The sequence below is a fragment of the Mauremys mutica genome, chromosome 2 (genome assembly GCF_020497125.1).
Source record: "Mauremys mutica isolate MM-2020 ecotype Southern chromosome 2, ASM2049712v1, whole genome shotgun sequence".
NCBI classification, from domain to species: domain Eukaryota; kingdom Metazoa; phylum Chordata; order Testudines; family Geoemydidae; genus Mauremys; species Mauremys mutica.
In genome coordinates this window covers 215,350,724-215,422,812 of record NC_059073.1, presented here as the reverse complement: position 1 = coordinate 215,422,812, position 72,089 = coordinate 215,350,724, and the positions used below count along the sequence as shown (strand labels likewise).

Below are 72,089 nucleotides of genomic sequence, written 5' to 3'. Positions count from 1 at the left end.
CACAGAGTGGGAAGCAGTCTGTACCAGGTACAGGGCTGAAGCAGATTATTTCCCCTATAGAGAAAGAAGAGATGCAAGGGACAGATTGTGACTACAAGTTGCTCTAGGGGCAGGGCAACAATTCGGGCTTTGGGGCAAAGCCACCCTTAAGCCTTTTAAAGGGTTTATCAGAACAGGTCAGAATTTTCTTAACGAAAAGTTGTGGGGCGGAGGGGTGCTCCCAACAAATTGCTTTTTTAAAAAAATCAAATTATTTACAAAAAATTATGAGGTTTTTTTTTTAGTTTTGTAAAAAGTTTCACTCTTTATTGGAATTTTTTTATAACATTTCAACAATGTTTATGAAAATGGTTATCATGATGTTTTGTTTATTGAAAATCAGGTATTTTGGTGAACACAAATGGCCAATAACAATCCTTATAATATTTTTAATGATATTTTTCAATAAAATAAGTTGAGAAAATATTTTTAAATCTTGAAAAAAAATGAAAAAAAAGGCTCCATTTGTACACTTCAAAATGAAAAAAAATGTTTGAAAATTGTCACCAAGCTACTTCTGGATTTTTGAACCAAGTCTTGTATCTATATAAGAAGATTCCAGGAACATCACTCTGAGTGTCACTCTGAAGCCTATAATGTCTGTAGAGTCAGTGTGAAAAGATGGAACAAAGCATGGTTAAGGTTCTTTTTGTTCAGAATATTACCCAGTTGAATCATCACCGGGTTCTGTGGTCTTTTATCATTCAGTTTTTTAGTTCAGCCATTTTTATTTTACAAAATACATCTGTCCTCTGTACATATAAGAAGATACGTATCGATGGCATGCCAAGAGTCCTAGACCATTGTAATATCAGAGGTAACTCAACCAATCATGATGCTTACTGTACATCTAATTTGCATACAACAATTTCATTAGTTGTTTGAGGGAGACTTTACATGTGGTGGATAACTTGGTCCAGTTGCTACATCTATGTGTCCAACTGCCACCCACACAAATCAACATATCTCCCAGCTCAATCCCCTCTACACACAATTCAACACAACTACTATTATCAACAGCAATTGGTAGTCACACCCTACACACCATTGTAATAATCTTTGTAGAAAATATGCCTTGTGAGGTATCATTTGAAAACTAATAACTCACTGGTCAATAATACGATGGTGAAATGTATGTCGCAACATTATATGTAAAGTTATGAAATTCCCCTATATGATGTTCTTAGCACATGTTCAAAGCCACAGAGCTCTGCCTTGGCAGAAGTATCCTGAATGAAGAAATGTGTGTTAATCTCAATTTACATACACCTCTACCTAGATATAATGCTGTCCTCAGGAGCCAAAAAATCTTACCGCGTTATAGGTGAAACTGTGTTATATTGAACTTGCTTTGATCCACCGGAGTGCGCAGCCTCCCCCCCCCCCCAAAGCACTGCTTTACCGCGTTATATCTGAATTTGTGTTATATTGGGTCAAGACAGCAGGCAGAGGAGATGGCAGGAGACAGCAAATTTGCATTTCAGCAAACACAGATGAGAAGAACGAACATGTTGCAGATTCCATGTTACCATCTTTACTGTTTGAATAAACTGCTTTGAGGGGTAAACCTTAGAAGAATCCACTTCAAAGGTTAACTGGACTAGAAAAGAAAGATGACAAAGGAACCAACCCTTTCATTTTGGTGGGAGATCCTGACCTGAGAATTTGGTCATCCCTCTGATGGGAACACGTGGAAAGGATTTTAGCTTGTTAAGTTTTAGCTACTAGTAAGTGCTATAACTTTATTTGTATTGACAGGTTTCAGAGTAGCAGCCGTGTTAGTCTGTATCCGCAAAAAAAACAGGAGTACTTGTGGCACCTTAAAGACTAACAAATTTATTTTAGCATGAGCTTTCGTGAGCTAAAGCTCACTTTTTCGGATGCATAGAATGGAACACACAGACAGGAGATATTTATACATACAGAGAACATGAAAAGGTGGAAGTATGCATACCAACAGGCAGAGTCTAATCAATTGAGATGAGCTATCGTTAGCAGGAGGAAAAAAAACTTTTTGAAGTGATAATTAAGATGGCCCATAGAAGGTGTGAGGAGAACTTAACATAGGGAAATAGATTCAATTGGTGTAATGACCCAACCATTCCCAGTCTTTGTTTAAACCACAGTTAATTGTATCTAGTTTGCATATTAATTCAAGTTCAGCAGTCTCTCTTTGGAGTCTGTTTTTGAAGTTTTTTTGTTGCAAAATTGCCACCTTCAAGTCTGTCACTGAGTGGTTAGAAAGGTTGAAGTGTTCTCCCACTGGTTTTTGAATGTTATGATTCCTGATGTCAGATTTGTGTCCATTTATTCTTTTGCGTAGAGACTGTCCGGTTTGGCCAATGTACATGGCAGAGGGGCATTGCTGGCACATGATGGCATATATCACGTTGGTAGATGTGCAGGTGTACGAGCCCCTGATGGTGTGTCTGATGTGATTAGGTCCTGTGATGGTGTCACTTGAATGGATATGTGGACAGAGCTGGCATCGGGCTTTATTGCAAGGATAGGTTCCTGGGTTAGTGTTTATGTTGTATGGTGTGCGGTTGCTGGTGAGTATTTGCTTCAGGTTGGGAGGCTGTCTATAAGCGAGGACTGGCCTGTCTCCCAAGATCTGTGAGAGTGAGGGATCATCTTTAAGGATAGGTTGTAAATCTTTGATGATGCGCTGGAGAGGTTTTAGTTGGGGGCTGTAGGTGATGGCTAGTGGTGTTCTGTTGTTTTCTTTTTTAGGCCTGTCCTGTAGTAGGTGGCTTCTGGGTACTCTTCTGGCTCTGTCAATCTGTTTTTTCACTTCAGCAGGTGGGTATTGTAGGTTTAAGAATGCTTGATAGAGATCTTGTAGGTGTTTATCTCTGTCCGAGGGATTGGAGCAAATACGGTTGTATCTTAGAGCTTGGCTGTAGACAATGGATCGTGTGGTGTGTCCGGGATGGAAGCTGGAGGCATGTAAGTAAATATAGCGGTCAGTGGGTTTCCGGTATAGGGTGGTATTTATGTGACCATCGTTTATTAGCACAGTAGTGTCTAGGAAATGGACCGCTTGTGTGGATTGGTCTAGGCTGAGGTTGATGGTGGGATGGAAATTGTTAAAATCTCGGTGGAATTCCTCGAGGGCTTCTTTTCCATGAGTCCAGATGATGAAGATGTCATCAATGTAGCGCAAGTAGAGTAGGGGTGTTAGGGAACGAGAGTTAAGGAAGCGTTGTTCTAAGTCAGCCATAAAGATGTTGGCATACTGAGGGGCCATGCGGGTACCCATAGCAGTGCCACTGACTTGAAGATATATATTGTCCCCAAATGTGAAATAGTTGTGGGTGAGGACAAAGTCACAAAGTTCAGCCACCAGGTTAGCCGTGATATTATCGGGGATACTGTTCCTGATGGCTTGTAGTCCATCTTCGTGTGGAATGTTAGTGTAGAGGGCTTCCACATCCATAGTGCTCACCAGCACCGCACACCATACAACATAAACACTAACCCAGGAACCTATCCTTGCAATAAAGCCCGATGCCAGCTCTGTCCACATATCCATTCAAGTGACACCATCACAGGACCTAATCACATCAGACACACCATCAGGGGCTCGTACACCTGCACATCTACCAATGTGATATATGCCATCATGTGCCAGCAATGCCCCTCTGCCATGTACATTGGCCAAACCGGACAGTCTCTACGCAAAAGAATAAATGGACACAAATCTGACATCAGGAATCATAACATTCAAAAACCAGTGGGAGAACACTTCAACCTCTCTAACCACTCAGTGACAGACTTGAAGGTGGCAATTTTGCAACAAAAAAACTTTAAAAACAGACTCCAAAGAGAGACTGCTGAACTTGAATTAATATGCAAACTAGATACTATTAACTGTGGCCTAAACAAAGACCGGGAATGGTTGGGTCATTACACCAATTGAATCTATTTCCCTATTTTAAGTTCTCCTCACACCTTCTATGGGCCATCTTAATTATCACTTCAAAAAGTTTTTTTCCTCCTGCTAATGATAGCTCATCTCAATTGATTAGACTCTGCCTGTTGGTATGCATACTTCCACCTTTTCATGTTCTCTGTATGTATAAATATCTCCTGTCTGTGTGTTCCATTCTATACATCTGAAGAAGTGAGCTTTAGCTCACGAAAGCTCATGCTAAAATAAATTTGTTAGTCTTTAAGGTGCCACAAGTACTCCTGTTTTTTTTGCGGATACAGACTAACACGGCTGCTACTCTGAAACCTGTTGAATATAGACCCTTTGCAGGGGCAACAGACCTTTAGCCCTCTCCTGGGCAGTTGAGCTATTAGACAGTGCAGAACACACATTATGGGGAAAATTCGCATCTGGAAGTGTGTTGGGGTCACCCTGCATGTGTTAACCAAGGCTGCTGGAAGCCAGAGCGTGGCTTGTGTGTTGCTGGCAGGCTGCTGGGGTCAGAGCTGCTGGACCAGGACTGCAGCTACACACAGACGCTCGGGATGTGACCTGCATGCTGGTAGGCTGTTTGTGAGTGGCCCAGCTTGGGAGATACAACAGGAAAGCATTGTGAGATACCCAGTGTTACAGAGCAGGTGGTGAGATAGCCCCTCACTGGTCTGGAGTGCACCCCGGAATGTGACAACCACCCACACTACAACACTGTCAGCACACACAATAATCCTAACCATGACTCTGAAACTTAGAATGTGTGTTGAGTCAGTGTGAAATTATAGAAACAGCTAGAAACATGGCTGAGTGCTCTTTTTGTTGAGAATATCACCAGAGTCACTCATAGCTAGGATTTGCTGTCTGTTACTGTCCAAAAGTTCTCTGACATTTCCAGGTTTTTTAAAACCATAAACATACAACTTTATGAATCACAGGCTTTCAGCTGCTAGTTTACTGATAACATTGTAAGTCACTTCAGCATGCAGGCAGTCCCTCTGCTCCAACCTCACCTGCTTCCTGGGTATCTCATCTCCCCAGAGCTATAGTTACATGGACAATTAAAAATGAACTTTAGTACTAAGATAAAAGTTTAGAGCTGCATTCCACTTAAAATCAAATTTAAAAACCCAGCTACACAGGGCCAGGTGAATCATCTAGCCAGGTCTTGGTACTACAAGCAAAGCCAAGGATTGCATATCAATATTGAACGCACAAGTGTAGTGATTATTAGCCACCAGCACTGCACTGAACAATGTGTTCCACACATTAGGATAACTACTAGCTATTGCTTTGTGTTCCTGAAATGAGAGACCCCACACAACATTAATGGGGCAGATAATGGCAGTCAACCAAATGGCTTGGACATCAGTCACCTCATGCCTTGTCTCCCCATAGACACAGCAGGGATTTGAAGGGTCCACATACAAATACATAAGTCATGAAATCATTGCATGTCATTGTTATTCACAACATTGAACATATACGGCTATTGAAAAGCTGCTGGGGGCAGAAGTAATGACCCACCACATGAAAGACTGAATCATAGGTATTTCATATTTGTTAAATCTAATGTTCAGTTCATAAGAAAAGCTAGATGTGCATGCGTGCACACACACACACAAAATCTAACCTCCAATCATTTCCAAAATGATAGCTTTGTCTTCAGTGCTCAGATAATGTTATTAACACACTGCCACCTACTGGCATTGTGGAAATTTTAATCCTGTACTTTTTGTTCATGATATATACATTTGTTTAGATGGAATTTCACTCAAAACAGATGCTGTAAAATATCACTGCACAGCTGATGTTTGTCCATGGATAGATTTTACTAAAAAACTTTGGAGTTCTCAAAATTGGGAAAATGTCCCTGGCCAGGGCCGTCTCCAGCTTTTTTTGCCGCCCCAAGCGGCAAAGCGGGGGAAAAAAATCAATCAATAAATAAAAGATAAAGCCGATCGGCGGCACTTTAGTGACAGCTCAATCGCGCCATTTCATTCTTCGGCAGAAATGCGGCGGTGGGTCCTTCGCTCCCTCTCTTTGGTGGTACTTCAGCGGCAGCTCAAAGAGGAAGAGAGGGACTGAGGGACCCACCACTGAATTGCCGCCGAAGACCTGGACGTTCCGCCCCTTTCCATTAGCCGCCCCAAGCACCTGATTGCTTTGCTGGTGCCTGGAGCCAGCCTGTCCCTGGCCTTCCACATGCTGGAAAGCCACAAATCCTGGATTAATAGCTCAGTCAGAAAGGAACTAGAACTGCAAAAACTCTGTGTGCCACGTGGTCCCGAATGAATAATCAGTATAAAATTATAAGCTGATTTTCAGAAATGCTGAGCATCCTCAACTCCAGTCAAATTCAGTGGAAACAACTAGCATCCAGCCCCTTAAAATCTGACTTTAGTATCTACATTCTGATCCACCCCATAGTGATGAAAAATTGTCTCCCTCCAGTTTTGTTTGTTGTTCTTCAAAATCCTAAGCTAATCAAGTGGTTGGCAGAATTTACTGCAGCTAATGCCTCAATCAGCAGGCTGCAGGTGTTACGCTGATAAAATATGTCAGTGAAAATAATCCTTTGGTATCATATCATAGCATGTAATCCATAATGTGGTTATTGTTTGAGGTATTTGTGATCTTATTCATTTGTTTTCTGTGAATATACGTGTAAGTGATTTGCTGTGTATAAGAATGTTCATAGAAATAGAATCTCAGGAATAGTTATGTGTCTGAGTTTGGGTTAAAGTTGAACCCAGAAGTGTTCTCACTGAGGGGCTGAGATCTGACTTTGCTCTTCATATTCATAACCCTTGCAGCCCTCTAATCAGGGAGCAAAAGTGAAGCAGCATAATTTTGGTGACCACGCAAATGCCACCAATTGCAAGGAGTAGAAGATAGTGTAAGAGAATACTTCACAGATAATCCTGAAATGAAATATATTCACATACTGTACTCACCAAATGACTGTTAACAAATACATTCAGAAAAATCAAATTCTGTTCACAGATAATTCCTGTTCAGAAACAAAGGGGCTAAAGTTGGTAAATAAATTATTCACTACAGTCAGTCCAGCTCTGATTAAGATATGAACCTTTACAGTGGTCTGTGTCTCTTAGAACTTCTATGTTTGATTTTTATATGGTTCCCCATCACCATAGTGCCTCACAATCTTAACATAGTTACCCTCACAACACCCCTGCAAGGTAGGGAATTACTGTTATACCAGTTTTATAGGTGGGGAACTGAGACAGTGAGGAACTAAGTGAATTTCCTAAACTTATATAAGAAGCCTGTGATAGAACAAAGACTCAGATCCAGGTCTCCCAAGTGCTAGAATAGATCCCTAACAACTGGACCATCCTTCCTCTCACTCAATAACTTCCTCCTTGCCCCACTGTACCAGTTGCTGAGTCTTCCAGCATCACAGCACTTGACCTGCATCTTATTTTTCTATCTAAAATAATATCTTAAGCACTTATCACCATAGCAACTAGCTGCATATTTCGCACTACATATACGTTAAATCTGGGGGATAAGATTCTGATCCCACTGGAGTCAACAGGGGTTTTGCCATTCACTTCATTGGGGTCAGGAGTCCATCTAGGGCACGGGTTCTCAATCTTTTTCTTTTTGAGAGCCCCCCTCCTGTTCCCACCCTCCCCAGCATGCTATAAAAATTCCATGGCCAACCTGTGCCACAATAATTGTTTTTCTGCATATAAAAGCCAGGGCCTGTGGCCCCATGCCACAGGGGGGCCTGTGAAGCTAAGTTTCTCAAGCTTTGGCTTCAGCTCCAGGTGGCGGAGCTTGGAGCTCTGGGCTTCAGCCCCATGCGGTGGGGCTTCAGCTTTCTGCCCTGGACCCCAGCGAGTCCAATGCCAGCCTTACTTGGCAGACCCCCTGAAACCTGCTCACGACCCCTCAGTGGGCCCCGGGCCCCTGGTTGAGAACCACTGATCTAGGGTATACTCACCTCAATACTAGGAGACATGAATCATGGCACAGCTCTATGAGTGAGGCCCTGCTGAGCCAGACACTTGTGATTTGCAGAGCTGTCTGCAAGTTAAAACTGTCAATTCTACTTGAAATTAAGTTTATGATTAAAAGTGGCATTTGTGAGCCATCATCAGTGCAGGCTTCTGGGTTAAACTGTAATCTTTTGCATTAGACATATAACAGTGGAGCTCTTTCTATTATAAAAAATAGTTTGTTAAACAATTTCCATTATGCTTCAAAACTCTGCCACTGGAATCCAAAATTTCCAATTCAGGTAGCTATTGCCCATCTCAATTTTCACAGGACAAGTCTGGTTTTCACAGGGCAGTCAGACATCCATCAAGGTAGACTTGCAAAAACATTACATGCATCCCACAATATCTTCAAGGCCAGTGCAAAGACAAGAAGCAAACATGACAATATAACCCAATGAGTTTGTCCCAGAGGGCAAATTTTTAAAGGTGGCTCCATTGTTGCTAATGACAACCCTCTTCAGCAATATAGTGTCTGCCAGCAGATGGCCAGGAAATGCCAAATTGGATGTGCAAAATATTTGCTTCAAGTACTGTACATTTAATGATTTGTACCTGGTGGAAAACATTTATTGCCCTTATAATCTTTAGAAATGATGCACTGAATAAAAATATGTGCAGACATTTTACTAAGGTTCTTGTGCAAACTGTATTTGACCACATTTTGTACAACAAAAATGAAAGCTATTCCTTCCCTCATATTTCATTTGCATGTAACCATTCAGGAGTTGAAGGGCAATAAAGATAATAAAGGTGTTGCTAAGTTAAACTGGAGTTGAAATGTGGATGTTTGACCTTCTAGAATTTAAATTAATTCTGAAGGACACCTTTAATGGAAAACCTCCTATAGGAAAAGCTAGGCACAATGCACTGCTCACACAATCCTGAACTACCCCAGAATCTTTTCATGGTTATTTCTTTTATCTTGCACTGAATTTCTGAGACCTATAACATTTTTCCTTTCCTTTTGTTTTTCATGGGCTTTTTTTTTTTCCTGTTGAATGCCATTTGATCTTTGCAGCCCCATGGTAGACTAAACTGTCCTTGATCTGGTTAACCCTTAAATTGTTACTCTCCTACTAAGGCCAATTTTGTGAAATGCAAGTGCCCAATCCTGTTCCAGTTGAAATCAACAGCAGAACTCCTGTTGCCTTCTGTAGCCCTAATTTAAAACCCATTGACTTTTAACAAGTCAGGATTGTGCCTAATACTGCAGCCCACACGGATTGGTAATAGCAGATGGATTCTTTCTCCTTTTGGCTGGTAGGTTTTTTTGCTGACCTAAGTGAAATGAGGTTGTGGTCTCTGTTTGCTTCCCAATAGACATGTGCCCAAAGCACAAGATAGACATTAATGGACTCCCTTGTTGATAAAATCAGAAAGAAGTCAAAGATGGAATGAGCAGGAGAATGAAGGAGCATCTGAGAACTTGACTTAATCCTTCATATCAGCATTCTGGTAAATTGGCAGGGTGACTTAGGGAAAGTTCTACTTCTACTGTACCAACTCAGTCAACAGAGCAAAGGGAGTTCAATATTTGGGCACATCAACCTAGTGCCTTTCACCCTTTACATTCACTTACATTTTAAAAAGGAAAATATATTATTGTTAGTGACTACAGTTTGTTCTGATTTCACAGCCAGGTATGGTCAAGGACATATGCCAGCATGAAAAAGTGCCAAAGTTGAAAGCAGGAGGAGATAAATGGAGCACTAAAGATACAGAATTGAGCGGAGTATAACACACGAGGAGCAGTGGTTATACTAGGAGAAGAGAAGTAGGCAGAGGCCCTGTTTAATGCCCCTGTCTGTTCTGGTCAGCAGAGAACAAGAGTCTGTTACAGCTATAGGGTTTAGTCCTTCAGCTCGAGCTGGAAACGCTCATGCTTTTCCCCCACTCAAGACCAGCGTGGTGACATTACATTAGCTCTGGAGATTCTGTATTTTCATTCATTGTTTTAGAAAACTGAACAGAGATCTGTGCCCCAGGGGCCATGCCTGAAGTCCCTACTCCATACTCAGTACAACTGCCATTTACCTCCAAGACGGTGTGCCCGAGTGAGGACTGACTATGTGCCTGGCCCTTCCATAGGTCTCCGCTGTGCAGGGAGGGCACAAGGAGCCTTCGTTCTTGCGTAGCCTACATAAGGGCCAGGCTGAACTGTAATCCCTGTGCTCAGGAAATGGCAGGGCACACAGTTCCCTGAAGTCGTGGGGGTGTTGGAGCCATGGCCCAGCCCCCATTCCCCTGGCTCCCAAAGTGAGATTAGTGTACCACAGGGAGCACAGTGTGCATCATGCCAGGGTGGTGAGAGAGGCGTTCTCTCTCTTTGTGTGCGCCCCTGAAGTGAGCTGGTTCTGCATAATACCACGTACTGGGCTGTGCCTTAATGAGTCAGGAACTCATGATCTGACCCTAGATAAATAGGAGTACTATACCTTTTACTCCAGCATATGGTAATTATGGGATAGACAGTTCAAACAGAAGATGAAATTGTCTTCGTAGATGGGGTTTTAAACAAACTATGGTCCCAATTAAGCAAAGCACTTGCTTCACTTTAAGCATGTAAGTAGTCCTGCTGGGTTAAAGTGAAGCAGGTGCTTTAGTGCTTTGCTGAATTGAGTCCAATATTGGGCTACATTGCATCCTTTCCCTGCATCAGCACTGGGAAGAACAAGAACTACTCCTTCCTAGCATCTCCCTGGCACACTCCACCCTAAACAGGATGGGGAGGAGGCAGGGGCATGGCTCCATCCCTAATTCTGTACCAGCCAGTGGAGTCTTAATGTACAAACCATCCCAGGACTCCCTCTGGGGTGGAATCTGTATGCCCATCTCCCCTCCCCCCCCCCAGTGAGGACCAGTTTGCTAATCACACAATCTGGCTCATTACATTTACTGCTCAGCAGTACAGAGAGCTAATGCTCCATAATGCCAACCTAACACAATGGCTCTTAATCTTATATGTGCCACAACCACTTTCACACACAGTCAATTGTACCTATAATTAATTTACACAAATTGAACCCTCAGCCGCCGTCTCATACAGCCTGCAAACGCACATGCTGCAGAAAATTGTACTGGTAATTAATTTGTCAAGCAAATGCTAGGGAAGAACAACACTGGTAATTTATACCATAGATATTCAAATTAAACATCTTGCCTTAGTGTTTTAGTGTCAAAAAGGAGAACAGTTGCAGAAGAACAAAGAAACAGAGTCTTCCTCCTGCTACTTCTTGAGGAGAGGCAACTGCAACACACAATGGGCCACATTCAGACCTGGTGTAAGTGAGTGAAACACTACTGAAGACAGGTCAGAATTTGGCCCAACCAATGGATGTTAGGACACACACACTCCACCTGTGCACCAAGCATCAGGGAAGGGATTGTGCTGGCTGACCCCCAACCCTGCATGGGCCTATCTTGAAAACCCACCCTCTAAACCTGTGGGAAGATACACACTGATGATGGCAAACATTTGTTGCAGTCTAGCTCTTTACAAAATGGCCAGGTTGGGTATTTTGCACTCTTTTTCCATTCCATAAGCCCTTCTAGTAAAGGGCAAAAAACCAAAAAGACAGTTGGTTCCTGACACCACCGGTTTACTGGTGACAATTAAAAAAAATACACAGAGGGGAAAAAACTAAAGCCAAAAACGCCAGAAGAAAAAGACAGCTATTAATGACAAAAAACTAGAGGGGGTGGGGGGAAAAGGAGCTACACACAAGTTACGCTTTAGTCAGACAAGTTACTGGGCTCAACACAAGGGAAACCGGGTGCAAATTAATGTCCTGTGATGTACAGGTGGTCAGACTAGATGATCTAAAGGCCTTCTGGCCTTAAACTCTATGAATCTATATTAAAGCGGTGAAAATTGTGTTGAAATTCCTCTCATCCCCTCCTCAAAATTTCAACATGTGAAAATGTCAGATCAGCTCTATGGTTTACAGAGACCTGCCCTGCTCCAGACAGATCTTATCAGGATACTGCAGAAGGGCCCAACTCGGATTCAGCAACACTCTCATTGGCAGCAGCACCGTCCTATACAAATCAATCCTTAGACATGGCCAGGGCGGAGAATCTGTACTGATGTAATACCCAATTAAATTGGGTGGGGCAGAGGAAACGTTTACATATCTAGTGCAATTCTCTGCATTTCCTAAGATTAAGACATTTAAAAAAATTTAATGCCAAAACTAGTGTGATATTTACGGCTTCCCCACCGCTCCCCAAGAGGGGAGACGTAGCTGGTGGTGGGAGGGGGCCTCCTCCTTCTTTGCCACTGCAGTGGAGAAGTCAGCACTGGGGGTTCTCCCTCCTCCTCTCTCTCCTGGGAGTGGGATAGGAGCTGTCAAGAAAGAAGATGCCCAAACTAAGACCCTTCTCCTTCTGTCAGGTGCTGTTGCTTTACCTACTATCAGAACTATTGGTAGCCTCATGATTCCTCAGCTAGGCACCAGCTGCTCCACTCTCAGATTTCTCTACTAGGTGAGTCCTCACCATAGCAGTCAAGGAGGAGCAGAAGATTTGAGGGAAAAAATGAATTCCTCCAAATCAGGGAGAAGAGGAGGTAGAAGAGGGGGAGTTCTCCACATTTAACAGAAAAGGTGTAGCTGTGTTACCCCATACATCCCTGTATTTAAATCCTTGCTGGCAATATAAGAACACTGGAATTATCTGTTCAAATACAAGCTTCTTGAGAGACCACATCAATATATCACCATCGATGGACTTCCAGTGAAAGGATGGACTAATTGCACACCAGGCTGTAAAGGCGGGTAAAAAGGCAGACTTAATTGACAGCATCCACACTTATTACTGAGGTGAGGGACAGAACTGTGCCGAGCTTGGTTAGTGTTTTCCATAGCAGCGCTCAGGAGATCAGTGACAAAGGAAGCAGCTCCAGCCAGTGTCCAGATGATCAGCTTGGACTGTCTCGTCTGTCCTGAGATGATCCAGTCTGATGAAGCACAGTGTATTTCTGAATGAGCGCTGATAAAGGCAAGCAAAGCTCTCCCTTAATTAAGGGAGCACAAAATGTCATCCATAAATACTTAATACCACCTCAGCCCTTAATAACACTAATCCTTTTATTTTTTTCCTCCTCCTTCAGGCATCCTCTTCTTGATGTTTTCATAAAACTGGTGAGCAGCACTTGCCACTGCTGAATGTTATTGAAGCTAAGCAGGCAACCGACCTCTGTGGCTCTTGCTATCACTGACTGGTATTAGAGTAGAGACAGCAAAAGCCAAAGCTGTAAGAAGAGAGAAGCTTTGAAACCCTAAATATAAAGTTGCTTCAGAGATTAAATGGCTGGTTTGAACTATAAAGATTGCAATATACATACCTCAATATACCCCACCTTTCTATTAGAAAGAGAGGGACTGCCACAGCAGAGCAGACTAGTGGACCATATAGTTCCATATCCTGTTTCCAACAATGGCAGGAAAGAAGTGCAAGAAACCAGTGGATAGTTATGGAGCAAGCAGCCTGCCCCCAGAGAAAGCCTCTTCCTAACCCCTGTCAGTTAGAGGTTAGTTTATGATTCCCAGGGATTTTTAATCACTTATGTTTATTGTATTTCCTGTAACTGGGGATGTTCTAATAGTCACTATTAATGTGTAGTCCTTTTTGTACCATGGCCACTGACTGCCTCCCAAGCATCGCCTTGTGCCCAAGTTTGTATCTGTGGCCATCTTACCTCTATTTCCATTTCATTCAGGCCCCCTTTAAGAACTCACTCAAGTCTCCACTGACCTTCTAAGCTGAATCCTTTCATTCGCTCTTCACCAGTTCTTCTCAGGCTGGCAACAGAGTGAATTCAAAAGTCCAAAACAAAGTTTTTCAGCTCATCTTCCCTTTCTAACTCCCACTCACAGGCTTTGTTTTATCTGACGAGGGTTCTGCAAGAGCCATACTTGGTCCTTATGGCTTCTCCTTCCACCAGCCCAAGCTCTACACAATGTCCTGTTTCCTGAGCTTCCCATACATGGCAGATGGTGTTAGAGTGCATCTGTCTAGATACTTATATAGCTCTAGCACCCATAGTAACAGAGTGCCTCAAACAAATAAGAGGGAAGTATCAAATATAGGTACCACTTCTGCTGTACAGGGCTATAAAACCCACCAAGAGTATGTTAAACAGAAACACCATTCTGCCTCTTCATAGGCAACCAATGTAAAAAGTACAGGATGGTTAAATTCACATAAATTGCCAGCTGGGGTAACTTCAAAAGGAAAAAAAATGTGTAGGTTTATGTTTTCATGGGATAAAGATGGACCTTGTGGTTATGGTACAGAGCTAGGAATCAACAGACCTAGTTATATTCCCCACTCTTCCACTGACGGCCTGCTATCTTGGGGCAAGTCATTTATCTTCTCTCTGTCTTTGATTCCCCATCATTAATTCGGGGCTAATGCCTGCATGGTAGTGCTGCTGTGAGGCTAAATTAATTATGGTTTGGAGAGCTATTGAAATTATCAGGTTAGAGTGTTATGGAAGTGCAAATTATTTTTTGTTATAACCTATTCCTGGATTTTCATTCATGTATTTGTGGAGAGAGGAAAGGTCTTCTATAACTGACTATTACTTTATGTTTCCAGAGTTGTTGTAGCTGTGTTGGTCCCAGGATATTAGAGAGACAAGGCAAACTAAGCAATATCTTTTATTGGACCAACTTCTATTGGCGAAAGAGGACCTGAAGAAAAAGAGGACGACCTCTAGGTAAGCTCAACACACATTGGTCTAATAAAAGATGTTATCTCACCCACCTTCTCTCTCCATTACTTTAATGGAAATAACACTGATGTTTACTGGGGACCTGGTTTAGTATTCTCTGTTTTCAAATCACTCCCTTAACTGCATAAGACAGTATGGTTTTAATGGTAGTTGAGAAACCTGAAGCACCATATTACTGGAGCACAAAAACTGTGTACTGTACTCATTAGACTATCAGGATCAGAAGCACAGCACAAACTACAAATTGGCTAATGTTTCAAAACCCAGGATGAAAAAGTTATTGAAATTCTCTAAGTAAGGAATTTCTAAAGCATGGTAATTACACCCTGTACTACACAAAGTAATTGTTTGATGATTTTCAGCTGTAAAAATATGCTAATAGGAGCAGTAAACCAAGAGAAAAAGACTTTGAAACAATGATGAATACAGATAAAATAGACCAGTGAAGCAAAGAAATGTCCAAGTACCAAAGAAATCAGAGTTAATAAATATTGCAATCATTTCGCTGAATACTCAAAAATGCCCCAAAGGTACAATTTAAAGCTGTACACAGGGATAAAAGTTCAAATCTAGTTAAAGAATGTGAGGCAAATTCTGCTCTCATCCCGCTCAGATTTTTTTAAAACAATGAGTATTTTTCACTAAAACAAGATCAGATTGTCAATCAGTATTAGGTTTCTAAATAGCTAGCCATTTTGCCATCTTCTAAACAGCTCAGGATGCTCTCCCTTCAGCAGACAAAAACCAGGGGTCCATTTCACGTGGTCCTTATCTAATTGCATATTTACATGTGAGATAATTAGCCTTCTACTTAGCGGAGCAAAAAAACATAGAACATGAGGGTAGGGAAGGAGCACAGAATATCTTAGATATGTTCTATGTTTTTTGCTCCTTTACAAAGGCAAGAAATATCATTTTACAGATGGGGAAACTGAGGCACAGAGCAACAATTAAGTGCTAGAGATGTTAGCTTCACTCTCCCTTTCATAAATGAGGGATACCTCCTCTATATTCATTCTCTCTCATACCTATCCATCAAAATGGCTAGTAGGAAAAAGTATCCCTGTGTATATCCTTCCTTCAGTCCTTACCTTACCCATATTCCCTACTTATAAATAATTGTATCACCATCTTTTCTTTTTCTTCAAGTTTCCGTGAAAGGCGGTACTACTCGTACACTCTTGTTTAGTTTACAATTACTGACTGTTTAACGTTTTGACACTTCAAACAGAAGATATGTTGGCTGCCCTGCTCTGCCTTTTGACCAGATTATGCATAGTGGTATGGCCCTGTCTTTTGGCTCAGATTGTTCATTACTTGCCTGGATACCTTCATGATCCTTTTGCTAGGAGTCTGAAGAAAAACAGTGTCCACTATTTTGTCCATGATTTCCTGAGCATTTCTTCACCTACTCAGTGACTAGCAATAAAACAATTTCTTCAACTTCCTCATGTTCCAACAAATGTTCATTTAAAATGGCACAACATTCAGCTCCCTTTTGATTCCCAAAGGGCTGGCCAGTTTATGGAGAGCATATTGCTGACGAACTATAAATGGGTTACCATGATACCATGCCTTTTACTCTCAAACAGAATGAGGCTGAAGAAACAGAGCTTGATCTCTAGTTTCCTTGCAAGAAATTCCATTGCAATGTTTTATATTGGTCAGTGTCAGCTCATTATAAAGGTTGGCTCAAAACCTGGAGAAACCTGCTGAGAGCATCAGCTGTGATGCTCAAGCCAAGAATCAGAATTGCCAGTGCAGCAAGTTTTCTACTGCAGAGCATGCCAGGAGTGGGGGAAGGCCTGTTCTTGTAACATATTCTCTACCAACAAATCTGTGACCTACTTTCCCTCCCCAAAGAGTTATACAAAACTTCCTGATCCTCACCTGCTCCTAGGGTTGATTTGGCTCTATGGAGTATTCTGAGGGGCAGCTGGGAATGTCAGGGCTTGTTATGAGGATCTGGAGGCTTAATAGGTGGGAAGTGAGCAGGGGGTTGTCATAGGGTGTTTGGTAGATTTGGAAAGTTGAGAGGTACAGGAACAAAGAATATCTTAGATGTGTGATTTGCATAGTGTTATATTAGTTTAGTAACTAAAAAGTTAATTACCTCAAATTATATATCATGGATCCAAATGGCATCCACTTGAAATTTATATACAATTTTGTCTGCACAAGAGGAAGCATTTTCAGAGATATCTAGAATATAGTAACATAGCTTAGAAAAGACAAGGGGGTTGAACTAGTATGTTTAATTGCCCCTATTTAACAGAAGATGGTTACAAAAACCAAAATGAAACATGCTTTCTAGAATTTCTAAAATTTAACATATGTATGCAGGGGAATGGTCCCGCTATTGTGGGGAACTTTCCTGGCTTCTGCACTACCCCAGTGAAGTGGGCTAGTGGAAGGATCTGAGTCCTCACTCCCACTTCCTTTACCCAGAGGCCTCCCTTCCCTCAAGGACTCCCCTTGCACTCTCCTGTCTGGCAGAGTCCTTGTAACCCCAACAAGGCTGGGCCCAGGATTCCTGGAGGGCTCGACCTGCAACCTGCTGTGGTCACCTCGGTCAGGGGCTAGGGTGTCCCCACTCCGGGGTACTCTCTCTGCACTGGATGCTTTCCTGACCCACTGAGCATTACATACGATTTAAAGCAATACAGTTTATTTAATTAACAATTAGTTTAATAAGGAAAAATGGGAAAGGTTGAAGGAAACACATCACCCCACTCTGTGCCAGGGAACATCACAAACAATGTCTCTGGAATGTCCAGGCAGTTCACAGTCTGTTCCTTTTAGGTCCAAGGCCTCCTTCTCAGGCCCTGGCTGTGCTGCAGGGATGCTGTGGGTTGGACACTTGCTCTGGCGGTGGCCACACGCTCTCAGGCTCTAGGTGGCAGGACCCTTCTTCCCAGCATCACCCCCGCCCTATCAGGGTTATGATCCCCCTCCAAGTCTGGCCTGCAGAGCTTCTTGGCTGAGGTAAGTGCTGGACCCACTGCCCAGAGTCCCCTTCGCTCTCTCCAGCTGCTCCCCGTACCCGGCTTGGGACTGCTCCACTCTGCCTCAGCGCTGCTGCTGCTGCTGCTCTGCTTCCAGCTCCCCAGGCTGCTTCTCTGGACCCTCTGGCTCTGGTTGCTACAGCTCTGCTCCCAGGACAGGTCAGCTCTGCAGGCTGCTTCTGTGACTCAGCTCCCAGAATCTGACCTGCTTCCTGGGCTGCTTTTCTGGCCCCTCTGGCTCTGGTTGCTGCAGCTCTGCTCCCAGGGCAGGTCTGCTCTCTCTGGGCTGTGCTCTGGCTTTGGGGCTGCAGCTCTCCTCCCAGCAGCTTAGCTTGGGCCCCCGCTCTCTCCTTAACTCAGCCCCACTCTGTCTGACCCAGGCAATTTCAGCTCATACGGAGGATGGGACCTCCCCCCCATGGCCTCCTGACTCCTTGATTAGCCTGCCCACCCTGTCAATCAGGCTGACCTGGAGCATTGGCCTCTCCCCATTGCCCCTGGGCACTGTCAGTCTCAGGGTCCTGATTTCCCATCAACCCTTCCCCTTTTGGTACTGGGAGCTAGCCAACCAAAACACCCCCACTGAATGTTAGTAGGGGCATAACAGTCCCCTTACACATATTACAATCCTGGTCTGAGGCAACTTCTCACCTACAGTGAGTTTTCAGAGTACACAACCCACAAGGTTGTGGGGATCCACCTTTCATATATTTCAAAAGCGCTGGCCTCTTTTGTTCCCTAAGAGATGGATAACAAAGGAGTCCCCTTTCTTCCCTTTTATATCCAGAAAACCTTTGAAATGTATTCTTTGAAAAGTAACCCCAAACAAAGGTTTTCTCCCCAGCTATTTGTTCTTTGGGGTGCAGGCACCAATCACCATCTTCATCCTCCGCTCAATTTGCTTTTTCAATATGCTTGATCATGTTGTTTACCTTAGATGCAAATATAATTTAATTGTCCTTTGTCTATAATCAAGCCATGCCGTTTTTCATCTGCCTATTAGCCTGGTCTATGCAGACAGATAAATCCACATTCCTTTGTCTAGGACCAGTTAATTTCTCAGTTGTCTCCAAAACCTTTTCAGAACACATTTCCAGCACACCTACATAACTCTGTATACACAACCTGTACATATATTATGCAATGATATTAATGACCAGCACACCACTAGTTTTCATATGATATCCAAACAGTGTCTTGTAAGGTAAGTATTCTGGCTACCGTAGGTTGAGTGTAGTGAATTTGTCAGTCCTGCTGGGATTTATTGTGACATAACAGTATGCCCTTTGCCATCTGGCGTAAAGAGGATCTTAGGTCACGCCCACCCTCTCCACTTTTTCTCACGAGCTTGCAACTCTCAGGGGAAGAAATAATGTGTAGAGTCAACATGACTGCAGTCTTTCCAGCCACAGTAACAGTGATACCCTGTACACATAGAATACCCGTATCTTTCAGCCAGCAGTACTTACTCAAGGTATTGATGGGGGCTTGCCCATGAGTGGCGGGGTGCCACCATTTTGGTGAGCTCACCCAAGAAGTGCTACAGTGATGGCCATGTGTAGGGCTGTTGTCACTGTAAGGAGTCTACCCTAGCAAATTCTGCAATGAGAAGGCCCTCTCACTGGAGGGCCGCTATCATTACATAGTGACAATAGACATTTCCCTTTGAAAAAAATGAAACAAACCAACATGGAAGCACTTGTTTAGGGTTTTTTTTTAAAAACAAAGGCTGTAGATGTAAAGGAACATCAGTGCATGGCCTTTGAAATCAGACACACAGTAAGAACAACAAAATAGGCCATCTTAATAATACCCTGTAATCTAATGGCTAGAACACCAGAATGGGTCTCAGGAGAGCTACAGCTACTGGCCTGCCAGGTGACCTGGGGCAAGTCAAGGCCCTGCTCTTTGCCTCAGTTTCCCCACCTGTAAAATGATATTTCTTTCCTTTGTAAAGCATGTTGAAACATAGAACATAAGAATGGCCCTACTGGGTCAGACCAAGGGTCCATCTAGCCCAGTATCCTGCCTTCTGACAGTGGCCAGTGCCAGGTGCCCCAGAGGGAATGAACAGAACAGGTAATCATCAAGTGATCCATCCCGTCGCTCATTCCCAGCTTCTGGCAAACGGAGGGACACCTACTGATGAAAAGTGCTATACAAGAGCTAGGTCTTATTATTTTAAATGAATACTGCATTCTACATTGGGAACTGTGTTTCTTCTCTATCTCCTCTCACCCTCCTTTCTTTGTCTCACTTGGTATTTAGGTATGTAGTATATAAATCTATCTCATTTCTGTTTCCTTCTTCTTCAGTCACAATCACAGAGTCTTCAACCTTCCACAACTCCAGTCAAGAAATGAAGCTGTAAAATCAGGTCATTGCAGTTTCACAATACAAAATACTGCAAGAATTTGTGGTATCTTGTACATGCTTATGCTGGAAATACTACTGGTTTGTGCTGGAAAGCCCATAGGAAGAATGGTATTTATGGCATATCTTGCCATTTGTATTCAGCACAAATCTTTGGAACAAATAGGAATCAGGCCTAATATACATCTCCTTAAATATTCATTAAAAGACTTTTCCTTTGGACCAACTGTTACCAAAAATAGCATGAATTTTAAAGGACACTGTCCAGTAGAGGAGGTTTAAATGTAACCACATTTTATAATCTGGTTCAGAATATTTGCTATAGTTTAAATACCAAAAGGATTACTGGTTTTGATTTTCATTTTTAAATCCCCACTCTATTCAGAAACCATCTGAAAAACAGGTGCAGTTTATGTGCTTGTACATTTTTGCTATCATGTTGCAGAGAGAGAAGAAGTTAGCTAACTAATACTTGTCTTAACACTGAATTAATGAAAATAATAGAATGACAAATTGAAAAGCCCTAATAGGCAATCTAACTTGTAAACTCCTCAGGGCAGGGACCATATCTACCTCTGTTTGTACAGTACCTAACACAACAAGCAGGGCTGCCCGGGGGGAAGGAGGGGGCAAGAGGGGCAATTTGCCCCAGGCCCTGGGCCCTGCAGAGGCTCCCCCAAGAGTTTTTCAGGGCCCCTGGAGCAGGATCCTTCACTTGCTCCAGGAGCCCCGGAAAACTCACGCGGGGCCCAGGCCCCCGGAGCTTCTTCTGCTCCGGGTCTTCGGCGGCTGGGGGTCCCCCTGCCGCCGAATTACCGCCGAAGTGAGACCCGCCACCAAAGAGCAGCTGGGTCTTCAGCGGTAATTTGGCGGTGGGGGTCCTTCCGCTCCAGGACCCCCCGCCGCCGAAGTGCCTCAAAGACCCACGGCAGGGGCCCCCCGCCGCAGACCCAGCAGCAATTCGGCAGCAATTCAGCGGAGGGGGGCCCCGCCGCGGGTCTTCGGGGCACTTCGGCGTCGGGTCCCGGAGCGGAAGGACCCCCGCCGCCGAATTACCACCGAAGTGGGGGCCCCACAGCCACTGAGGATCCCAGGCCCCCAAATCCTCTGGGCGGCCCTGACAACAAGGCCCTGATTCTGACTGGGACCTTTGGGTACAATGTTATATGAATAATAATTAATAATGAAAGGTGCAGAATGATATCATCTCTACCAAGAGGATGTACACATGATATAACTAAAAGCTGCCATAGTTACCACAATGCACAAACAAATATAAAAGCCATGGGAGTTTGTAATTCATATGAATCAGGGTGCTAAATTGTTTGACTGATATTAGCTGTGAAGAGGGTCCCCTGTGTATAGAGCCTTTCTTCCCATGGGAAAAAGAAGTCAGCTTCCTCCATTGCAGAACCCTACCCCCCATTCCAATTGCTGGAGAAAAGAGCCTCTTCCCTAATATGGTCTGTAAAAAGCCAGCAGCATTAATGCATTCTAAGGCTGCATTAAGTCTTCTTTGGCCTTAACTGTGCTGTAGGGGAAAACACCTTAAAGTGTGTTCCTGGGAGCAGGGCATTCTCTGACAGCAAGGCTTCAATATTCAGTGAAGTCAATAGAGTTACTCTGGATTTTCACTGCTGTAACTGAGATCAGAATAGGAACAATGTTTGCCAAATGGGAAAGCAAAGAAAAGCTGGAAAAAAAGAGGTTCTCTCTCAGCTATGTTTCCAAAAAATTAGAAGAAGGTGCCTTTATATGTGTACACAGTGTTCCTGCGTTAGACTTTTTGTTTGTCTGAAGCTAGATTCAACCCTCTTTTCAGGGTAAATGACATCCGAGAACCAACAAGGGTACAATTAGGCTCAGAGGGCAAGGAGTCAAGAATGCTTGCTTAATTATACATCTGGTAATTAATTTGTAATTCTTACAAAAGGCATAAGGAGAATGTTAATTTTTGGACTACACAAGGTACTATTATGAAACAGAGAATTCATGTTTGATATTCAAAAGTCTCCTTTCCACTGGGGGTTCAAGGTTGGCACGGATCTGAGCAGCTGGCTTTGTTTATCCAGCAATGGAACGTTAAAGGAAGTCCCTTGTTCCCAGAGTGACAAACCCAACGGGAGGCGACATGTTTTACATTTCATAAGGCAATAGAAGCAAGTGTTAGATGTGAGTCTGCTTTCTGTACATCACAACAAAACCACGTATTACTCCCTGAGATGCTGGACCCTGGCACTTTCAGAAACTTTTCTTGACTGATACTTGTGTGTTGGAGGGAGAGGAGGATTATCGTTGAATCACAGATGCTGCAAGAAACAATTGCTAAGCATAGGGGAACTCAGCTGTTTATTTACAGTTAAAAATTTTCTGCCAACATTCCTTATCTGCTAGCACTCCTTATCTCCCCAGGGTTGGTTTCCCCTCATGCAAGGAACAATTTGTATAATGGGGGTGCTGAGAGCCATTGAACCAAACCGTAAACCCTGTATAGGATAGGAACCACTTCAAGCCAGGGGGTGTGGCAGCATCCCCAGTTCTAGCACCTGAGTCCTCATGAGTATCCAGAGTAGGGTTTTCTACACACTAAGGTCCCTTCATTGGACCTGGACTCTCCTGGATGATGCTTCCATGACACATCCATACAATACTCACCAGTAACACAAACTGAGGCTCTGATTCAGCAAAGCATTTAAGCATGGATTTCACTCAGAGACCACCATCCTAAATGTAAGCCTAGCCGTGACAATATTCATGCTGCTTAAACACCTGTGTTGCAGATAAAGAGGAAAATCCATTCTCAATATCCCCAGTGTGACCTGTCCTCAGGAGTTCCCAAGGAAATTGGAACCCATGTATGCCTGAGATGACCAGTGGATGGCTAATGGCAAACAAATGACGTTCTGTTACCTTTGTTCTCAGCTCCTTTGTCCAGTCACATTTCCGTGAATGCTGAACTCCTTGTCTGGCCACTCTTATTTTCTTATTTACAAAGACATCTTCCTTTAATCAGACTCTGCCCAGACTATCGTCATGTCATCTTACTAATTACATCAATCTATCAAGGCTTTTATTCCACTGTGGTGCCTGGGAGAGAGCAAAGGAAATGAGAGGGAGTGAGGGAACTGCCTGCAGGAGACTTGCTGCCAGGAGCAGACTTGCTAAATGAGTGAACCAGACACACCTGGTGTGAGGAGGGAACCTCAAGCGGCTGGTTCCTCATAAGAAAGCTGAAGCAGCTGTTTGAGAGGGCTCATTCTGGGAAGTCTACAGGGAAGTCAGCACTGAGTAGGACAGATGCAAGCCAAACCCCACAGTGGGTCACTATCTCAAAGCAGTACCATGGAATGCCCATATTCACTACTGTCGTAGAATCATATGTTTTGAACAAAGTATGCCTTGTGAGGTATCATTTTAAAGTCTTGATCTGTTGAACATTAATATCCCATTGGATTGTATATGCTATCATTGTAAGTGAAGTTGTGATATATGTGTGTTACTGAAATATGTTGTGAGGTTGGGAACTAGCCTTTCAGGTACAACCATGGAGTAGCCAGATGCACTGATGGCCCATTAAAGGGAATCCACACTCCTAACAACCATCCCAGAAGACTTCTTGGAGACAGCACATAGACAATGGAGGCTGCTTGACTACTGAGGGTGGATCTCCCATGTCACAAGCATAGATCTTTCCAGCAAGCTGCAAGAAACTATAAAAGGGGGAAGTGACATCATGACTTAGCCTCACTCCCTTTACAACTCAACACGTGGAAACACGTCTGGAGCACAAAGACTCTGAACTAGGGGAGGGTGGTGCCGGGTTGGAAGTCAGTTCCAGCCTATGTATTGAAGATCTGTGACCTCTTTGTACCATCTATCAGTGTGAGACACTGCTTGATTCAAATCCTGTTTTGTTTATAGAACTCAGACTGCGAATTTACTTTTATTTCTTAGGTAACCAACTTTGAGCTCTATGCTTACTACTTATAAACACTTAAAATCTATCTTTCTATAGTTAATCAATCTGTTTATATTTTACCTAAAATGGTGTGTGACTGAAGTTTTACCTAAAACAGGTGCTTGGGAAATCTCAGCTCAGTTTACACAGGCTAGTGTGTGTTCTCTCTACATCAAGGGAGGGGCAGACTGGGCAATGAATTTACACTGGTCAGGCTTCTGACCAGGGCAAGACAGTACAGCTCTGGGGTACAAGGCTCAGGAGCTTGGGGCAATTGGCTGGAGCCTCTCTATTGTTGGTTCATGACTAGGGAAAGCATTCATGGAACTCAGCTGGGTGTGTCACTGCCTGTGGATGTCTGTGCAAGTGCAGCACCTGCCAGAGGTTTGTAGCTTGCCAACAGAATCATAGTGTGAGAGGCAGCCCAGGTTGGTGGGACAGAGGGCTCAGTGGTCCCACAATCCAGGCTGTACCCCGGGAACCCTGTCACAGTCACTCTTAAGAATTCATACAAAAAGGACTCTATGAAGAAACCCTTTTGCTCATGCAAGCTCTGAGGTAAGAGCCAGGCCTTTGGACAAATCTTTGGGACTTTGAGTTTCACTTATGAGTTATTTGTCTGAATAAATCCAGACCCCAGTAAGCATGGTGATTGGATGAGCAAGTGTGTGGAGTCTCTGTAAAAGGGCCTGGAATAGGGAGAATAAAAGGCGGGCACTACAGAGACACCCCTGCCAAGAGAGAGTGCATGGGGGCAGCCAACTTGTTTCTAATACTTAAATTGAGGGGGGCTTCTTCTCCTGTTTCTATGCATGTATTAATCACTGCCTAACCCATTACTCCAACCCCTTGAGTACGTACATCATCTCACTAGGTTCCTGATAGATTCAGGACATGCATCCTGTAAGTATTTCACTCAGCACTTATATCAGGAGCATTAGTGACTGCCCCAGGCCAGGTCTTTATGATTCTTTGAGAGACACAGAGGACAAGTTTCAGGCACCGCACAAATTGCTTTTAAAATTAGCAGTTTCTCAGGAGAGACATTTTCCATGAGCATTTTGGACCAGCTCCTCCACACTGGGGCTGTTTGGATGGATAGACAGATATTCTCCATGGTGTCTCCTTTTCTACCTTTTAGCGGGAGGCTCCTGACAAGAAAGTGGGAAGGTCCAGGTTCCTTACTAAAGTGCTATTACTACTTACATTTTCCCAAGCTGATCCATACAATATGCCCTCCTAACCATTCATTTGCTGCCGGTCTAAAAAACAATAGTGTTCTTTCATTGTAATCCTTGACTGTTATTACAGTCATTTATTTTAACTGCATTCCCTTCTCAACTGGAAATCTGGGTTCAGTGGCAGTTTCGCGAGTCTCGATTTATTTTCACTCTGCACTTCCCATGAGTGTCATTCCTTAGTGCAGAAGGAACATGTTCACTCAAAGGAAAATTGCTTGGCCAAAAGATCATACCAATCCCCCTTTCTCCTTGGAACTCAGCATACTATAAGGTAGGTGCAAAACTAGTTGAAAGACTGTACACTCATAGAGCAGTTATCAATGGTTCACTTCAATCGGGGGGAGGGGAGAGGAACATATCTAGTGGCATCCCACAGGGGGCTGTTCTGGGCCTAGTACTAGTCAATATTTTCATTAATGACTTGGATAATGGAATGAAGAATATGCTTATAAAGATTGCAGATGGCACCGAGCTGTGAGGGGCTGCTATGCCTTTGGAGAACAGGATTCGAATTCAGAAATTGGAGAACTGGCCTGACATCAACAAGATGAAGTTCAATAAGGACAAGTGAAAAGTACTATGCTTAAAGAGAATAAATCAAATGCACAGCTACGAAATGGGGAGTAACTGGCTAGGTGGTGGTACTGCTGAATATCTGAGAGTTATAGTTGATCACAAATTGAATAGTTGTGAAATAGGCGAATCATTCTGGGGTATATTATAATAATTGAAGATATACCAATCTCCTAGAACTGGAAGGGACTTTGAAAGGTCATTGAGTCCAGCCCCCTGCCTTCACTAGCAGGACCAATTTTTGCCCCAGATCCCTAGCGGCCCCCTCAAGGATTGAACTCACAACCCTGGGTTTAGCAGGCCAATGCTCAAACCACTGAGCTGTCCAGCTGTACACAGTACTGGTGAGGCCTTAGCTCATCTTTTGGAAAGAAAGAGAGATTCCCGAGGAGAGCAACAAAAATGATAAAAGCTTTAGAAAACTTGACCTATGAGGAAAGGTTAAAAAAATTGACATGTTTAATCTTGAGAAAAGAAGACTAAGTGGGGGAGGGGACCGGACCTGATAGCCTTCAAATATGTTAAGGGCTGTTATAAAGAGGACCGTGATCAATTGTTCTCCATATCCACTGAAGGTAAGACAAGAAATAATTGCAGCAAGGGACATTTAGGTTACATAGTAGGAAAAGTAAAAAGCGACAGAGAGTCCTGTGGCACCCTATAGACTAACAGACATATTGGAGCATAAGCTTTCGTGGGTGAATACCCACTTCGTCTGGTGGGTATTCACCCACAAAAGCTTATGCTCCAATACATTTGTTAGTCTACAAGGTGCCAAAGGACTCTTTGTTGCTTTTACAGATCCAGACTAACACGGCTACCCCTCTGATAGTAGGAAAAGCTTTCTAACTATAAAGGGTTTCTAACTATAAAGATAGTTAAGCACTGGAATAGGCTTCCAAGGGAGGTTTGACAAACCCCTGTCAGGGATATTCTAGATTTACCCAGTACAGGGGCTGGACTAGATGATCTCTCAAGGTCCTTTCCAGCCCTACATTTCCATGATCATATATTCACTAGCAAAAAGGAAAGCAGATGACCAAAGGTTACTAAATAAAAAGAAACAAACCAAACAAAAACCTGAATAATAAATATAGAAGTACAAGCATTTCTAGGAGGTGTATTGCAAAGAAACCTCCTATATTTTGACTTGGTTCCCATCACCAAGTTCATGGACCTGAAATTCAAAGAGGCATCAACCAAGTGTCCATTTTTGAGAATGCAAAGATGTGTGTGTGTACCGGTCAAGCATGACACCCGTGTGCATGGATGATCGATTCCAACATATATATGTGATAGGCCTAGCCCATCACCTGCATCCCAGTGCTATTGCTTGAAAAGTGTGTGAATGAGTGTGCACAAAACGGGAGACAGAGTGCACTTTCTGTAAATCAGGTCCCATAAATCTACACAAGACACCTTAGAACTGTTGAGGAAGTTAAGTTAGCCCTAATTGTGTGAGTTTTTTTAAACTTTGCCATTATAATGACTTATCTTTCCTAATGTGCTTTTATGGATATCACATCTTTATGGGTCTGACCTACTCCTTTTTAACACGACTTTTGTTTGCCTGAGAAATGTGTTGGGGACTTTAAACACAGCAGTTCACTGAGTTCAATTCAGTTGCTGTTACAATGTTGCTGCTTCCTGTAGCCTTGATCTGAATGTTGCCCACGTGATTAGTAGTGATCATTCTCATGATAGAGAGGTCTTGGCAGTAAAAGCAGCACCAGACAGTACGACATAACTGGAAATTCAGTACCTTCTGGTAATAGATTGCACAGCAAAATTAAAATGGTCTCAACTGAAACAAATTGGAAGACATAAAACAGCATCTAATCATGCAATATTATACCATTGACAACCATTCCTTTCTGATCTCAGCTGGTGATCAGTTTAGGCTCTGAAGTCTGGATGACTAATTCACTGCTAAAAGAGAGAGAAAATTTACTGATCAGTACTAAAACAGATCCTAGTCAGAAAAGTATCCCTTTAGATCTTTAGAGAGAGAACGGGTGTCAATAGGTTTATTATGAAAACACTATATTTAGCATTGGTTTAAATTTTCATATATGATCATGTGTATAGACAACTATGAGGAACAGATGTGTTTTCCTGGACAAGAAAACTGAGGCACCACCTGTGACTCTGAGCCATTCCCTTCTCGGCTAGTGAAAAAGTTTAAAGTATTTACCACCTCTGCTAACTGAGGTTGTCAGCACCACCCCTGAGGAAGGACATCTACCGTCTTTGCCATCCCAAAGCGCACCACTCACCAGCCAAGCATGCTTAGCATGCAGGGGGACAGACTTGTCCAGTGGCTACCTGAAGTAACCTCTTCACAGCTGCTAGCTCTAGAACAGAAATGAGTTAACACAAAGAGGTTCAATACACTCCTCCATATGTTCATGATTCAGGGGGCTGGAAGTGTTGGAGGAACAGGAATGTTCCCTGTCATATTCCTTCAATTAGAGGTAAGCCCCAAAATCCTTGCAGGAATCTAACAGGGTCTGAAGTTTCCCTTCCTCACTATGATGTGAGTGTAGGCACTTGTACAGGGTATTTACCCAGTGTTATAATTCTCTTGGGCTACATGGTCTGAGCGTGGTGGAACGCTTATTTACATGAGCCTCCCTTCCACTCTCTCATCTCCTTATACCTCCCTGTTGTGGAAGAGTTTATTTATTTACTTTGTACAGCAAGAAGATCTTCCTTATCTACGCAGTCTAGGTGCGAGGTCCCCTGGAGTCCTCAGACTGCAGCCACCACCCAGCAGCTAACTGGTACCAGCAGAGATTGTGGACTGGTGGACCCTTGCTCACTATAAACCCTTCCCATGAAGCTCCCAATTGGAGGAGAGATCCAGTGTAGCTATAGGTATTTGTTAGATGCGATTTAGATATAAGATAAGAAATAGGTCGGAAGAAGTAGTGCAAGAGATCTACAGGCCCTAGCCTGTAAGACAAAAGCTTAGCAAAAGGACATAAGGACTCAAAAAGCTAAAGTAGCTAAACAAAAGTGACCTTAAGTCACAAGATCGCATATGATAGAATGCTGTGATAAACAAGTATGATTCAACTCCTGACAGGTGTAAACAGTCTCATTTGATGTCAGTTTGGGTATTTTAGGACAGGAACATCAGCAAGAGTTCAACCACAAAATTGCCATAGTAACCAATTGATGTGTATGCTACTAAGTTTGAGGTAATGATTATACTAACCTATAAGAGGAGAACACCCCAACATTATTATGGTGAGAAAGTTTAGTTATGCACAGACACGGCTCGATATCCTTATGAATATTCCTGGCAGCCATTGAACACCATGACGGACTAACCATGGCCTAAGCCATTGGGAACTTCTGCCACTCCAGAGAGAGGATAGAACCCTTCATGCACCACCACTTGTCTCACCAAGTCTAGATCTACATAAGGATGGTGTGAGTATACGATTCTCTGATGCTGGACATATGGACAATTCTGTATTATCTTTAGCTGCTTGTTTGGGTTGGAGTATTTTTGCTTTTGTTAACTGTGTTAAAACGATTGCAAATTCAAAAGGTTTTCCCTATGTGTGAGTGTTTCTCCCATGCACATTAGGGAGTTTCCAAATTAATAGTAACTAATAACTCTGGGTCAGGCTGTGGGACAAGTCCCTGCCAAACCACAGAGTGCTGACTGGGGAGTCTTAATTAACCAATAAAATTAATACACGACCAACAGATCAGGCAACACCAGCTTCTACAGTTGGCTCAGAGTCACTATTTAAGCCAGGAGGTGGCACAGGAAGTTGTCTGAGTGGGTGAGTCCCTGGTTGGCTGCTGCATTGGACCCTCCCTTCTCGCCTGACTCCAGATCCCTGTCTTGTTCCTGCTTTCCTGTTCTGTTTCTGGTTCCTGCTTCTTTGCCCCATCCGGGCTACTGGCTTTGGCTCCAAACCATGGCTTGATTCCTGATTCTGACACTGACCCATGGCTTGACTCCTCACTGTCTCTATCGCTGACCTCCAGTTCTTGTCTCCTGACTCGTGCTCTGACCACTAAACCTGACCACTACTGTTCTGACTACTAGGTCTGAGCTGGGTCCTGGGCCTGACATTTGCTTGGACCATTAACCCCCAAGTGGAGTCCAGCCATATATAGACCCAGGGGAGCTCCCCTTACCCCCAGGAGCATTGGCAATCCATGAGGAGGCAACCAAGCCATGCAGGCGCAGATCACACAGCTGGTCACCAAGAATCCCACACAGCAGGGACAAGTCCACCAACTCTGTGCTCTGGGCCCAACTGCCCACATCACCATCTGAGCCAACACCTGTCATCCTCCCTCTTGGAGTGCTTCAGCAGGGATTGTTCCAAATTTCAAGGCTTAATGAACCAGTGCCATCTCTTGTTCTTGTTTTGCCCTCAAACATACTCATCCAAGGTAGGCCTGCTAGTCTGCCTGCTGTTGGACTGGGCCTGCTCCCTGCTGTCTATCTGCAACACCTTCCAGTAGGTAATATCAACCATCTTTGGTGATGCCAACCATGCTTGCTCTGCTGATGCCACAATGTGAAAACTCCAAGAAGGGTCAGACACAGCTGCCTCCTATGCCGCACATTTCCACCACATCACAAAGTGGAATGAGGCAGTCCATCCTGTTACAGGTCTGGTGGGGCCCATGGGGTGATGGCTAGAGCTGAGTCCCCAGTGGATCTGGGGACATTCAGCAGGATCAACAATTGGCTGCATGAACGGCAGGAAGAAAGAAGTAGTCCTCGCTAGTATCCCACCTGGAGTTTGCATACAATAACATGGAACATTCCATTGTAAGACAAAGTCCCTTTTTCAACCAAAATATAGGTTCCACCCTTGATTTTTTTAACCCCGACCTACCCACAACCTCCCCCACTCCTGCAGCCTTAGACCTAGTGCAACAAATCCATCAAACCCAAGATGATCTGAAAACCCACCTAGAGGAAGCCAAAGGAAGTTACAACCAATATGTGGATCACCAATGACAAGAGCCCATTTTTTCCGTAGGCCAGATGGAATGGCTTTACTGAAACATCTGCACACACAAGCCATCTTGTAAACTGGATTACCAGTTCCTGGGCCCATACCAAATTCACCACCAAAGTTACCTTTGAACTCCTCCTGTCCCAATCCTCCTGCCCCAATCCATCCAGTGTTTTGTATATCACTTCTAAAGCCCCATACATAGGATGCATTTCCTTTCCATTCCATGTTTAAGGTCAAAATGTATATGTCATCCAGGGGATACTTGATACCAGAATGAGATTGAGCAAATTATGATATTTGACTGGGAAGGTTATAGTCCCAAAGGATGCTCCTGGGAGCCTGCAGAAAATGCCCATGCCCCCAAAGTGGTAAAGGCCTTCCACAAGAACCATCCTGGAAAACCCAGCCCACTGATACCTGGAGGGCACCAACAAAAGGAATCATGGGTCTCAACCCTGGTCTATGGGTCCCCAGGCAGTCCCCAAACAGCAGCCACCACTCAGCAGGTACCATCGGAATTGTGGGTTGGTGGACCCGAGCTCACCAAAGGCCCTGCCCACAACACTTGGATTGTCTCAGACTCACTATTTAAGTCAGCAGAAGGCACAGGAAGTTGTCTGAGCAACTAAGTGAATCCCTGGTTGGCTGCTACATGGGATCCTGCCTTCTTGCCTGACTCCTGAGCCCTGCCTTATTCCTGCCTCATTCCAGTGCTCATGCCCCATCCCTGGCTACTGACTTAGTTCTGACCATTGGCTTGACTCCTGGCTCTGACCACTAGGCCTGACCAGCACTGTTCTGAGCACGAGGCCTGACTGCCTATGTCCCAGTCAACAACAGTGGGTAACTTATATGGCTACCATTGTCCACCTAGCCTTGAGTGCCTTTCAAAATTTGATGGCTCTCTCCTCCTCACAGCCCTCCTGTGAGGCAAGCAAACAACTTTTTACAGATGGGGAGTTGAGGCACAGAGATTTAAGCAACTCTCTGAAGTTCACATAGGAAGTATGTGGCAGAACTCGAATTTGAACCTAGGTTTCCTAAAACCCAATTCACTGCTTAACCACAAGGCATGTTTTCTCCTGGATATTATGGCCTACTCAGTAAGCACCATATTCAGCTTCTGTTGTTTATGTGGCCCAGAAGCTTAAGCATCTTTTCATGTAGCAGCAGCCCAAATGTATCAAAATCAACAACAAGTGGGCATCAAAAGCAATCATGCTTCTGTGCATTTGAGAGATTTAATGCCCATCAATTTCATGTGTCAGCTGCTCTTCGTTTATTTTGATCTCTTGCCATCATGCTGTTCTCTTTTACAATTTAACTGTACAAGCCTTGGCTATGGAAAGCATTTAGAGTGCTTGGCAAAATCCCATTAAAGGGAAACTGGTAGAGGATTTAACAATAAAGTACAATTCAACAGTATTTCTTACAATGTGATTCATTAATAAAACTCAAAAGAAATCATCCGTACAGAATATAATCTTACCTGTAGGCTCTAGGCACATTTAATAAACTTTTTTTTTTATTTTGAATTTAGTCACATTCACGTCTTCCTGACTAAATATTATTAGAGACTAAAATATTCAATAGAGCTGCTGCAGAATGGATGTAAATATCTAAGTAGATGTAAATGAATTAGATTTTTTTTTACAATCAGCTTCATTAATTAAAAGCTAAATTATTCAGGAATTATTTTTAATATATAGAAACTCAAACTAACCAACAGGCCATGAGCAGCCTCTGTAAGAAGGGGAGATTGCAACCACTTTCTGCCATGCACAGTGGACTTTCCACTGCTGCAGGCCTCTGTCAAAAGAAGTCACTGTGGCTAGGTGCCTGGGGTGGGCCACACTGGAAATGCCCCACTCAGGGCAGACTGCAAGAAATAGGGCAGACAATCCTCAGAGCTTGCGGTCTATTCTATAATTAGATTCACCAAACTAGTAATAAAAGAGCCTCTGCAATACCACACTGGTTAACCAGAAGCCAAACACAGTCCCCTTTAGGCATTCCGGCCCTTGGCTCCCATCCAGGCAACCCAATCTAATATAGTGAGAGGTTATTGAAACCCTATTTCACCATATATGAGGTTCTTTCTAATCTCAAAGGACCAGACACACATCCCCAGGTGAATATGAATCTCAACTCTTACCCCAAACATCGCGCTATTAGCCAACCCTTAGTAAACTAACTAAAGATTTAATAATAGAAGAAAAGAGAGTTATAAATGGTTAATAGATCTTATACATGCAAATGATTGCAAAGTCCTATATCAGGTTTGCAGCAGTGATGGATTAGACTGCTGGCTTCTAAAGTCTCTCTGGTAACTGGAAGATTCTCAGTCCATAGTTCAAGATGCTCCTTTTAGTTGTAAATCCACAGTCCAGAGAATTAGAGCAGGAAAAGAGGCAACAAGGAGATGTCTCAGGTGTCTCTTTATGGCCTCTGCCATGTGCTTAGGGTTGCCAACCCTCCAGGATTGTCCTGGAGTCTCCAGGAATTAAAGATTAATATTCAATTAAATATTATGTCATGTGATGAAACCTCCAGAATACATCCAATGAGAATCAGCAATCCTACACATGCATGGAAATTTACTGTCCCAAACAAAGCCCACAGCCCCTGTCTGTGGAAAGTTAACTGGCTAAGATGGAGTCCAGGGTCACATGAGCATATTACATGCCCCTACATGTTTTGTTGAATCACAAGGGATGGCCACTGGCTCCTTGCTGTCTGAGGCATCCTCAGGAAGAGCTATCTGGGCAGGCTGAGTTTCTTCAATGACCCATAGTGAGAGTGGAGTGTCCTTGACAGGTCATCAGCATAGCTGTCTAGCACTAATGTAAATTCTATCTAGGGGTGTCATCCGGAAATACGACAAAGGTTTAAGATACAAGTACATAGCGAGTATTCATAACTTCATATACAAAGACAATACATTCATATAAACAGGATAATTATATGTAGCAAATCATAACTTTCCCATTGATGCCTTACTTACATTATATACTTTGTACAAGATTTATTGCAATTGTATAACAGTGGTAACAGCAATGATACAAATGATTATTTTATACACAGTATCACAGGCACCATACATTCTGCAAACCGAATGTGGCCCAAAATACATATCAGCAACTGATATGTCACAATAGGGTTGTGGTTCACCTAAACGACTAAGCAATGTCCTTTATCCCAGATTCCTAGAGCACTGCAAATGGTACGTAGGTTTTGAACTTTCATTGTCTGTTAAATAGCATTTCATTTATTTTTTCACATTGTTAGCACATTTGCTATAAAATTTTATATTAGATATGTACAGATAAGAGGCAGAAACTCTGCTTGCTTAATACAGCCCTTAATTTTTAGTAACAAAATGGAAATACTAAAATAAATAATTGTCTGGGCATGGCTGCAAGCCAGACACCACACTATTTCAAGAGGATTCCCTGTTACAATCATTGTTATTTCAAGAGAATAAAAAATTAGGTAATATTTTCTTGTTCTTCTAATTAGACCCAGGGGCGGAAATGAACCAGCAGGGGTCCCTCGTTCCTTTTTAATATGAGACTATAATGTCTGAAGCTCATTAAAGATGACCTGGTTAGGAATTACGATGTCTTACACACATACCCCCAAAACAGGATTTTATTTCTCTGGAACCTATTTAATTTCATGTTCATTAACAAGCCTTTTCTTGCTGTCTGGTTATTTGGACCCATTATTGTACAATATATTTCCCCATTTCCTTCATTTCTTTTGCTTCTCCCTCCTCCATTAGGTGTTTAAGTGCAAAAAAATACACATTGTGCTACTTATGTAACTCCTCTTCTATTACTTATATGTATTCGTGGCCTAGGTCCTTCAGTCGGGATAGTATTGGCCTTGATTGTATTAACATCTGTTGATAGGCAACAGGATCTGAAGTAATCAGTTCGTGGTGGTTTTGCATGAGGCCTCTCGCTTTAATAAAGATGAGCATGAAATGGATGTACTCAGCTTATAAGAATAGTCTTACTGTACACTGTATGGCTTAAACAATATTCTAGGGATTCAGACTTAAGATCATCAAGACAGTGGGGAACCCTCTGTACCTCCTAAAATAAGATCAGACAACATGAATCTCTTGGTATTTAATATCTCCACAAGATAGAAGTGAAGGTACCCTCAATATAAATATATGTAACATGCTTCTTATACTGTATTCTGTTAAATACATTGACTTAAAGAAAAGTATTTAAGGTTAAGGAATAATATAAATGCAACATGGAGGAGGAGCAAAGGAAACCTATAAAGATGGACCATGGAAGCTGGAGTAAAAATAAACCCAGGATGAATTCAGGTTGGGTTCCGTTTCATCTGAGTCTCAGTTGGGATGGGGTAGTAGTAGCTGGATAATGGGTTTTGGTCCATTCCAAAAATTCTTTCTGAATAGTTATCTGAACCTCAGCTGTGCTATGACTAGTGCCTCTCTTGACCACACAATCTTGTGTGTTGATATGCTTTGAATCACATCTTCCTGCTCTTTGGAAGGAGTGAGTGGATGATAGCCAATAGCTTTTATCTGACAGGGATGGTCAAAAGATTTTTTGTGTTTATCTTTACAGATTGTGGAAAAAGACAATGATTCTGTTCAGAAGAAGCAAAACCGTCCAGTATGACAAAATAATCATGTCATGAGGCTGTGACACTACATTACAACACTGCCATTATCACAGGGTGATGCTGTGTTGATGGTATTGCAACCTCAAAAATAAATCTGGGACTTCTGTGGGACACAGGGCAGGCATACAAAAGTTGGGTCTGCCTCAGGATTTTGGAGATGGAGGGCAAGCCTCAGCTAACCATTTCAGAATAACATTTATATACGTATTAGCCAGCAAGTTTTCTCCTTTTCCTTCTTCCCTGTCCCTTTAATTCTCCCCCACCCCCACCCAAACCACACTCACCCACACAAGCAATATTCCCAGAAACTCCTAGGCTAGATATGTCATTACAGCAATATGCTTCTTAATAGAATGAGTGCAGTTAGATATCAAATTCTAGCAGTGTATTAATAAAAGTTTCAAAAAAGAGCAAACAACATTTAGCCTGCCAGATCAACATGAAATATTGCTTGCAGGAAATTAAAATGTCTGTGCCCTTATATGTGTTCAGATACCCTTTTCCTCAGCAGGTGATAAAGAAAACAAAAAAACACCCAATGTCTTGAAATTCATTATTTTAAGTAATGCTGACAGAAGGTGAAGAAAATACAATGCAATCTGTCTGAAATGACAATTCAAGAGACCAGCAAAAACTGGTTTTTTGAAGCAGGAAGCTGAGTTACATTTCTCAGTGACAGAAGTAGTCTGGGAAGAAATATGGGAGGAGTGTCAGAAATGTATCCATTTATTATAGCTACAATTTTCCGAAACAAAATTTTATACAGGTTCTGACACCAAAGCATCTTCCTAAAGCAAGTTTAGCTAACCATGGTAAATGATGGAGATGCATTAACCTTAACCCACAATCTTCTCTTGTCACAACGGTGGGGGCCATATTTGGTACAGTGTAAACTCCCAGGGCATGGACGACCTACCTAGTGGGTGGAGCAGGACTTTGCATGGTGGTTATGGTGGCAGTTCAGAGTAATGGTGAGCTCAGACCCAGGAGTCAAGTACCAAGCCAAGGGTCAAGTAGGAGCCAGGGTTGAGGAGCCAAACCAAAGGTCAGAACCAAAGTCAGAATTAGGAGTAAGGCAGATAGACAAGACTAAATTGGAACTCACAGGAGTCAAGGCTGGAATAAGACTGGAACCAGGCTGGAGCAGGAGGACCATGGCAACTGCAAGTATAGGCATGGTACATGTTGAGCAGCTTCTTTGCTGCTGCCAAAACAAGGCTGAAGTAGAAGGCCACTTGCTCCCTTGCCCAATCAGGAGGCACCATCCTTTGCAGAGGGTTTATTGGGCCCAAGCTGAGCTTGCTGAGCCTAACAACCAGGCTGGGAGCCAGCTGTGCTCCTGCCATACGTATGCAACATTTGATCAACCTTTTCTTATACATGTTTAGAAAGTTTGTGTAACTTTTGATGTATGTAAAGACAATGATGCTGCCCTAAGTTTGAGAAAATGCTCTCTGGAAATTCTTTGGGGCTGAGAGGTAAAAAACTGTTGCCTCCCCTCTGTCATGAAAGCTTACTAGGGAAGTTGAGAGTGCTTAACACAGACAAAACAAAATATTATTCCCGAACCTCATTCTTGTAAATAGTTGAACCATTTGACTGAATCTTTCCAATAATTCAGCCTGAAGCAGATATGTGGCATGGGAAATATATCCTGAACTGTCAAAATTTAACAAAGTTATAAGCAACTGAAACAGAGTTTTATAATGAGTGTGTCATGCAACCTTCATAATAGGCGGTGCTACCAGCCCCTGCCTCTAATATATAAAAATTGTACCATGTTCTATCATTTAAAAAGCATAAATTTGGATCAATCTGATTCATAATTAGGTGGTAATGCAGGAAGATGTTCTAATAGGAGGGAGGTATGAGACTCATGCTTTAATTGCATGATGCAACTGTTAATTGAGAGCTATTCATAAATTTGTTGATAATTATTAGTCCCTTGATTATTTTTTTGTATGGAGGTGGAGATGAATTTTAGGTACATTTGTTCCTCGCTGGAAATGTACAGGTCATTTGGCTTAAACCCTGAACTTTTCAAATAAGAGTTGTCACACATCTTCAAAATCTATAGGACCATATCAATTTTTCATAGGTCTTTCTCACATCCCAGCAGCTAAGATAAGTGTGGAGGACAATTAAAGAATCCTGAATTTATTTGGGGCATGCCTGTTCTCTGATGCTGCATCAGTCTGTGATTATGTTGGATCATGGATAACATGGCTCAAATAGTCTCATTACACGTGGAAGCAACTTGTAATGTAAACAAATGTACATTGCAGTATCAGTGCACTGAAACAATTATTTTTCCCTTCAGAACAAATGAAAATAGATGGAAATACTGATTTTCTTTAGTGAAAATATCTATTTTACCAAAGAATGTGAGATGACAGAGAAATTTTGTAAGAACGAGTGAGTGTGGAGGTCAGGCTTAAGACATGTAGAAATAAGACAAAGAAAAACGTGTGAGGGGATGAAGAGAATAAGTTGTTAGTCCAGACTGATCTTAATGACTACACTGTGCACAATGAATCCAAAATATCAGTCTTCTCAGTGAGTATGCTGGATCCATATGCCAGCAACAATGAAAGAGTCCAAAGGAGAAAGCTAATTAAGGGGTTATGGTAAGAAAATGCACACAACTTTTCACCAGTGCTATGGAAACAATTACTGGACACAAGATCATTTTCCATTCAAAGGATTCTCTGCCCCTCACCCCACCTCACCCTCCCCTGATTGTTCTCTACTATCTGGTGTCCAGTTCCCAGAAGTTTGACAAAGAAACTACTGGAATAAGAGTTTCAGGGCTCAGAAAGAGCTGGTATATGCCCATATGCCATACTGGCACTTCTATGAAGCTATTACCTGTCTTTCCAGAATCTCAGCTTTCATCATTATCATCATCATAAAATAAGTCTCAAGGAATTTTCCATCAAAATGTGGTGGGAAGGGGATTTATAGAAAATGAGTTTTCTGCAAAAACAAAATTCTCTACAGGTAAATGTCAATTTTGCTGAAAAGTTTAGTTTTTTCATTTCAGTTTCAACATTAAGCTACATTCATCTGATCTATTGTGGTGCCTCATGGGAGTTGTAGTTTAGGTGCTTCATATACACATTCTGCTCTATAGGCTGGGCTATATCTTCCAATGTTGCACCATGATCTTCCCTTTAGCTCAGGTAGCATGATGCATTATGGGAGTCCCAGGACCATGGTGTATCATCAGAGATGTAATATGGCTCAGCCCATAGGGAAGAACGGAGGCATCAAGCATCTGAACTACAATTCCCAGGAGACACCACAGTAGCCCAGAAAGATGCAATTTAACTTTGGACCAGTCCAAAATGGAATGTTTCAATATTTCTGCACTGAAATTTTTCAAAACATTTCATTCCATGAAAAGTTTTGATATTTCAACCTTTCATCTCAATTACAGACAAAAATAAATGTTATAGTTGAGAAGAAAGCCCAACCATGTGAACAAAGTGTAACCAGTGCAGAGATGAGTCTCCAGCAGGGCCAGCTGCAGGCACCAGCTAAGGAAGCAGGTGCTTGGGGCGGCCAATGGGAAGGGGCGGCATGTCCGGGTCTTCGGTGGCTGGTCCCTCTCGGAGCGAAGGACCTGCCACCAAATTGCCGCTGAAGGGTGGAGGAGCATGATTGCGCTGCCGTGGCTGCTTTTTTTTTTTTTTTTGCCGCTTGGGACTGTAGAAAACCTGGAGCTGGCCCCTGGTCTCCAGAGAGCATAGAACAAAAACTTTGGGAGGTTTGAACTCAGGTGCCCCAGTGGTGATGATTTAAATGTCAAGATTGTTAATTATTTCATTCTTCAACTGAGAAAAGAGGGGGAGGCACGGATATACAGATTTTATTCTCAGTAACATCTCATTTTGGTGCAACACGTGGGTAGTGCGTGGCAGATACTACCACTTTTTTTTTAACCAATCTAGAAGCCAAGCCCAAAGATTCTTATAGAGTCCATTGGCACATTCAAGACCCTCCATGGGAGAGCCAAGATCAAGAAGCCTAGTAGAGCCAGGCAATACACATGATCATATTTTGGTTATCTGCACAATCTATTGTGAGCTGTATCTCATTTTGGTGAAGCTTATTTTGTGGGCAGATCCTGAAAATGTGCCACCACTTTTTTTTTCCAGTTTAAATCCTGAACAGTTTCTTCCCTGGCCTGTTCCCCTTGGAAAGGAGACTAAAAAAGCTCCTATAATTGCACAAATCCTCCTCTATGAGCTCCATTTCCCATGAAGCCCAAATTCTTCCCACGCAAACCCTTCCAATTAATCACAAATTGGAGTATGTTGTCTCAGCATGGGGCCAATCTCCAACTAAACCAAAATACTTCCTCTCCTTCTGGATGCATTTCCCCCCGCCTCCCCCAGAGTAACACCCGTAAGTCTGCTTCTGGAAGAGTTTTCCATAGTTGTCATCTTCCTAACTTCCGCCACAGCCTCAGTACAACACTGCTATGAAAATGAACTGGTAATTTTTCTCCAACCCTTACAGGACACCTCTCAAGAGAGGCAATGAAACAGGTAAAACTCAAGTGCTACATCTAACACTCTCCCTTCCACCTCTATTCCCCAGAGAGAAGCCAGAGAAGGGAAAAAAACTACTTAAGAAGACCTTGTCCCGGTTCCCCTGAACCTGAAGTTTCACTAACAGAACCTGATATACACACAGTTCATTGATGCATAGATTAAAGACTAGAAGGGTATCACAGCCAACTGCAGCTATTCAAAACAGACTTCTGTTTTGACCTCTGCAAAGGTCCTCTCTGGAGAGTAATTAAAATTTATTTTATGTTGTGAACAACTCCTATCTTTGTAAAAGTTATTGAACTAATCTCCATCAGTTATGTAAGTTTGTAAAATGGCTTTGGACCATGCATTCTTGATTTCTGGCTGAAAACTTACTAGTCAAAACTTCCCAGCATACAACTAGAACTCCAAACACAATTATGAAAGAGAAATAATTGTCAATCAAGAATGTGTTACAGTTAGACCAGAGAATGACTTAGGACAGAAGCTAGCACTAGATGGCAATATACCTTTGTAAAAGAATTCTTCTTGGACACAGATATTTACCCATTTAATTTTGCTAAATATTATACTATCTACTTACTGCTGTAGATACAGATATATGTTGACCTGGGTCTTTTAAAAATAAACTTAGTTTTTTTCATTTCTTTCTTTTTAATTTAGAATTACACCTTACCATGCTCTAGTCTAGAGATGGTCAAAATAGAAAAAGTGATTTATAATTTTAATCCAAAGTATATTAGCCACTATTCATCACTTGTCAGTTTCCTGTTTTAAAAGTTGAAGTCATTCAATCAGGAACAACACAATGTGACTTAGGTGACCACTCATACAAACAATGAATAGCAGCTAATCAAAGTGAACTGTACACTGAGATTCAATAGAGTGGGCTGAAATTTGTACACATCCTACTTTATTTGACAAATACTTTTGTATATATCAGGGTTGGCTTGTAAAGGGGTTGTGAAGAAAACATGAGTGCTACATTTGTTAGATAATCCATACAGAATGAGCAATTCAACTTGCTCCACTCTAGGCACAGTACATTCACCCTCCTTTCCGTCCCCATCGTGGTTCCTTCTAAGCTGCCCCCGTCCCCTTGCCAAATAAGGCCTGGGAAACCAAGTCTTTCTTCCCAGGTGTCATCAAATCTAGGATGTGACAAACCAGGGCAGGAAGTGCATTCCAGAACCAAGGACTCACCCATTATCAAAAATATCCTGCCACCATCCCATTCTTTTTATACCAGGAATGGTCTTTGAGTTGATGAACATTAGAGGGATGCAATTGCTCCAGTATTAGTGTAGTCAGGGCCAAATTATTAAAGCTTTAGATTTTAAAGATGTTTACATTATTTTTGCCTGGGTAAGGGCAAATAATGCCTCTTGTAGATTTGTATCTTACCTTTTAAGGTCATTCTAGGAAGAACAGACTGGTGGTAGTGCATGGAAAACCGTAAAGGCCAAATTCTACTATGTCACCCCATAAACAACTCATTTGAAGTCAGTGGAATGTACATCAAGACAGAGCTGGTTCTAGGGGCCCAACCTTGCACTTACTGATGTCATTTGGAGTTTAGCCATTGACTTCAATTAGAGTGCCACCGGGGTCTTGAGGGTAACACTCCCATCTCTGATCTGCACTGGATCTCTCTTAGTTGCAATACTGATCTTAGTTCTCTATTTTGCTCTCATGCTCTGCACAGAGCACCAACTGAAGTCTGCAGGGAAAGTACAGAATAGACAACAAAGATCATAGAGTCTGGAGAAAGAAATTTTGCCCTGTTTTGTTTTTAGGTAGTGTTTTATAAAGTCTTGGGAATAAGTACAATATCACCCAAAACCACAATGTAGCATGTGAGAACCACTACACACTAGAACAGTACAAGGTCTTGTCCACATTGTAACTTTAAATTGAGTTTGTAACTCGTTAGTGGCATGATGCATACTAAGTAACTGTGGCAGCTCACAGCAGTTTGCCTTTGCCAGTGCTCTGTACTGCTTCATGGCTGGTCGTTGCTGGCATACTTTTTTTGCAGCAAAGAAAGGACTTCTTGATCATGACTGAGGACCCTGACAATCATCTTTGCTCCCAACTCCATGAGGTAAGATATCCCTGAGTGAAACAGCAGATGAGCTTCTTGTGCCACTCTGCTCATCTCTTTAGCCATTGCTGAAGCACTATGGGATGCCGGCCCAAATTTTCAGAGAAGGCACAGACACAAACATGGTTAGGGAGCATAGGAGGTGTGGATGCACAGGATTGGGTTAGGAGTAAAGCTGCTGCCTTGGCACCCATTAACTGTGCTTGTTGTAGTCAGATCAGATGAAAGACACAAACTAGTTTAAAAATCAGAGTGTATTTAAAGTGTAGACAAGGCTTTCAAGTCAAACCTCAACTAGCTCAGTCCTGCCAGGTGCTGAACATTCTGGCACTGATTCAGCAAAACATGTAAGCGGTTGCAGGATCAAACCCAAAGTTATTTCCAAAGTTTCTGTGATACTAAAAGGCAGGAATGGCATGTGGCCTGTAATGGACATAAATGAAAATGGCGTCACAGGGGAATATTCAAAATATAGAAAAAAATATGGAAACTGCCTACACAAGCACTGAAATCATCCCACTCCAAAATGAATCAAAAATACATTACTAAATACAACTGTGTAACTATAGTAGAAGTGTGCCCCAGAATGAAATGATAGTATGATTTTAAGAAAAAGTCAGAAGAGAGCAAGAAAATACAAGAAAAATGGAAGAAAATAGTAATAGAAAACAAATAGCATTTCAGAAACATATTATGCATCTGCTAATCCTTCCCATCCAGTTCAGAATATAAACACTGGAGATGGAGAGCTATCTATCCATATTGGTGTTCTTACTGTACTCATCATCATCATCATCATCATCCATGTCCATTATTGAAGAAAAGTTGCTGGCTCAAATTTCATCCAGATTTTATGTTTGCAAAAATTGTTGGTTTTTTTAATCCCAATGGAAACATTTTTATTTAAAGCAAATATTCGTCCCCCTATAGCGTTTGCCTTTTAAATATTGCTGCATTGGGCTAGCACAGTACCAGAAAGCATTCCAGCTGAATAGAACAATTGCTTTAATCACAGTTATTGTAGTTCACATCAAAGTTAAATACAATTATTAAAATGCAAAAGAAATTATTCTAAGGTGCACAAGAACAATAGTTGGATGCCTGATTACACACACAAATTGTTTTGTGGCTCCTGTATGCCAGCACCTGGAGGAAAAAACTGCTGGCATAAAGCTAAGGCAGACTGCTGTGATGATGGTTGGATGGAAGAAATGTTGTCCTCCTCTTACATCAAAGATATCTGACCCTCTTTGTCAAAATCATGTGAAGTCTCAGAGACCTGCACAACTCATCAATAAGTCTAAATGATCAGGTAGAATAAGGAGTGAAAATACTCTTCTTCCACATCAGGTTTGCTAGGGAAACAGCACCTATATAAAGCATATAATCATTTTGGTTGGCGTGGAGGACAATGTGTCACTGTGACATGGGCATTTTGACATACTATGCCATTGTTTTCCTTTTAAAGGAGGTGGCCCATGGAATGGGGTGGGCTAGGGCTCTGAGGTGATACTAAGCATTCACTCCCTCATGTGTTTAGCTGGCTGATTCTTGCTCACATGTCAGGATCTAACTGATCACCATAGGTTGGGTGGGGAAGGAATTTTTCCTCAGGCCAGATTGGCAGTGACCTTGGAGGGGTGTCTCCTTCCTCTGCATCCTGCGGTGATGGTCACTTGCCAGGATCATCTGGTTATTTCTCACTTAATTATTTCCCTACCATTGCAGGGGCCTCGGGCATTGGTGCACCTTGGTCCCTCCTATTCTCTGCCTGTGGCATGTAATAGGTTCATCCCCCGTGGGCTGTAATACTGTCTAATTTTAATTGTTGGGTTTAGGGTGGGGTGCTACATGGTGCGGGTGGCTGATGAAACACAGGAGTTCAGACTAGATGATCTGGGGGTCCTCTCTGCCCTTAAACTCTGTGACTCTAATTCCTCCCTCCCAGATGGTAATCTGGCTCAGTAAGCCACACTCCAGATAAGGTTACTGGAACTTGCTGTATTTGAGGCTGAAGGTGCAAGCAGAGGAAGGGCGCCATATTGTGCAGAATTCATCAGTCTGCCTCCTCTATGAGCCAAAGCCAGAGTGACTACCCCCCGTTGTGTGTGAGACCTCTATTAGCTACCATTCTGCTTCCATCAGGGCCGGCTCCAGGCACCAGCTCAGCAAGCAGGTGCTTGGGGCGGCCAAGGGTAAAGGGCGGCACGTCAGGCTCTTCGGCGGCAATTTGGCGGCAGGTCCCTCACTCCCTCTTGGAGGGAAGGACCGGCTGCCAAATTGCCGCTGAAGAAGAAAGCGATGCGGTGGAGCTGCCGCCGATCGTGACTTTTTTTTTTCCCCCGCCGCTTGGGGGGGCAAAAACCCTGGAGCCGGCCCTGGCTTGCATTACCAATTCAAGACCTTTGTCCTGATTTTACAGCCATAAATCAGTAATGGACTAGCTACATCAGCAACTACATCTGTCCATGCCCCCTGCCCCTCACCCAAGTCAGCTGTGCTCATGATTAAGAGGTGATCCTCATCTGCTGTAAATAGATATAGCTCCACAAAGTTAACGGAGCTCTGCCATCCTACATCAAAATGAGGACCTGCGAATTTGGCGGCAGCCTGCGGGAGGTCCGTCGAAGTGGCGGGACCAGCGGACCCTCCGCAGGCATGCCGCTGAAGACAGCCTCCCTGCCGCCCTCATGGCGACCAGCAGAGTACCCCCTGTGGCTTGCTGCCCCAAGCACGCGCTTGGCGTGCTGGTGCCTGGAGCCACCCCTGAGTGGGGGACAATGTGTCACTGTGACCTGGGCATTATGACAAGCTATGCTATTGTTTTTCTCCTGACAAAAATAGATGAAGAAACCTAGTGTAAGCACCAGCCTTTATCAGATTCAGTGATGCCCAACTATTTAAATATTGCAGAAGTGTTTTTACTGCAATTAGTTGATTACTTCAGCTGGAAATATTGGTTGAGCTGACAATCTCGCTTTTCTTCTCTCCACTCCCCATGATACATAAGCAAAAGGGAGGCAGGTTATGCAGCTTGGATGAGAAGGATATAGTCTCATGAAGAAGTCTATTCTTTCATAGGTGTGTGTGAGAATTAGCAGTGTAACTTTGACTAGATCAAATTCATCTGTTGTATAACTTCACAAAGAGAAAGAAGTTATACCTCCAGGCATGAAGCTGGTCTTTTAGTGTGTATTAGAAAGCGTTAGCGAAGACTGTCTGAAGGTTGGCTGCCCTTGAATACTGTAACTGGCGTCATTCACAGCACAATTTGATCCAATTTGGCCTGGTGAATTTTAAAAATGTGCAGTGACACAATAGTGTCACTTTTAGGCATGTACACGCTGAATACTAAACAAACCCTAAATTTCCTAGATGCTACTGCAAAGATCCAGCCGACCACTATTGTCTCATGGTTTCCTTCTCCTCCCCTGTCAGGCTGTCTGTACCCATCTGTTGTCTGATATTTATACTGTAAGCTCTTTGGGGCAGGGACTGTCTTTTTATTCAGTGTCTGTACAGTGCCCAGGAGCATGGGATCCTGGTCCACAACAAGGGCTCCTAGGCACTGTAGAGATACAAATGATAACTATATCCTGTGAGGGTTTTTTAAGATACCACCCTATGGCATATGCTGTAGAGGTATACCTATATCATGCTCACAAGAATCCTACCATGTTTAGCACAATCTGATATCACATGATCTAATTTTCTTCCTACTTTCCCAAGGGAGTCATGTCATTTATTTGTTTGGGGTTTTTTGGTTGTCTTCTCCTCTTGCCAGTTGCTTTGGCTGAGGCTGTGTGCAAACTGAATTAAAGCAGCAAATTTGACATTTTTCTCTGCATGGGGTTAAATTTTGATGATTCTCATTAAAGTCAAAAGGGAGTTTCCAAGATTTGGACTGGCTGCCAACAAAGCACTGCTCTCAGGAGAGTCACCCTCCGTGTTGATGGCTTCATAGCTTCTGTGGAACGTAACTGATGAGGGAGAATGCCCCCACAAGGGAAGGAAGGCACCTACATGGGTAGGATGGGATTTTCAAAAGCACTTCATGTTCTCCTAACTCAGCTACCTTCAACCAGAGCAGCATTCGGTGAACACATTTTGAAAATTCCTCCCTTAGAGCCTCTCTCTTGTTAGAGCTAATAACATAAGTATATAAAACAAAACAGAAAATAATGTTAGCTTTTACAACAGCATTTGATGGCCTACAAAGCCAGAATATTTTCAGCCCTATTGCTAGATTCCTAGAATAAAGTGGGAGACTGAGAGTGCTTGGAATAAAATGATATTTGAGGGCTAGTACTCTCGGTATGGATATGTTTTCCCGCTAGATCTACACAGGGTAGGTGTAGGTTTGCCAGAGGCTGGGAATGAGCAACTGGGAATGGATCACTTGATGATTGCCTGTTCTATTCATTCCCTCTGGGCCAACTGCCATTGGCCACTGTCAAAGGACAGGATGCTGGGCTGGATGGACCTTTGATCTGAACCAATATGGCCATTCTTATGTGTATATGATGTATTTATTGTTTCCCTTGGAAATGGAAGATAGCACATTTTCCTCAAAGCAACGTATAAGCATGCCTGCCACTGGAGAGGGCAATTTATACAGAGCATCGATGCCTTGCATCAGTTGACCCTGCTGTGCCAGTGTCTACCATTTAAAAAGAAGTCTTCCTCCCAACAGACTGAGGCAGCTCCTGATGTTCCATTACTGGGCTCAAGTGCTCACAAAAGCAGAAACAGTAGGAAAACCATCTTACAGCAGGATTTTTTCCCTTTGAATTTGAATGCTTCTGAGAGGCATCTCTTCAGTTCTGATGAACGTGCACAATGTGAATTTTTTTATTCCAGGAATTAGAAGTGAGCAAACTCCAGATCTAGCAATTATTAAGGCAGTTTTTATTAATTCTTGCTTTAAACTATATCCTGTGAATTTTATACACTTATTTTAGGCTGCAGCATGACATCTATGACATTTTGTCAGCTATTTCCCTTAACGCTACTATTTGCTGGCAATTTTCCATCACCAACAAATTGCTCCCGATTTTAACATATTGAATGGGTCTTAACTTACTTATGAAGACAGGTATTATATAATGTAATGAGGACAAACTTTCAACTGATTAAATCTCAAGACTTGTATGTTAAAATTTAGTAAGATCAAAAGTCACTGACAAAGATGTGATTGCACCAGAGGAAGACCAATAAATTGATCATATCTGTGGTGTCGCAGCTGACCCTGGTTGTAAACCAGATCCTTTTTCTTTAAATTTAACAAATAGCAGGATGATTAAAGAAACATCTTCTGATTTACATATGTTGAGGCACTAATTACATCTGCTCCAAGAAAAGTTAACAAGCAAAGAAAGATTTACCAAGATTTATGGCACTTGAGGGAAAAGTTCTTTAGAGGATATTAGTAACCATTGCCATTGGAGATATTATCAATCCATTGCATGAGGTGGGAAGTTGTTGGACACATTTTTATTCTTGCCAGTTAATTTTGAGCTAATAAATAAAAATACCTGCTATTTTATTTCTCCTAACACCCACAGCCAAATCTAGAAATGCCCAAAGGGATCCAATAATGGAAGACTGGCTATTGCCGCCGCCGCCGCTGCTGCTGCATACATTCCAATACAAAGTACTGAGACAAAATAGGTTTGCTTCTCAGTGGTTGGGTGGTGGGAGTTATCTTGGGAGAGACTTTTGTATATGGCATATTAAAACTACACCAGTATATACTTGCAGTGTTTTCATTTATAAAGATGCAACACTCATAAATAAATCTATGATGGTGTTACTAGGCTTCAGTTTAAACAGCATAAGCACTCATGGTCAGCTTGTGTCCAGCTGCACTGTCAGGGTGCATGGGGCCAAAGAAGCCCCTCTCTCCCATGCATCCTGGGTAGCAGCAGAGTGCCCTGCTCCCTTCACAAGTCCCCTGGGGTGCAAGTAACCCAAAAGGGGAATAAGGTGAGCAGGAGGCAGGGCTATGGTCCATTTCTAGAATTCACAATGCATAAGACTTACTCCTCCCCTCTTATTCATCTAACTGTATCTCAAATCTTCAGTAGGGCTCTGTCCATCCCAAGCACTTGGTGTACAAAACATTCTTAAGCTATTGCAAGGATGAGAGTGAGACGGCTGCTATGTGGAGTCTGGAGTTTATGCTTCTTGTTGAGTCTTTTCTTCATTTTGCTTCACCAAACAACAGCAAAAAGAAAACTGAAGTTTGTGTCTGTAGTAAGTAGATGGCAGTGTTAATTTCACTATGTGAATGGAAGTAATTTCTTACAGCACCTGCTTATTGTTTTTCTTGAGTTAGAAAGTGTTCCCCAGGAGGGAAATGTTTTGTAGACATTTCAATATTTCCTGAATAGTCAAGCTGTATTATTGCTTCCCATAGAAAAATAAACAAAGTCCCAAACTTTAAAGAACATTTTGTAACTTTGCTTCCTTTTTGCAATCTCAGGTGATTCTGAAGATTTACAGTGAGTGCCTTATTGGTGACATCAAAAGAGGCATTCTGCAATGATCATTTAAAGCCGTGAAATAGATGAGATCCCATAACTAATGTGCACTTAGTGGAGAATTTTTCTTTGCCTTGGAACTAATTTATTAGCTCAAGGGAAAGCAATGTCGCCCTTATGTGTAATCAAAAATAGATGTGTGCTGCTTTGTTTATGTATTTTTTCATTCAAACAGCCCAGATGCAGGCCTGTTGCAAGTTGGCACAACTTGCACTGATTTGCAAGTTGCCCTGGTTACAGGAGGTCTGAATATGGTCTATGCTAGACATAGCACATGCATTTAAATCACTAACTATTTTTTTAGATGCAATCTTACATTTTATTTCTACTTTGATGATTTGGGGAAGAATTAATGTGTAATATATAGTTTTAAAGAGATGTGACTAATAGGTATGTGGAGTCAAGTGAATTATACAGGATTATAACATGGAATGGAATGAAAAGGGACTTAAGGATAGATTCAGAGTTTTCATAACTATCTTCCCTGAGTTTAGATTTTAGATGGTGAAACTTGCGATATTTGATATCTGCCTGCCTACACACTACTGTCTTAGTAACTTTTTAAGCAAGAAAAATGTGACTGGTAGTTTTTTTTCATACTATTGTCCTGCCTGCTTAATGTAGTGTGACCTATACCTCCTATGTTATCCTAACCTCTCCAAAATAGATCTGGCATATGATACATAAGGCCATTATACACATTTATACAGATTGCAAATGAAACCCTGAGCTAGCTACTTTTCAAATGCAGAAGAGTAACGTCCCTATGCCATGGTTCCCTAGGGAGGTGGTGGAATCTCCATCCTCAGAGGTTTTTAAGATCAGGCTTGACAAAGCCCTGGCTGGGATGATTTAGTTGGGGTTGGTCCTGCTTTGAGCAGGGGGTTGGACTAGATGACCTCCTGTGGTCCCTTCCAACCCTGATATTCTATGATTCTATGTAAAGTTCACAATCTAAAAAAATAAGTTACTGTAGGTCTTAGACTAGGGCTCCTAGGCACAATCGTAATACAAATAATTATTTATTAGTAGTAGATATTATAGACAATAAACACATGATAGATGTATTAGTACACAGCAGATACAGCACTAACTATTAATGAAGACACTAACTATTAATGAAGAAGAGTAATTACTTCTAATAAAAAGAGAATTATGTGAATGGAATTCGATCTATTTTGTCAGGTGTTTCGCCATGGTGACTATACCCCATGTGAATCTTTTCCAACTGATAAACACAAGAAAAATGCATGGCCACAGGGATCTGGACAACTGACCAAGGTTTGTTGGCTTTACAGGGGTCCATATTGAAACAGAAATTGTCTTTCACATGCTAAAGTTTTAAGGTGGTGGAACTGTATTTTGGCAAGCAATGACTCAGAAAAGGACTTAGAGGTCATGGTGAATAACTAACTAAACATGAGCTCCAAGTTTAATTCAGAAGCAGCAAAGAATCCTGTGGCACCTTATAGACTAACAGAAGTTTTGCAGCATGAGCTTTCGTGGGTGAATACCCACTTCTTCGGATGCAAGCAGACCGTGGTAAGAGAGCAAATGCAATCCTTGAATATATGAGCAGGGGAATATTAAGTAGAAATAAAGACGTGGTATTAACATGGTACACAGCATTAGTGAGACCATTTCTTGAATATTGTGTGCAGTTCTGGTACCCCATTTTTAAAAGACTGTTGATGACTTTGATAGGGTTCAGAAAAGAGCTACAAGAACGGTTCAATGTCTGAAAAAAATGCCTTCCAGTGACAAACTAAAGAAGCTCAGGCTAGTTAGCTTAACAAAGAGGAGGTTAAGTGTCTTGATCAAAGGAGAACATTTCTGATGGCATGGGGCTCCTTAATCTAGGAGACAAAAGCATAACAAGACCGAGTGGTTGGAAACTGATGCTAGACAAATTCAGACAAGAAATAAGGAGTGAGCTGTTTATATGGAGGGTAAACAAACCATTGGGATATCTTACATACAGATGTGACAGATTCTTCCTCACCTAAAGTCTTAAATCAGGAGTGCATGTCTTCTCAAAACAGATGCTTTAGCTCGCCCAGAAGATATGCACTTAATTCAGGAACCATGGGGTGAAATTCTATGGCCTTTGTTATATAGGTCAGACTGAATCATGATGGTGCCTTCTGCCCTTAAAATCTATGAAAGTTGGGGTCACATTTGCAGTACAGTCTTTTGTGCAGATGGTCTCTGAAATCTACAGGTGCTAATATTTCATTTGAAACAAAGGAAGTGCTCTACCCAACTGGGTACTGAGCATCCTCAGCCTCCATTCATTGAATAGGTGTTCAGGTGCTCAGCACCTTCCAGGATCAGGTCTTGAATTTCTATCTTTGTCTGTTATGACAATGCAAACATCACAATACAAACGGATGCACTGCTGCCTTTTTAATACAATTTACAGAAAACTGCATCTGACTCAGTGGTTCTCAAGCTTTTGTACTGGTGACCCCTTTCACAAAGCAAGCCTCTGAGTGTAACCCCCCTTATCAATTAAAAACACTTCTTAATATATTTAACACTATTATAAATGCTGGAGGCAAAGTGGGGCTTGGGGTGGAAGCTGACAGCTCGTGACCCTCTATGTAATAACCTTGCGACCCCCTGAGGGGTCCCGACCCCCAGTTTGAGAACCCCTCATCTAACTAAATAACAAGAAATATGGGAACTCATCCCTACCCCATCCTGGTCAGTTCAATAAGATATAAATTTCAAAGGCTAACTACAATGATGTAAATTGTATTTGTATGCAATGTAGCTTAATCCCAAATAATCCCCCCCCCGCCATTTTTTTAAATGGCAAAGAAATTAAATGTTGAAAGGACTATGTTCATGCAACACTAATGTTTCACAATGACAGTCAAAGTGAGGAAATGCAAAAGCTAAGGTTGTAACATCAATGTTAACTTTGCAGTATTTCCCCCCTTCCTCCAGGCCTACCTCCCTTATACAAATATTTTAAGATATTTTCTTAATTAGGATGTGAATAGTGCTTACTCATGTGAGTTGCCTGGTTGCAGGACCCAAGGTAGTAATAATAAATAAGATAATAATGGATTTATTTAGCTGCTTTCATCCACTAATTTCAATATCATTAAAATGTATAATACCATGCTGAGGTTAAAAACTGTTGCATTTCCTGATTTTTGTGCTTATGACTATGTATCTTCAAATTGTAGGACTATAGATGTACTGTATTTCATTACCAAATATGGGGGAACTATTGCTTCTCTTGGATAGCTCGGATTCTATGCAGCATAAATGTTGAGATACCTAATGGACAAAGATTTAAAATAAATCAGATAGAAAGAGATGTGGATAGGGGAAGCATGAGTGCCTAGCTAAGGATCTTGTACATACAGCAGAGATGTAGTGTTTCAGGGTGGGTTTTCTTGGTTTTATTTAAAAAATATCCCAGGGCATCCTGTCTGGCCAGATCAAAAAGAAGGAAAATAACCTATAGGATTTATTTTATCTATTGCTCCCTCCTCTTTTTAAAAATCAGCTAAACCTGAATTACTCATCCACAGCTACCTTACATTGGCACTAATCAATATTGTTGCTTCCATAGCTTGGAATACAGCGGCAATATGAGCTTGGGCAATACATGCGGAAGAGATATAAACATTTCCTGAGTACCGTATATAACCAGTTTGAGGCAAGTATCAGAATTAGCATGAAGGACACCTTTTTCTACATACTAATGGGCCTTCCCTTAAGACATGAGGGGTCTGATCCTGCCTGGTGCTGAGCACCCTTAACTTGCACTGAAGTCAACAACAGTTGAGGGTTCTCAGACTCCCTGAGGTTGTGGCCCACATTTTGTTCAAATTTACTCATTATAGAAAGATAACTGAAGAGTCAGTGCAGAAAGATCTTCACTTCAGCGGTATATCAGGTTTGGCAAGAAATCAAATTACACGGAAAGTTGTGGAATTTGGGTAAGCCTGAAAACACCTGAAAAATATTGGTGTTGTATTTGGATTCCTGTGAATACAGAGATCATTGCCTTAGGGCCTCACTTATAGCAGCCTCACTTCAGTGATGTAATAAGCCCTCCTGTGTAGACCCCACATCCTCCTTATCGTGGACCTCAGCCACTAACAATAGGTGTCCACCTCTCTCGTGCTCATGAGAACCTCAACCGGAAATTCCATAAGACGCTATTAGAATCTCTTGGCTGCTCATTATTTGATATCTTTGTTTCATTTGGGGGTCCAGTAGCTCATCGTATCCATTGCTTCATCCCAAAAGCTAGCTGGCCAACTAGAGCCGGTTGAATTTTTTCCACTAGAATTTCTAATGGGTTTGGTATCACATTCCAGCTCACTATCCCCTCCAGCGCTTGCTCCTGCTCCGGCTCACTGCTTCCTCTCTATCCCAGTTTCCTTTTTGGCCTCAGTCCTTTTGGATGCCAACCCTCCCTTCCCATTTCCAGTTCCCTCCTTTCCCCCTAAACGTCAGACAATTAACAGGAGTAGGGTTCTGTTAGTGAACGCAAAGAAATAATTCTTTCTATCCTTGCTCCAGATTTATGTTCAAAGCACAGATGCTGATCCAACTCTTATGAGTGCCCAGGCAAGTCTTGCTGGACTGTATCCACTGGCTGGGAATCAGGTCTGGAACCCCAAAATCCTTTGGCAGCCAATCCCAGTTCACACTGTGCCAGTGTCACATGACAAGGTGAGTACAAACTGGGGACTCTCTGCTTCCCATTTGGCTTGATCAGAAAGCCAAAATATGTGACAAAGAGTGAATGAAGTGAATGAAAGTGACACTAAGCTAAGGCATCATGCACTAAGAACTAATAGCGTGGGCAGCACCGTTATGTTGAGATCCCTCAAGAGGAGGATTCCACTACACAGCCTTGTGCTTAATGAAAATAGAAAGATCTAAGTCTAAAATCTAAGGAAGTGAGTTTGCCCACACTGTATGAGAACACAACTCAGAGTTGGTAACCGATTAACCCACTCTCTTGGCTCACACAGAAACTAAAAATAGCTTGCTCCATTTGAGAGCTGAGAGAAAAGTACTTCCCCCCTGCCCCCAACAACAACTCTTTAGGGCTGTGGTCTTCAATGTTTTCTGGTCCATGACCCACAAAATGGACAAAAGAATTGTCCCATGTCTCTCCATATCCCACAGTGAGATTTGGATTGTGGGATAATGTTTTAGCTATTTTGTCAATTGCTAGTTTTAAAAAAGAGTTGGGGTTGGTGCTGCTGGGGGTGAGGCTTGTGAGGTAAATAGGCCACTCCTTTCCCTCTCTTCTCCTCTGGACCCACACAGTACTCTGCTCTGGGGAGTGGGGAACACTTTTCCAGGTGGATGTGTCAAGCCAGCTACCCAGCCACTTGAAGTGTTGCTTCCCCTGCCCCAGAGCTGGTGCTTGGGCAGGGAAGGGGAAGCTATGCCTGGAAGGGAGCAAAGCAGGAATGGCAGCAGGAGTAGGGAGAAGAGAGTGAGCTGTTCCTTCCTTCCCTTTCTCAGGTTCCCACTGAGTCCTACACACCTAGGAATTCTGCAGCTCTCAGTGGAGGGGTGCCCCACTGGTTGAGAATAGGTGGCCTAGAGCACTGGTATCAAACTCAGCAAAATGTCTCACACATTTTTAGCCAGGTGATCAGAGAGCCATTCCCTGGGCCAATAACATACACAAGTGAATCAAATGACTGTAAAACATTGCTGTAGCCCTTATTTATCTTGACCACTGACTGCTGCCCTGGTCTGATGCCCATTGTAAGTGCGCTGCAGTCACTAGAAACTAAGTTAATACAAAAATTCTCATGAATAGGAAAACAAATGTAGATGTGATTCCCACACACACACACTCTCTCTATTATTTCTTACATTTTACATTACTATGAATATACAGCAGACTTGACTCCACAAGTGTCTTTCTAATCAAAGCTAGTGTCCAATTACATCAAGAAAAACCATACCTATTCATAAACATGTGGTTAGATTTCAGGATGACATGGCTCAAACAAGTAGATTTTTAAAGCCGTAAAAACTTAGGTGTGCATATTTTCAGGCTAATTATCTCTTCAATTCTCCAAGGTTTTATTTAAAGCTCTTGTTTTAATTGTGTGGCTACAAACAGTTTTATTATTCTTATTTTGTGAGAGAGGACAAAACACATGTTAGTAGGAAAGATACATGCCACTTCATTTCAAATTGGCTGTAGTTTTGTTTTTTTTACTATTTAAATTTAATGCAGATAATTTCAAATAAAAACTCTCGGATTACACAAATACAAATTCTTAGACCATATAATCTAAACGGTCTTTAGCTTGTAGTGAAAGTAAACAAAATTTTCAAAAATCTCTAAGAGCGAACATTATAGGTGAAATCACCCGTGTAGAAGGCCAGTAAAGGCATATGCAACACTTAAGCCCTATTTTGAAGGCTTAAGAGAACATGAGCTTGCAACAGCCCTCTGCACAGGTGTGCATTTCACCTTGACTGATTATGTTCTAATTTTCAACCACAGCATCTTTAAGCAGGGACTTCCATAAAGGTTTAATAGTTCTATTACAGAAGTGAGTCCATAGGGCTATTATACTTTACCTAGGGCAAAAGCCACTGGAAAACAAAACAAACTCCCGGTACAGATTGTCTCAACTAACGCACACATGAAAAATGGAATCTCATGAAAGAACATTAAATAGCCAAATGGGAAACACCCTGCCTAACTAATCCATTGAATGTTTTGTTTTAGTTGCTACACTTACCTTATCCAAACTGCCCACGATACAACGAACTTCAGAAAGAAACCTTTGCATCAAGGACATTTCGAAGACATTTCAAGCACTACAGGGTAAAGAACACAACATGTTTTCAATTGTGGAAAAAGTCTAATTAAAAACTGTCAGTAAGGGGTTGCTCAACTCACCACTGGACAGGGAGGCCTCTTGGTGGTTCTAGGTTTTAGCTCAGTCAGGCTGATGCCCCTTCCCATGGTAACACCCAGTCAGTTTCTCCTAGGCAGCCCTTGTCTCTCTCCAGAAACCCCAGCATCCTCTTTGTGACTCAGCCGTCTGGCTAGGTCACTAGCGTGGTTTTCCCTTCCAAGGGAAATGTATCAAGCAGTCTCAGGCAGTCTTCCGCTTCATGGCCTCACAGTGGCACTTCTGCAATGGCAGGCAGGGGAACCCAGGCCCACCCTCTACTCTGGGTTCCAACTCAGGGACCTTCTACAGAGCAGCCAAGGTCCATCCTCTGCCCCTTTCTACCTTTCCCTGAGCTGCTGCCATATCTCCTGGCCTTCCCCACTTCTCTGGGTTTGCCGCTCTCTTCACTCCCTCATCTCAGGCAAATTCATTGCTGCAGCCCCCTCAAACGCACCACCCTTCTCCCCAGGAATAACTGCAAATACTTTCCCAGCAGACCCCTCTGCTTCCAATTTCCTGTCTTTTGTAGAAGCCCTACATGTCCCTCACAGGTGATCTTCTCTCTAATTAGCTGCCTCCAGCCTAAAACTCCCCTATTTGCAGCCAAATTAACTTTTTGGCCCCACCTATCCCAATTCAACTCTTGCAGGGCCAGTTTGCAGACTACACTCCATCACACTGTCACTCATGACAGCATTAGCCAATGGTAGGTCACCAGAATGGAAATCAAGAGACCTCGTTGTGACATTCCCCTCTGGTGTTATCTGGACTGGTGATCCGCTAGGTCACTCCAATCCTTGACTCTGGGAGCCAGCCTTACCCTGCTCTGCTGTGAGAACCCCCACTCCTGGGCTGTTCACGCACAGCCTCTAGTGTGTAAGCTGCTCCTTGGATTGTGCAACCGAATTACACTAGCCAATGACACTCTAGTCCCAGACACAACCCTAGGAACCTCCATCTTGCAGTGTCCACTTATGCCCACTGGATGCTGCAAGCTTATAGGAGTTTATCAATTTAACAAAGAAATTGATATGAATCAGGCTTGTTATCCCAAAAGGAGCCTCTGACTCACTTTAAACCAAATGCACTGCTTCAGGTAGAATGAACAAACAAATTTATTAACTACAAAGATAGATTTTAAGTGATTATATGTCAAAGCATAACAAATCATATTTGGTCAAATGAAATAAAAGCAAAACACATTCTAAGCTGATCTTAACACTTTCAATGCCCTTACAAACATAGATGCTTCTCACCACAGGCTGGCTGGTTGCACTTCAGCCAGGCTCTCCTTTAGATCAGCGCTTCACTCGCTTGGTGTGGTGTCTGTAGATGTAGGTGGAAGAGAGAGGAAGAGCATGGCAAATGTCTCTCCCTTTTATCATGTCCTTTCTTCTGTCTTGGCTTTGCCCCCCTCCCGCTTCAGAGTGAAGTGAGCATTACCTCATCGCAGTCCCAAACTGACCAAAGGAAGGGGGGGTGACTCACTCAAGAGTCCAACAGATCCTTTGTTGTTGCCTAGGCCAGTGTCCTTTGTTCCTGTGAGGCTGGGCTGGGTTTGTCCCATACCTGCCCTGATGAGGTGTGAACTGCCCCTCTGCTCTTGGGGAGTTTTTGCCTGGGCTTATTTTAAGCCATGAGGACACATTTTCAGCCTCATAACTATATACATGAAATTACCACCTATAACATTACTGTAACAACAACTATTATAACATTACTATAACAACAATTTTCAATACATCATGAGCCTTCCGAAGACACACGATATGACAAACTTTGTATTGGATACCACACAATCATATTATAAGGATGAACATGGGCGTGTAGTGTGTTCCCACGAGGTACAGAACATCACATTCTCCTTTTAATGCAGGTATTTCATTCCTACTAACATTAACAGGCCTAACTACCACATATTGGAAGGCGATTATAACCACTAACTGATTATGAAATTGTAAAACTTGCTAGGCTGGCCTGTCCACACCAAATGACAGGTGCAATTTTAGTGAAGATAAACTCTTGGCCACCAGATTAGTGGAAATCTACAAAACAAAATTCAGCTCAGCTACAAACTCATCTCTCTCTGCTCAGTCTCACATCCACAACACATCATCTGACATCTCTCCCCATATGCTCCTCTGCTAGTTCAGATGACTTCTCCTCCACAAAAATCTCCTCACTAATTTTTCTCATTGTCATGTTAGAAAATTCCCACAACTTCACTACAGTCTCAAACACCTCTCTCTCCCCTTCACATCTCACATTCAGGTTGTTGCTCAAGTGTTTCACTTCTTTCACCACAACATCTCAAATGCCTCTCCCTTCCTCCACATCTCAACTATCAAAACCCTTACCATGACTGGGGTAATCTTCTGTCAGCTCCACTGCAATGTCTTGCTCTCTGGCCTATCTGACTTCCACTTTCTAACCCTCAAGTTTATCCAAAACATTGCTGCCAAACTATCATCTTCCACTGCTTTGACCACGTCATCCCTTCTCAGGCTCTTCACTGGCTCTGCAACTTGGCACCACATTCCGTCTACTCGTATTTTACACAGTTCTGCCTCTGCTTACTGTTCATTTTTGTCTCCTGCCACTCTCCTGCTCGATACATACTTTGCACTAGTTCTGCTTCTCCACATGGTCCTGTTTACCCCTTTCCCACAAAGTGCCTTGGTGCTTTTCCCCATGTTTCCTCAGATGTCTGCAATCTCCTCCCTGATACAGTAGGTCATGCAGCCTCCCTCTGCTCCTTCAGATCCCAGCTCAAAATTCCTTTTTCCTCTTACAGTGTCCCACATTCCCACAACAATCTAAGAAGAAGAAAAAAAGCAACTTTTTTAGAAGGGGAACTAGTGATGTATATATCCATCAACCATGTTGTGTGTAAACTTCCATTCCTCTTGCCTGTTGTCATCTCTCCCTGACCTGTAGGTTCACTGCGACAGGGACTGTCTTTATTCTTTCTATAACAATGGCATATACCACTAAGGCGTTATATAGGAATGTCATAAATGGGCAAAACAAAAGCCTTTCATCATATTTACATGTTTGTTGTTTTTGTCTTCCAGCCATTTCTGAGATTTTTAGCAGTTCACACAGGATACCCATTGAAGAGGCTGAACACTGAAAGAATTATAAAAATATATGACACCTTACTATGTGAGGTAAAAGTACATAAGAAAATTCCCTTAAGATCCAATTCAAAGATGCTACAGTACAAGAAGGATTGATTTACAAATGTCATCCTCTGCTCCTTAGTGGTTAGAAAAAAGCTATACGTTTGCAAGGAATAGGTGTTTGAGAATGTCCAGAGCTAGGGATTCTTACCAGACCAGTTGCCTCAAATAATTGACATACATATCCTTCATCCAGTTCTATGCCAACATAGCTTGTGTGTGTGTGTGTGTGTGTGTGTGTGTGTGTGTGTGTGTGTGTGTGTGTGTGTGTGTGTGTATGTTAAATTCCTTGTTGCCCTAAGTACCACTGAGAAAGTCTATCAATCATATTATCACCACAGTTCTGGAAGGGAAAGGATGAGGTAACTTTTAGACCCCCTGCTTGCTGTATTATTTATACAGCACCATAAAGATGCACAGTGTTTATAGTAGTAAAAATACATGGATTGGACCAGGAAATGTAATCTTCCTCCTCAAAGATTTTTAGAGTCAAATGGTGCAAGCAGGTACAGTAATAATTAGGTAGTAGCAAATGGAGCAGTGTGTGAATGGAAAAACCTGTAAGATTCATTGAACAAGTGCAGTAATTTGAAGGAGGCAAAAGGCTATTGGTGAATATTGTTTGAGATGAAGTTCTAAGCAGAGGGACTGTGTCTTCCAGTGCAGGAGCAAACAAAAATTGCAAGGTCTTGCAACGCAAGTTATTGTTTGTTGTTTTGCTAGTTTGTTTTCTTTTATTTAAATAACTGTTTGGCATATTACCTAGAAGACTAAAGCAGTTTTAAAGTAGATTACATTGTGGATGCAAACTACCCAATTGTATCACATTTTGCAATAAGTTTCCATCTATCCTGTATTTTCCACGATAGTCCCAGTTTTGCCAAGGCAATCCCACCTGGGACATTTCCCAGATCTCTACATTAGTTCAATGACTCATGAAATGTCAACGTAATGGGAAACTGCAACTTGAGCATGTTGCAGCAAGTCATCACCACATACCAGACAGAGATGTGCCAATGCAAGGCCACAATGCTGTATTGCAAACATCATGGTGTCCTGAGGCAGGAGTTTATTCCATCAGGTAAACTTACAAAATTGCCCATCCCTGTCTGTCATCAGGGGCCCTTATGCCAGAGAGAATTTAACTAATTAGTAGAGTATTTCCTCCAGTGTTGGACTCTGAGTATGGGTCCTTCATGTTGCTCAACTGGGACTCTAGTTGGGACTCCTGCCACAAAAGCAACAACTCTACCAGCTGTGCAAAAAGAGTCTTGTTGTTAGCTGTTTTCATGCAGCCATGGTAGAAGTCACCTCACCATTTATTATGGTCACATGCCATTTGACTTCTAGGTAACTCCAAAGGCACAAGTATCAGAGGGGTAGCAGTGTTAGTCTGGATCTCTAAAAAGCGACAAAGAGTCCTGTGGCACCTTATAGACTAACAGAAACATTGGACTCTTTGTCCAAAGGCACAGGGCACTTGTTTGCCTGCAGCAATGGTATGAAACAGTATTCACTTAGCATGGCCTCTTCCTTCGAAACAAATCATGTTTGTTAAAGAAAGAAATAATACATTGTGACCCAAGCTGATTTAACCTGACATGATCCATTGTTTCCCCTGTTTAAACAAATCCTATCATTAATTAGCAAGTCCTTGTCAGGACATAACAGGTAGAATGGAAGCAGGTAGTTCTGAGAACACTCCCACTGTTTAGCTCACTTAAATTGTCACACTTTGATAAGGGCACACTATGTTATGACAAAACAGACTGGGTTTGTTAAACAAGGATTCAGTTCAGTCCAAATCTGGAGCATTGTGTGCATTTCCTACCTCTTCACAGTGGCAGCCTTTAACATATCTGACTCCAGCCCCATTCATAGCCTCATTCTACTTTGTTTTGGGAACTGAGGCAACATCTGTAAGAGTTGGTGTAAAATGGGCCAGAACTCATCTCCAGATCCCCCACCCTCACCAGACATCAGGTTGTTCAAATGCAGATATAAATGTGGCAGTTTGAGCCGTTCTCTAGCTCACTGATTTCTCAGAGCTGCCAAGCCGAACAGTCTTGACTGCCATGTAAGTTTTGCTTGAATAAGGGTTTCTGGATGTGGCTCAGGAACTTGTTGATAACAGAAAATTTTCACTAAGACACAAGATTCATCCTTAATAATTTGATGATGATCATCCACTATACATGCAGCCATTTTTGTGTATCCCTCCCTATTAGTGCTGTGCCGCCTGCTGATCTTCATGAATACCGTCATCTCTTCTTACCCTTTAAAAGTTGCTGTCGTTGAGCAATATATTGATATAAATGAGAGTTCCACCCCCCCCCCCAAGTGCAGTATCTGGTCCTTAGTTTAATATAAAATAAAGAGAAATCTTTAATTTGGTCAAAATATTCAGGATTTGTACCTGAATGTACCAGAGCATTGTAACAATACAAAAGGAAGCAACACAATCTGGTAGAAATCAGAGAGAAAATCATTGTTTTCCTTCTTTGTTGTAGGAGATCAACAATTACACTTTACCATCATGGGCCACGCATGGTGTCAGGACCAAGCTTCTAAAGCTCACAGAACTGCTGCTTCGGGCAGAATTTGGGCTCCACAAACAAAAACAGAAATCCCGACTCCAGGGAGGTAAGCAAAAATACATAATTCTAAGTGGGGTGAGAGTGTGATGGGAAAACAGAGTGAAGAGGGTGTACAGTCAACACTGGAATTCACATCATAGTTAGAACTATGAAAGCTGCTATATACACATATATTACAAGGTGATCACCATCTATTCTTACTTGAACCCATGGAAATCAGGAAGTTACAATGGAGTTACACTGAAGAGAGGGCCAGACTCACCAATACACTCTGGCTTCTTTGCACTACTCTTGTGAACCAGCCTGTTAAACCAGTTTATGGCTGCTTTCAGCCACTGGGATCTACCAATTAATCTGGCCCTAAAATTGGTGCCCGTGTGAACACAATCAGGCCCATTATTTATACAAAGATTGGGTCAGATCCATCAGTGAACTTCAAAAAGTAGCTATAAGCACATGTTAACTAATCTACCATGTGTTTAAGCACTTCCTTGTGTTAAGAATATCAACATTAATACAAGCTCCCTATATCATTATTGTCACTATTTTCCAATTTTCTTCCAGGTGTTCTTTTAAAAGATATTCTCAAACATCTCTCGACTGCCAGAAAGCCTTCCAACCGGCGAAAGATAATTATCTATTCTGGAGTGAGTAATCTTTTTCTTTTATGTTGGATTTTTGAAGTTGTCAACTACAGTAAAATACATGGGACTTCATTTCCTGCAGCTAACAACAGTTACACTGGGTTTTCTTTCTTTTGTGGCTAATGTTAACCATTTCATCATGATTTACTTAGGAAAATTTAGCTCAGATACATACAGCGTCGCATTTCCCAGTCCAGCCTAGTGTCTTACTTCATTCTTAAGCTGTTTTGATTGTTTAGTAAAGAAATCAAAAGGCTTGGTTCAAGGCCTTGCATTGATCCAATAGGACAGCCTTGATCTAGAAACCAGCCAACTGCTGCTTTTTTTTTAAATTAAATGTAGTGATTTTAAAAGGTGCTGGACTGGCTGTCTTAGATACTGAGGTTTTCTATTTTTGCACAGAACATGCACCTTCTCGCAGTGGGCAAGGGGAGTCTTGGATTACTTGGCAAAAACTATTTATAGCCCAGTTAGGTTGTCAGATCTTGGACCTTAGGGCCAAATTCTTTCAAACGTGACCTCTAATTCTGGATGCCCAACTGGAGAAAGCTTTGGCCTGCCTGTAAGATGAACGGAATACTCCCAACTCCCGTTCACTTTCACTAGAGTTGCAAGTGCTCAGATCTTCTGAAAATCAGATGCGAGATGTCTCAGGTTGGGCATCCAGAATTAGAGGTCACATTTGAAAGGATTTGGCCTAACAACTGAGGTACTCAAAACTGAAGGCCACTTTTATCCTTTAGGCCTAAGTCTATCACTGGACTGGAACTGATAATTGCCAGTCCTGGGACTCAGGCCAGCATGATTTTGGGTAAATTAATATAAATTTGGGATGAAAAAGAAGGAAACATTTCTCTGGCAGGTTGTTATTGTTATTTTTAATGGCAACTGTTTGAACCCACTCTGAGATTTGGAATATGAGTAGTAGTCCCGGAAGGCTGATATAAATGCATTTTATCACATAGGTATCTCCACACCAGGAAAAAAAGCGAACTTTTTTCAAAGCTATCTTAAAATAAGAATAATCAAGGATACAGAGATCAGAGACCAAGTACTTAATCATGGAGTTGTGCAAGTAAAGTGAACTGTGCAGCTTCACTGGTGAAGATATTATTGAATGTTTGCTCAGTAGTGACCACATCATTCTCAGGAATTCTTTAATGGGAATGTTCCTTCTGTTTACAGCACGCTGCTACCATTGTTGCCTTACAGATGGCACTCAATGTTTTCAATGGAAAACTCCCTCCATACAGTGCCTGCCATTTTTTTGAACTTTACCAGGAAAAGGATGGGTAAGTATCTGGATAAAGCTATATTACTGAAATGTACTTTTTAAAAACCAATTTACGGACGCCTTAGAGTATTTTATAAATAAAACTGTTTTTGATGGCCAATATTGAGCTGCCTGAACACATGGGGACTTAAATAATAATAGGGATCATGGTATTAGCTTATTATAATCTGAGTGACTTTAGTGCTTGTGAAAGGCACCAGGTTCACAGCCCTGGAGCCTGAAGTCTCTCCCTACAGTGTAAGCTTCCCCACCAATGAATTTCAACCCTGTTCTAGGACCACCTCCAGTGGTGAGAGGTTTTACTCAGCTCCCACTGCTACTCAGTCCTCTGACTCTCCACTGAGATTGATTTATAGCATTGAGTATCCCCAGGTCCCTTCAGCTCCCAAATTCCCCGTCCATGCTGGGGACACAGGGAACCCTTGTGGAACAGAGCAACATAACACCCTCCCCTGACTCACAAAACCCTTTCCACTGTGAAATCACACAATTCTGGTGTCTCAGGGCCCTCTAGAATCATGGCTGGAGGAACAGCTTTTTCCAGACACATGACTAGTGCTAGTTCAGGGATACTAGGTGCCATACAAAATGGCTGGATACCAGGTGCGATTGTCAAATGCATCTAACAGGACTTAGAGAAGCACAAGTCCTACTGAAAGTCAATAGAAGTTGGGCATCTAACTCCCCTGGGTCCTTTGAAAATCCCACCCTCATGAAAAATGCCCTTACAATAAGTTCAAGTAGAGAACATACAAGTCTTCCAAGGAAAGATGATGATGTTTCAAAATAAGTTGTTAAAATTAGATTGAACAAAACACTTTGAGAATATACAGGAAAACCAGTCATGTCAGCGCAGGAAGATCAGCTTAGATGAACTAATGCCTGTAAATCTTTTTGATTCTCAATATCTACATACAAAGGCAGATTTAAATGTTAACATATAGGACAAAATTCACTCATTCTGTGTTACAGCAGAGGTGAAGTTGATCCATAATGTTTTACAGACATTTATGTATCAATATTTCATTTGGACCTTGTTAAATTGGTGAAATATACCTCCCTAGTCTACCCATGACATCCTTACTAACAGGAGGGCACATGGACTGCAAGTTCCTGTCTCTGATAATAAAGCACCGTTTCTCTTAATTCATTCCATTTGGCACTTTTTATAAAGCGTTAGAAAAAGTGTGTCAAACTTGTCCTTGGTGTAACTGCATTTAATAGGGTCCAAACCCTGCAACTTCAAAGAAGGTGTACCTAATTTTACTTTTATTTGTGTGCTGTGGCTCAGGCAATACACCATTGAAATGTACTATCGGAATCACTCTTTGAAAGATCCCCACCCGCTTACTCTGCCAGGCTGCAAATTTCGCTGTCCACTCGAGCAATTTAATCAGATACTTTCGTCAGTTTTAGTGCACCACTGGACAAAAGAATGCAGGATGTAGGGCATAAACAAGGTAAATATGGTGCTGTTAAATGTTGTGTGTGCATGTGTCATCCTAAATGTGTGGCAAGAGCAGATACAATCCTGACTAGACATAACTTTGAAACAGCAATATTTTTGTATAGGTTTGATCTGAAATGAATGGCAATCCAGATTCATTAAGATAATTTTCCTCCTACCTCTCTATTGATGCATATGCCCAGACAACCCCAAATCTAAACTGCTCTTCTGGTGGAAGAAAAATTCAGGTTCCATCTACCATGCAACCAAGGGTGTAACTTGCAGCTGTTGTATGTCATGCTTGGAAATCCCATATGGCTTTCTGAATCACTGGTATCAAGAGGAATTTGGACCTGCAGATATTAGATGAGCATAATAAGCCAATTCACTTGGCTGTAAGTATTTTCTTACTACACTCTTCCAAATCCATGAACAGAAGGAAGATGTTTTTGCTGGAGTGAGTGAATAATCAGCAATGAATAATTTACTCAGGGAATTTCACAGACTGTCAGTAAGCAGATCAAGAAATCATCAAAATTATTCACTATTGAATGTGATTCCTGTAGTTTTTGACAAACATGATCAAGAAGAGTGTGTTGTAAATATCCAACACCTGCACTGTGCTGTTTAGCTACCTAAGTCATGTCCAATCTGCTCCCTGATTGGATAAATTATGTAAACTAATCAACAAAGAAACAAGTGAAAAATTACTACCAAATACATAATCAAAATTTGCTTTTGGTAACAATTTGAATATTCAGACAAAGTACACCTCTGTTAAGAGGTCCAGCATAAGGCAAATTCACAAGAACCACACACAGATTCTGGGCCAACTTCAGTCCTAGTGCAAATGGTTGCAATTCTATTTAATTTAATTAAACTTTGTCAAAATCATCTTTAACACTGTCCCTTGGTGCTGCATATGTATTTTGTGTTGATACTTTGAATAATAATGTATTTATGAGTGAGCATCCATTGAATAGAAACCCATAACATGTTTATCTCGAGTAAAATGTAGAAATATCATTAGGACCAAATTATGTGTCCCTCTGCATGAGTATGCTACATGGGGAGAAGGTGCAGAGGGCCCTTCCCCTCATCACCATAAGCTTATTGGGGATGAGTCATGTCCACCACACAGGAGAATGTATAGCATTAGGAAACCACTAACACTCCTGGCAACCCTAGAGAGCCAGAGGAGTGTTTCTAGGCAAGGGCCATGTCTTTTCACCTGAACATTAGGACAACTATGCTGAGCGGCAGAGTAGGGTGACCAGACAGCAAATGTGAAAAATCGGGAAGGGGGTGAGAGGTAATAGGAACCTATATAAGAAAAACACCCAAAAATGGGGACTGTCCCTATAAAATCAGGACATCTGGTCACCCTAGGGCAGAGGGTTCACTTTACATGCATGTAGGAAGAGAACCCCTTCCTCACACTCTCCTTGATGCTCAGGGAGCATTATGCCTTTCAAAATGGGCTGAGTCACCACTGCTACAAGCTTTTAATCACCCACCCCCATTCTTTCTAAATAATCTTCATTCTCTCATTCTGAGGACAGCAGGGGCATGTGTCAGCCTCTTCTGTGTCTAGTTACACCAGTCCCCATATTCAGATACTGTCAATTCAGCTAGTAGCTGAAATGGTCCCCTACTCCTCTGCTTCATGTTCATCATGTTTTGTGAGAACAACTCACTTGCTAAAAGCTATAATTCATTTACCTTCAGATGCATGCGCTAAGATCTTCAGGAGACTAAGCAAAGTGACATCAACCTTTCAGATATTTCAGCATTAACTTCCATCAGTGTGACCAGAGCCCGCATTGTACCTGTCAAGAGAAAATACGTCTTAGTATTGCAGTGGACTGTGAAAATTGTACATGGCTGTGACTTTTCTTAACAAATGTTACTTCTGCTTTAATCAAATCATGTATCTTAAATGAAATATTGACTTTACAAAGCCATAGTAATTTACCAAGATTTATGACTGTTTAGTTGATTGACCTTAGTTCAGTGGGATTACTTTAAACTTTATGGGTATACTTTTGATGATAATTTTTTGGGAGGGTTATAAGTTTAACTTTCAGCAAAGATGTGATATTGCCCATTGAGTGCTGCTGCCTCTTTAAGAAACAACAAGATCTTTGAGGTCAATGGTCAGGTACGGAAAGTAAAATCAGAAGGAAAGACTCATGCAAATAGAAGAGTCAATCCAGTCTGCTCCCACTTCCATCTATTCCAGGAACAGTTAAACATTTTGTACAAAGATCCAGAAATCCCAAGAAACAGGGAAAATTGTTTACTACGTGAAGGGGTGAGACACAAAAAAACCAACATATGAGCAGAGAAAAAGACAAGAGGGATGGGGCAAAATGGACTCCTGGCCTGCAACTGAAAAAAAATAATTCCCAGCCAGCACATCTGCTGTGAAAGTGAGCTGAAGTGACAAGGTAAAGGGGCATTTAGCCATTCCCCTCTTTCTGAGTAGGCTGCAAGTCTCGGCTGTCATGGGTGAAAGAGAAATCACTTGTTGCTTTGTATGTCATCCTTTCACATACAAAATGTACCTTGCTATTGGATATAATTGTAAAAACTCTTATCACAGTAAAGTTCCTGCTTCAGAAAAATCCCTGGTTCAGTGCAAAGTCTGAGTCTAACAACAAAAAATGAAGGTCTTCCAAAAAAATGGAGAAAAAAAGCCACAGCTCTTAAGTGCTAGATAAAATACAGCAGAATACACCGTAGGTAGCAATCCTCCATTAATTGGAAAATGGGCTAGTTGACTTACAGTGCTAGAACTTGAGAAGTCTGCAAGTGCACAACTGTGAGTATAATTTGTGGAAGCAACTACCATGATTGCACGCAGTTGGCAAATCAAACACATATCTGGTCATTTTCACATGCAATTACCACCATTTCAGCAACCTAACCTAGGAAATTACAACATGCCAATTTGCATATATGAGAGGAATTCACCCCTGTACAGAGAACCCATACAAGGCTTCAGCATCTCTTCAGACCTGAGTGCTAGTGATGTATAGCCTTTATAATGGGACTGGCTGAGCAAGAAGATGGGGGATGGACACTGGGAGTTGGGAGGGAAGAGTGGGATCAGAAGAGGAACTTTGGGTTGTGGGAGACTGGGATGAGGAACCCCAGGAGGGAATCTGGGATTGGGAACCAAGGTGGCTGAGCAAGAAGCCAGAGGAAGAGACTGGAACTAAGAGTCTTTGGGGGAAAGCTGAGACTCAGATGGGGAACCCAAAAGTGGGGACTGGCTAGGTGATGAGATCTGTATGAGGATCTGGGGGAAGGAGGAGTTACAGAGAAGGCTACGAGTAGGAAGGGACAGGTTAGGCTAGAGGATACAGGAGTAGGAGGGGTCAGGTGTGGGGGAACAGGGGCAGAAAAGTCTATGACCATTAGAGAACACTCCCTTCCAGAACTGGGAATGGAATCCAAGATTCCTGGGTCTCACCTTTCCTAAGCGAATCTCTGTGAAGCTAACAGGCAAAGTGTATCAACTTCCTCTAGTGGCTGGGCCGCACAAAGGATGACAATATGCTATTGCTCAAGTGGCAGAGATCTGTATTGTAGACCTAAAGGTTCCAGCCCTGCTGATGAACCATATGGGTGTCACTAGATTCCACCTGATGGAATTTCTGAGTTTATGTATAACTCTCTCTATATTTATAATAATCCTCTCCACTTCAGTCATGTCTGATTTCCATGTATACAGGGTATTGATATTGGTATTCAAACCGAGAAAAGAATTTTGGCTGGAATTTTCAAAGCAGCTTAAGTGAACCTGAATTTAAATGGGACCTGAGCACCTAATGGTCCTTTGTGCCTTTGCAAATTCTGCCCCATGCTGAGTCTATACCCACCCTCCTTCCCCAGCAGAAAATAAAGAAATCAGGAAAATTGCCTTTTTGCATGTCAAACAAATTCTTATTAAAGAAAGGAGTAATTCAGTGATTTTTCCCACTTGGTTTTTCTAATTTCACTCTTACAAATGTAATTTCTGTAGCTCCCATGGAAGTTGACTCAGACTGAGGTTGCTAACCTCTGGAAACAGAGGGGGTTTCTTGACACCCAAAATAGACTCTTCTTTTAAAAGGGGCCTCATACTGCTGCCATTGCCCTCAGTGGGTGCAAAATCAAGTCCTTAAGTAGAGAAACTGTGGTTATAGGTGAGAAAGGGAGCCTTTTGGACATTCCAGCTTCCTTTCCACTGTTTTGAAGAATGAGGCAAATCACAGGAGACAGAGCCTTTTAATGTATCTGTCTGTCTCCATCAGCCAAGGTGTGACTGGGTCACTGCCACACATCTGGAATAAGGGTTCCCTACACCACTGAAGAAAAATAAAATACCAAAAATAAATGTGTTTAGAACATACAGATTCTTTTCTTCCTTCAGGCAGGTAACACAAGTTCGGGATTCTCCTCTTAGCAGACAGGCCCATTCTCTCCTCAGCTGGGGCCAAATAGCCACTTCTCTTTCCTCAATACTGGTAGGGAGCTACAAAGAGGCTCCCAAATGGCATGCTCAAGAAAGAACAGCCCTGGGTCTGCTTTGTGGCAAAGAGGAGTGAGAAAATAAACAAAGGATTCCCTCTTGGAAGCATATATAGCCAAAAACCCTTCCTGCTTTGGCATAGCAGCAAAACAAAGATCAAAAATGTCTTTTCTCCTTAGCTTAAGGGCAGCCAATCTCAGGTCGTTCCTAATCAAGAGAGCAGCTTCTCCCTCCCACAAGCCTTTCTTTCCAGTATAACTCTAATCCTTTTAATAAGCTACAGCTAAAGGCCTTTCCAGGCCTGGCTGTGCATGCAGCCTTTACAGCAGAAGTGGGCAAACTTTTGGCCCGAGGGCCACATCTGGATATGGAAATTACATACAGGGCCATGAATGGGGGGAGGGATAGCTCAGGGGGCTGAGCATTGGCCTGTTAAACCCAGTGTTGTGAGTTCAATCCTTGAGGGGGCCATTTAGGGTACTGGGGTAAATATCGGTCTCAGAATTGGTCCTGCTTTGAGCAGGGGGTTAAACTAGATGACCTCCTGAGGTCCCTTCCAACCTTGATATTCTATGAATGTAGGGTTGGGGTGCAGGAGGGAGTGTGAGGTATGGGAGGGGGTGTGGTGTGTAGGAAGGGGCTCAGGGCAAGGGGTTGGGATGGAGGAGTGGTGCAGGGCATATAGGGGACTCAGGGGGTTGGGGTGCAGGAGGGATGTGGGATGCATGAGGAGGCTCAGAGCAGTGGAGTGGGGTGCAGTAGGAAGGGTGTAGAGTGTGGCTGTGGGTTGCAGGAGGGGTACAGGCTCTGGCCCAGCACCACTTACCTGGAATGGCAGCAGGACTAAGATAGGCTCTCTTCCTACCCTGGCCCTGCACCACTCCCAGAAGCAGCCAGCACTGTGGCCCCTGGGGGTGGGGGGAGCCGAGGGCTCTGTGCTGCCCTTGCCTGCAGGTACCTCCCCCAAAGCTCCCATTGGCTACAGTTCCCTGTTCCTGCCAATGGGAGCTGCAGGGGGCAGTGCCTGCAGGTGAGGGCAGCACTTGGAGCCCTCTGCCCCTGCAGGGACATTATGCTGGCCACTTATGGGGGGTGGCAATCCTGTGGGCTGGATCCAGCCCACAAGCCATAGTTTGCCCATCCCTGCTTTACAGTGTAAGCCAGTAAAGCTGTTCAAGCACAAAAACACAGAGTCAGTCAATCATGTCTCCTTTTCCTGGGAGAAATCTATCTTTTGCGCACCAAAAAACAAGTAAAAAGCAAATCTTACTTTTAACCTCTTCTCTGTCTAACCACAACCCATCAGGCACTTATTCCCTTCTACCAGCAAAACTGCAGAAGCACAGCAGGAAATACTTTGCATGCATCCTGCTCTGTTTTAGAGAATATTAATATCAGCTTTTGTGAAAGCTGAAACACAGGATCCAGATCTTCAGCTCTTGTTTATAACTGGACATTTAAAATGGAAATGAATGTGGACTTGGTCTTTTCTTTAAAAAAAAACCCTCAAACAAATACAGCTCAGCTTTAGTGCTATTTAGGTATTTACAACAGCACAGAAACAATGGTACAATGGATCATGTAATAATACCTGTATCACAATGACACATGGGATCCTCATCTTTCACAAAACATACAAACAAAACATGTTTAAGAAAATAAGAATGAATGATCCTACTGGGTCAGACCAAAGGTCCATTTAGCCCAGTATCCTGTCTTCCGAGAGTGGCCAGTGTCAGGTGCCCCAGAGGGAATGAACAGAACAGGTAATCATCAAGTGATCCATCTCCTGTCGCTCATTCCCAGCTTCTGGCAAACACAGGCTTGGGACACCATTCCTGCTCATCCTGGCTAATAGTCATTGATGGACGTATCCTCCATGAATTTATCTAGTTCTTTTTTTAACCCAGTTATGGTCTTGGCCTTCACAACATCCTCTGGCAAGGAGTTCCACAGGTAGACTGTGTGTTGTGTGAAGAAATACTTCCTTTTATTTGTTTTAAACCTGCTGCCTATTAATTTCATTTGGTGACCCCTAGTTCTTGCGTTATGAGAAACAGTAAACAACACTTCCTTATCTACTTTCTCAACACCAGCCATGATTTTATAGACCTCTATCATTTCTCCCCTTAGCCATCTCTTTTAAGTCCCAGTCTTATTAATCTCTCCTCATATGGAACCCGTTCCATATCCCTAATCATTTTTGTTACCCTTTTCTGAACCTTTTCCAATTCCAACATATCGTTTTTGAGTTGGGGCGACCACATCTGCACAAAATATTCAAGATGTGGACGTACCATGGATTTATATAGAGGCAACAAGATATTTTTCTGTCCTATTTTCTATCCCCTTCTTAATTATTCCCAGCATTCTGTTTGCTTTTTTGACTGCCGCTGCACATTGAGTGAATGTTTTCAGAAAACTATCCACAATGACTCCAAGATCTCTTTCTTGAGTGGTAATAGATAATTTAGACCCCATCATTTTATACATATAGTTGGGAATATGCTTTCCAATGTGCATTACTTTGCATTTAAATTTTATCTGCCATTTTGTTGCCCAGTCACTCAGTTTTGAGAGATCCTTTTGCAGCTCTTCGCAGTCTGCCTGGGTCTTAACTATCTTTAATAATTATGTATCATCTGCCAATTTTGCCACCTCACTGTTTATCCCTTTTTCCAGATCATTTATGAATATGTTGAATAGGACTGGTCCCAGTACAGATCTTTGGGGGACACCAC

The 72,089-nt window shown here is 42.4% G+C and overlaps 1 protein-coding gene across 1 annotated transcript; it reads left to right on the top strand.

The window, feature by feature from the left end:
- Positions 1-48,353: 48,353 nt before the first annotated feature.
- Positions 48,354-66,620, top strand: LOC123364324 (prostatic acid phosphatase-like). Its single transcript, XM_045006353.1, has 11 exons — positions 48,354-48,467; positions 49,940-50,035; positions 52,344-52,430; positions 53,303-53,455; positions 55,494-55,592; positions 58,740-58,835; positions 61,358-61,490; positions 62,009-62,091; positions 63,274-63,380; positions 64,674-64,842; positions 66,558-66,620. The coding sequence occupies exons 1-10, from the start codon at positions 48,354-48,356 to the stop codon at positions 64,828-64,830; spliced, it is 1,125 nt and encodes a 374-aa protein (XP_044862288.1). The 3' UTR covers positions 64,831-64,842; positions 66,558-66,620.
- Positions 66,621-72,089: the final 5,469 nt, after the last annotated feature.

What these genes read in the sequence shown, in the direction of transcription:
- LOC123364324 (XM_045006353.1), top strand. Translation starts at nt 48,354, where the DNA reads ATGAGAGTGAGACGGCTGCTATGTGGAGTCTGGAGTTTATGCTTCTTG. An exon ending in CCGTATATAACCAGTTTGAG is followed by an intron (nt 52,431 to 53,302) that starts GCAAGTATCAGA and finishes TCCTTGCTCCAG; the next exon opens with ATTTATGTTCAAAGCACAGA. An exon ending in TGCCAGTGTCACATGACAAG is followed by an intron (nt 53,456 to 55,493) that starts GTGAGTACAAAC and finishes GTTTTGTTTTAG; the next exon opens with TTGCTACACTTACCTTATCC.